General features: G+C 40.0%; 2 protein-coding genes, 1 long non-coding RNA gene and 3 other non-coding genes across 10 annotated transcripts in view; 2 read left to right on the forward strand and 4 right to left on the reverse strand.

Annotated features, from left to right (window-relative positions):
- Positions 1 to 6,791: 6,791 nt before the first annotated feature.
- On the reverse strand, positions 6,792 to 15,166 carry LOC128629768 (uncharacterized). Its single transcript, XR_008394154.1, has 3 exons — positions 14,721 to 15,166; positions 8,956 to 12,128; positions 6,792 to 7,115 (listed from the first exon to the last, which is right to left on the reverse strand). It is a non-coding gene; the product is annotated as an uncharacterized LOC128629768 (long non-coding RNA).
- A 9,016-nt stretch (positions 15,167 to 24,182) lies between these two features.
- trnag-gcc (transfer RNA glycine (anticodon GCC)) lies at positions 24,183 to 24,253 on the forward strand. Its single transcript has one exon. It is a non-coding gene; the product is annotated as a tRNA-Gly (tRNA).
- Positions 24,254 to 26,843: 2,590 nt separating this feature from the next.
- Positions 26,844 to 26,925, reverse strand: trnal-uag (transfer RNA leucine (anticodon UAG)). Its single transcript has one exon. It is a non-coding gene; the product is annotated as a tRNA-Leu (tRNA).
- Positions 26,926 to 37,261: 10,336 nt separating this feature from the next.
- On the reverse strand, positions 37,262 to 37,334 carry trnav-aac (transfer RNA valine (anticodon AAC)). Its single transcript has one exon. It is a non-coding gene; the product is annotated as a tRNA-Val (tRNA).
- A 5,206-nt stretch (positions 37,335 to 42,540) lies between these two features.
- On the reverse strand, positions 42,541 to 50,255 carry LOC128629734 (E3 ubiquitin-protein ligase UBR2-like). Of its 3 annotated transcripts, XM_053678486.1 has the most exons (7): positions 50,125 to 50,255; positions 49,940 to 50,049; positions 49,086 to 49,166; positions 48,080 to 48,869; positions 47,894 to 47,987; positions 42,771 to 42,849; positions 42,541 to 42,658 (listed from the first exon to the last, which is right to left on the reverse strand). In XM_053678486.1, the coding sequence occupies exons 4-7, from the start codon at positions 48,207 to 48,209 to the stop codon at positions 42,653 to 42,655; spliced, it is 309 nt and encodes a 102-aa protein (XP_053534461.1). In that variant the 5' UTR covers positions 48,210 to 48,869; positions 49,086 to 49,166; positions 49,940 to 50,049; positions 50,125 to 50,255; the 3' UTR covers positions 42,541 to 42,652. The 3 variants fall into 3 exon arrangements, with proteins under 3 accessions (XP_053534461.1, XP_053534459.1, XP_053534460.1); XM_053678484.1 differs by having other exon boundaries at positions 42,544 to 42,849; XM_053678485.1 differs by lacking the exon at positions 42,771 to 42,849 and having other exon boundaries at positions 42,547 to 42,658.
- A 9,801-nt stretch (positions 50,256 to 60,056) lies between these two features.
- Positions 60,057 to 72,089, forward strand: part of LOC128629728 (TBC1 domain family member 10A-like) — a 12,814-nt gene continuing 781 nt past the window's right edge. The window contains exons 1-7 of one of the 3 annotated variants that reach the window (XM_053678478.1): positions 60,057 to 60,145; positions 60,310 to 60,484; positions 61,224 to 61,352; positions 62,905 to 63,939; positions 69,226 to 69,414; positions 69,488 to 69,642; positions 69,921 to 72,089. The exon at positions 69,921 to 72,089 is cut by the window's right edge and continues 781 nt beyond it. In XM_053678478.1, the coding sequence (XP_053534453.1) occupies positions 69,330 to 69,414; positions 69,488 to 69,642; positions 69,921 to 70,430 (750 nt within the window). In that variant the 5' untranslated portion in view covers positions 60,057 to 60,145; positions 60,310 to 60,484; positions 61,224 to 61,352; positions 62,905 to 63,939; positions 69,226 to 69,329 and the 3' untranslated portion in view covers positions 70,431 to 72,089. The remainder of the gene's footprint in view (positions 60,146 to 60,309; positions 60,485 to 61,223; positions 61,353 to 62,904; positions 63,940 to 69,225; positions 69,415 to 69,487; positions 69,643 to 69,920) is intronic. The other 2 variants (XM_053678477.1, XM_053678479.1) reach the window with 2 other exon arrangements.

Consider the following 72,089-nt stretch of genomic DNA (forward strand, 5'->3'; position numbering starts at 1 on the left):
AGTGGAGCATTTTGGATATAAACATAAGTTCAATTCAATTCAATTTTATTTGTATAGTGCTTTTTACAATAGACATTGTCTCAAAGCAGCTTTACAGAAATATATAAACACGGTGTACAGATATTAAAGGTGTGAATTTATCCCAACTGAGCAAGACACTGAGTGGCGACGGTGGCGAGGAAAAACTCCCTAAGATGTTTTAAGAGGAAGAAACCTTGAGAGGAACCCGACTCAGAAGGGAACCCGTCCTCATCTGGGTAACAACAGATAGTGTGAAAAAGTTCATTATGGATTCATATGAAGTCTGTATGGCGTTAGGAGCAGCCGTAATCACACGAGTTGAAATTGATGTTAGATGCTCTGTTGTCATCGATAGCAAAGTAAGCAGGATAATTGTTAGTGTAAAGAAGATTGTACTGCTATTCCTCCTAAGGCCACATCGACTGGAGGGGTGAAGAGAACATATTTATTCATTCATTTATCTTACACAAAATTTTATTTTCATTAATAGTTTGTTTACGTACACACACACACAGACACACGCACACGCACACGCACGCACGCACACGCACACACACACACACACACACACACACACACACACACAGTCGGGGCCAAAAGTCTGAGAGCACTAGTGGGAAATGTTTCTATTTTGCATGTTTTTATTATTTAATTTTAACATTTTCATTCGAAATTGTATTATTGACTACAACTTCAGTAAAAAAAAAAACGGAGAATCTTTAAAATATTTACAAGAGATTCAGAGTTTCTTAATGTTTACAATTGCAGAATTAAAAGAATATATAAATATCCAATATATTAAACATTTACTTTCTTTGTTTTAAATATTAATAAATTCTAACCAATTTATTTCAAAATGTAAGAGAAAAAAAAATCCAGATTTTCAATGTGGTCTCAGACATTTGTGTGTGTGTGTGTGTGTGTGTGTGTGTGTGTGTGTGTGTGTGTGTGTGTGTGTGTGTGTGTTTCTGTGTTCTACTATACTGTATTCTTACCTTGCGCAAAAATATATATACATTATAGGAACATTTGATAGGTTGTGTTTTTAATCTATAAAAGGTATTGTCTTTTTAAATGATGACAATTTACAAGTGATATTAAATCAATCATAGTGCACTGTAAAATTAGATTTTTTTTAAATACTTGAAATCAGTTTGATACTTGAAATCAGAATTTCTTACCTTCTTTGACATAGATCAGAAAGTCATTTCTTTGACCCTTTAAACTCTGACCTGTCCACTTGGTGTATCACTAAATGGTTATTTAGTTTATTTAAAAGGCAAATGCACTTTGTGTTCTTCAAATGCAAATAAGTTTGACTCAAACGACAGTCTACAGAAAAGTTTAAAAAAACATGAAGCAAAAAGCTTCCATTTACATTTTATACATACATAAATATATACATATATGATATAGGTATAGGTTTTATCCAGCGAGATAATTGATTTATGAATCAATCAATGTCTGATTCATAAAAACTGATGTACAAATGTGTGACGCAAAAGCAAAAATGTCAGGCTAAAACTGATGTGACGGATCATCCAGCATTCCCTTTAGTCATCTGATGATACATTTATTATAGATTCTCCTTCAAACATTGTTTAATTGACTTTCAGAGTTAAGAAGTTTTCATTTTTGGCAATGAGACACAGAATCATTACTGTGACAAAACATTAATAACTTCTCCATTTGAACTGTTAAAATGTGCAGATTCATTGTATTTCAATATGAAACTGTTCTCAAAAAATATTAGACACCAGGATAATATTCATTAATAATAGCACCTAATATTCATTAGCATTGAATTTATTAAAACACTGTGCTATTCTATCACACACCTTTGAATCATGTTAATTTAAATACTATAGTTATAGTACCTGTCAGTGCCAACATCCCCACAAGATTTCATAATGTAATGGGTTTACATTAATACTACATGAATTGATCACGCTCACTTTATATAATTCAATCTTGTAATTAGAAACTTGTGTAAATTAAGCTTAGCATAAGCAGTGAAATCGTGTTTTGATGAGAAATTTAATATTTCTTTGTAAACTATAAATCATATTTTTTCTCAAATTTAGTCTACCGCATGTTCCATGTTTTGTTGAGACATTGTAATTGTAAAGCGACATTGGTTATGAGTAAGGAGCTATATAAATTACACATATTATTATTATTATTATTATTATTAATAATAATAATAATAATAATAATAATAATAATAATAATAATAATAATGTATTTATTTATTTATGATATATTTTAACTGTTGAAGCATATGTAATTAAATGGTGATTTCAGTGGTGGTAACACTGTATACAGTGCCTTGAATCCAATTTCAGGTGTTTTGGGAGTTCTTAATGATCTGTTTTAGGAAAAATAGTATTTTGAATACATTTTGCATTAGGCTACTCAAAGCAGCTGGAGTGCCGATCTTATTTGCTTCTGCAGGATGTGTTTGAAAAAGAACTTAACTAATTCGTGTGGCAGCTGCGCAATGCATAAAATCATGCAGATACAGGTAAGTATTTCAGTAAGCTTCAGTTAATATTCACACCAAACATCAGAATCTCAGTGATCTCAGTGATGATGGTATGAATGTTGGTGCCAGATGAGCTGGTTTGAGAATTCTAGAGGCTGATCTGGGATTTTCACAGACAGCAATCTCTTGAGTTTACACAGAATGGTGGAGAAAAACAAACACCTTGTTGATGACAGAGGACAGAGGAGAATGGACAGACTGGTTCGAGCTGACAGAAAGGCTATGGTAATGCCTTGGTATGGTATTGTAATTCTTTACAAGTGTGGGGAGCAGAAAACCCTCTTGCAACATACAATACGTCTAGCCAAATGAGGTGGATAAGCTACAACCATATTAGGTTCCACTCCTGTCTGTGAGCCAAGAACAGGAACCTGAGGCTAGAGTGGGTGTGGACTCACTGGAACTGGACAGTTGAAGCATGGAAAAACATTGCCTGATTTGATGAATCTTGATTTCTGTTGTGACATGTAGATGATAGGGTCAGACATTGGCATCAGCAGCATGAACCTGCCTTGTGTCAACAGTCCAGACTGCTGCTGGTGGTATAACGGTGTGTAGAATGTTTTCTTTCTATTATGTGATCCTATGTGAACCTTTGCTTTCAGCATATGGTGTGAACCCCTTGGTCAGAAATAACCGAAACTAAACATTTTCCCTGTTTTTACTGTTGATCAGTCCTGCACATCGGCTTGTAAGAATTTTAGCTCGTTTCTCAGTACAGAACAGCTTCAGCTCTGGAATGCTGGTGATTTTCCTGACATGAACTGCTTGCTTGAGGTCCTTCCACAACATTTCTATTGGATTAAGGTCAGGACATTGACTTGGCAAATTCTGAAACATGAATTTTATTCTCTTTTAACCATACTTTGGTAGACCCTTATGTGCTTTTTGTGCTTAGGGTTGTTGGCCTGCTGCATGACCCACTTTCTCTTGAGATTCAGTTCACAGACAGATGTCCTGAAACTTTCCTTTAGAATTCACTGTTATAATTCAGAATTCATTGTTCCATCCATTATTGAAAGGTTCTTATAAGTAAGGTTCTTATGCTGGAATGTAGTGTTTGCTTTCTCCAAACATAACACTTCTTATTTAAACCAAAAGGTTATATTTTTCCACACAAAACATTTTTCCAAAAGACTTTTCCACGTAATCATTAGCAAACTGCAGATGGACCGCAATGTTCTTTTTGGAGAGCAGTGGCTTTCTCCTTGTAACACTGTAATTCACTCCATTGTTGTTCAGTGTTCTCCTGATGGTGAACTCATGAACATTAACATTAGCCAATGTGAGAGAGGCCTTTGTTTGCTTAGAAGTTACCCTGGGTTCCTTTGTAACTTCAGGGACTTTTACATGTCTCACTATTGGAGTAATTTTGGTTGGTTTCTAATAAACATACTAGGTTCTCTTTTTTGATTAAATTATAGCTAATAGTAACTAGTGACCTAGACGTATTAGGTGTAATTTATGCACTAGTCAAATATTAACCCCACCCCATCCAGTTAATAGTTATAGTTGAAATGAAGCTATCTGGCAGCCCGACATTCAGGTCTCCCCCTCAGCACTTACTGTAGAACAGCGGTGCTACAGAGGCGCAGACCACATGCCGATTCTCTCTCTCTCTCTCTCTCTCTCTCTCTCTCTCTCAATGTTCCCTAGTTTATAACTTATAACCTTGGTACCCAATGTTTCCCCCTTTTTAATGTAACTTAGTTCCATTTAATTTTGTGCCAGATCAACAAAAATCCTCCAGTATGTTTATCCCTGAAAAGAAAATGAAACAGAACACACACACGCTGCTTGTATAATAGAAAACAGTTGACCTGTGTTAAATGACTCAATGTTTTTAAGTCTGTTTTTACATCTGTTACGCTTCCGCCGGTGGATGGCGCTGCGGCGTCGAAGCGCAAAGACTGCTGCAGAGCGCGCATGCACGAGACCCTGACATATGGACACGCGCGGCTCGTTTGTTTTGATTTACTTCCTGTCCAGGTATTGGCTTATGTTCGAGGGTGTGTCTTTATTTCTCCAGGTGTCTATGCTTTAGATAATTATGTTGGTTATTTAAACCCCTCGTGTGGCTGCGCACTTCGCGCAGTATTATAGTTTGTAACGTTAGTAGTGTTTAAGGAGTATAGCTTTAGCGCTGTGTTAGAATGCGTGTAGCATGCTAGCGGTCTCAGTTCCATGTTCTGTTTTCGAGTAATGCCTAGACTGTAGTTCCATGGTTGATCCAGCTAGTCCTGTTCAGCATAGACCGCGTTTCTTGTGTTTTGTTAGTTTGTTTATCAATAAAGACGGCGCTCCTGCGCTTACTTCCTGCTAACTGTCCTGTGTCGTTACATCATCACATTCCTGTCCAGTGAAGTGATTATTTGGTGATAATAATAATAATACATTTTATTATTATTATTATTGCAACATAGTACATGCGGTCATGCACATTAGGGTTAGTGTGCTACATGGGATACACAATAGTCATTACAAAAGTCATTAATGTACTTTTTGAATTCTAAATGAATAGTTCAATTAATATTTTGCAGAAACTTAATTTATCTAATTCTAAAGAATCATTGCTATATTTTGTTCTGTCAAACAGTGAGATGGCAATATTTTGATGGGTGTAGAAGGCCTCACTGGGACATTTTGTATTAGTAGTGTAAAACACATGCATTGGCTTACATATTGGTAGACATATGCAAATTTAAAATATATATACATGTAGGAAACACTTAAGAGACTTAATCTATATGTAACAAGAAAATGAAGGAATGGGATAGGCTGACTTAAACATCTAGTTATCTAGTTGGTGGCTGTGCTCAGGTGGTAGAGCAGGTTGTCTGACTCGAAGTGTCCTTGGGCAAGACACTGAACCCCAAGTTGCTCCTGATGTCAAGTTAGCACCTTGCATGGCAGCTCTGCTACCATTGGTGTGAGAATGGGTGAATGGGAAACACTGCTCAGGTTAAAAAGCACTATATAAGTGCAGACCATTAGTTATGTCAATAGTTGTGTAGGAAAGTTCCTCATATTCAGAGTAGGGCTAGGCAGGTGCTCAAGTTGCTATGATTTAATAAAGCAGCATGTCAGTTACATTCATGTTTTTAAATAAGAAGTCATTTACAGTGCATATACACTATAAAGAAAACAGTCACCCACTATTTATTTGATAGCACATTGTGCTATTCTGTGTGTCACATTTTTATTAAAGAGACCAGAGTGGGGCGCACGGTGGCTTAGTGCTAAGCACGTTTGCCTCCCACCTCCAGGGTTGGGGGTTTGATTCCCACCACAACCCTGTGTGTGCGTAGTTTGCGTGTTCTCCCTGTGCTGCTCCCCCTGTCCAAAGACATGCATGGTAGGCTGATTGGCATGTCCAAAGTGTCTGTAGTGTATGAATGGGTGTGTGAATGTGTATGTGAGTGTGCCTTGCGATGGCCTGGTACCCTGTCCAGTGTGTACCCTGTCCTGTGCCCTATGATCTCTGGGATAGGCTCAAGGTTCCAGTATGATAGGAGATGTAGAAAATGGGGGTGGATGGAAACGAGAGTGAAATTTCATTATCCTGAGTATCCAGTTACACAAATGGAGAAGTGAGTTTAGATTTGGCTAAATAAATCATACTATCTAGAAACAAACAAGTGGGATATAATCAGTGGCTGATTTTAGACACAATCATTCTTGATATTATTAATAATTCTGCTGTTGGTTTGAGTTGAGCACTGACAATCAAATTAAAAGAAGATGAAGCTAGCATTTAGTGGTTTGTTTTTTTTGTTTGTTTGTTTGTTTTGTTTGTTTGTTTTTACAGTGGAGTGATGAGAAGAAATCCTCAGAGACTGCTACAGTGTCCTCCCAGGAATCCAGGGCTAATCATAGGCTGAAGTGTTTCAGAGACATTCTGGACATTTTTTCTGTTTCTGAAAGCAGGACCTCGCACTCGCCGTGCAGTACTGGCCATTATCTTCTATGGAAAGTAGCTAAGGGTTGTCCAAAAAGTCGCTAGATATGTCGCTAGATGCTTTAAAAAAAAAAAAAAAAAAGTTGCTAAAGGGGTCTGAGAAGTGGACCGAAGCTGTCCCTGTTAAAATGAATGAGTGAACGGCAGGACGAGGAGGGGTGCAGCGGGGAGTCATATTTTGAGTGAAAGGATTGTATTCGTGTTCTTTTGCAAATAAACCCTTTAAAGTGATTGTTATTTTTTATTTATTGACGTTTTATCATTCAAGCACTTTTTAACCACTTTTTTAACATTAAAAAAAATATTGGCTATTTTCAAGGTTTTCCAGTACTTAAATTTCCAAATGCCAAATTCAAGCACCTTGTACAAACCCTGTGGTAATAATTTTTCATGGATACATTTCCCAAACAAACAAACTAAAAAACTTCTAGTACTTCTAATTAATAAACCTATAACATCAGTTAGCTAGCATTTTCAAGTGCTAAACCCAAACCTCACACATTTGATGTTTTTTCTTTCTTTTTGTTCTTTGAACACTTCTTCTTCTTCTTCCGCTTCTTCTTCTTGTTGTTTCAGATATATTTCTGCCACCTGTAAGTCAGAATGACAAAATTCTTGACTGTAATATCACTCAGGTAAAAGAAATAAATCAATGAATTAATAAATAAGTAACAGTAAACTGATTTTCTGCAAATTTCATGGAACTATTAATAGACATTTTAGTGTATTTAATACAAATTATATCACACTGCTGTTGCACTCTAGAATCTGATAGGTCAGAAGGTCTGAAGGTTGCAATTCATATCTCAGGTTTATATTAATGTGCTCATTGTAATAAGTTATCCTTTCTATGATAGCAAATCATTCACAGAGACTTCTCTGGCAAACATTCCACATAATCAAAGTCTAATAATAAACAGATTTGTGCTATACTACTTTAATAAAAACTTTTAGTCGTTGATATGGTGAAGCTATCTATAAGGAGGTGTTTATTTAAGATTTATGGAAAGAGACTCGGGCCACAGATTTCTCCAGATTCTGAATTTTTTCATGATATGACGTGCTGTAGATGATGAGATATTCATAGCCTTCACAATTTTACATCGAGGAGCATTATTCTGAAATTGTTCCACAAATTGTAGATGTAGTTTTTCACAGATTGGTGTACAGAGGCCCATCTTTACTTCTGAAAGACTCTGCCTCTCTAAGATACTCTTTTTATACCCAATCATGTTACTGACCTGTTGCCAGTTAACATAATTAGTAGCACAATGTTCCTCCAGCTGTTTCTTTTTAGTAACACTTACTGTTCCAGCCTTCTGTTGCCCCGTCCAAATTATTTTGGGACGTGTTGCGCCCATAAATTCAAAGTTACCTATTTTTTTCCTTTAAATGCTACATTTCCTCAGTTTACACATTTGATTTGTTTTTTATGTTCTACCGTGAATAACATATGGGTTTATGAGATTGCAAATCATTGCATTCTGTTTTTATTTACATTTTTCACAACGTCCCAACTTTTTTGGAATTGGGGTTGTAGTACTTCCTCCCATTACCCAGGAAAGTGAGATGTTGCTGTTTACAAATGTCAACATGTTTTTGATAATTATTGAGCATCACACCAAAAATTAATTAATGAGGACTGTCACCAAATTTCTGAAGCTAGGCCAAACATCCTAGCACTAGTTGGCAAAAGTTAGTTTAGCATTTTTTGCTATGTGCCAAATTTGGTCATACAAATGGAGCAGAGCTAAGATCAGATAGCTGTTTATGAGGAACTGTATGTCTGATCAAGCTGAAATTTGATATGGTAGATATACCGTATGTGCTAATCTATAATAGATTCTCATGATGACTTAATTACTGAAAAAAAACATGCCTGTCATTGGCCAATCAGATATCAGATAATTGAAAAGTTTCCCATTAGGTTATTGCCACAAAACTTGAATAGAAAGTTCAGGGATGGACCTCCTAGTATCCAATGCAATCTCGCTCAAATTGGCTACCTGGGGCGTGCTGTTCATGTTTATAAGGGTCAGCGTTAAGTTCAAATAGCTGTTTCTCAGGAACCAAAATGCCAATTGAGCAGAATTTGCTGTGCACTTTCTGCTAATCTGTAACTGAATTACTTCAAAAATGTCTGCCTTCTGCCAGTCAGCTTTCAGCAGGTAGGTTACACAACTAGCATTGAGCCATCATCACAAAATGTGATATGCATAAGTATGTTCACATATGGTCTCTTTATTGTTCTATGAATCTTGACAAGAACTGGCCACTGGGAGTGCTATATGCAGGGAGTGTTTGGACAGATTGCCTCTTATCGCTATATTACTATTATTATTAGCAGTAGAAGTAGTTGTATTATTATTATTATTATTATTATTATTATTATTATTATTATTATTGCAGTAGTAGTACTGATATTTCCTACCGTTTTTTAAGTTTCATTTTCCACCTCTGGTTCTGTAGTCCAACAGATCTGACGCACTGAAGGCTGGGCATTGGTAGATATCGTCTATGATGAAAAATTAGTATTATTTATTTATTTATTTATGAATCTACCATACATGTCATGAACACAAACCTTTTGAATAATTTTGTCCCTCACAGTAGGGTTCATAAGATACTCACTGATGTTAAACTTCAATCTCAGAAATGCCCTCTTAGTAACAGGCACTAAAAAAAATTAGCAATGTTGATATTTAGTAGCTGTTGTAAAACTTAATTTGACTTCAAATGTATATGAAATTGTGAACTGGATATAAAAGTGTAGCCTGGAACCCCATAGACTTCCACTTCACAGAGCGTGAGAGCCTGGATAACATTGGGAATGATGATGTTCACATAACGACCCCTCATGTTGCAGGTGTAATTTGCAGAGGCACCAGCAGGGATGCTAGAGATAACAACACATCTGCAGGGGGAGAGAGAGAGAGACTTTGACTTTTAAAATATAATTTATTCTACAATTAAAAAACCTTAACATACAGAACACATTGTTTTAACAACCATTACCAATTGAAAAAGAGATTCTCGCCTCTTATAAGTCACCCCTTTGTTTACACACCATTTCTTCTCAAACATCGGAAGATCACCATTCATTTGGTAAAATTCATACTTTAATCTAATCCTAGACTCAACCAAGGCCTTAAATAATTTAACCATGTTTACTTCTTTCCCTTCTGATCCCATTTTGTCAGCCTTCCAAATGGCTAATTTTGCTTGACCGACCAAAAAATTCGAATAGGTACAGATTTCCTGCCTGTGGCGAGAATATCTACCCCCATAAATAAACCCTGTTTTCAAGAAAATGATCCCCAAACTACGAAACATTGTATACAATAGATTAAAGAGCGGAGATAGTTTACAACATTCACAAAAGACATGAAACACAGTATCGAGTTCATCACACAAAGTACACAGTGGAGACGGTGCATATTTACATTTAAACAAAAACACTTTTGTTGGTAATGCACAATGTAAAATCTGCCACTGTAAGTCACCAGACTTTTTTTGGTAGAGGGTTCTTATACAATAACCGCCATGAAGGTTCATTATCTCCCGACTTCAAGAAATGAGTCCTCCATTTTGTATGCCTCCTCCCCCTTAGATGTCTGACAAAGTCGGACTTTACACAGGAAATATATGCATTTTGTTTGTTCACCATGGAAAACGGAAGACTTTGCAAGCCTTTAAAGGATAACAACATGTTTACATTGTCTCCATTGTTAATTTGAGCTACCTGTGGAGTTATGTACACTTCTGGAAAAAAAGACCTTTGTGTTACCACCGGACATAAACTTGGTTATATATTATCCCACAAACATGCAGGAAAAGATGTTTTCAAATCCTTTAATATGTTCCCGACTATTCTCTATGATCTACCAGTAATTTTTCTAGTTAGATTCTGTACTGAAAAACATTCTCTATTCAACAAGTCAAACAGGTTTCCAACTTTAGTTATCCCAGCTAAAACAAAGTTAGAAATTTCGGTGTTGGATATAATGCATTTTTTTAGAAAACCAAGGACTGTGCAGAAGTGGTTCATCAAAACCAAAATGTTCTTTCCGCTCCGACTTAAAGTAACCCCAAGCTTCAAGAACCGATTCATAAAACCTTATCTTAAACATGTCTTTTACCACATTTCCCGAAATCAGAAACATTTGTTTATCAAAATCCATCTTGTTTTTTTCCACGTACAATGGCAAGGCCAAAGCTAATCCATGGTAGAGAGTCCGACGAGTAAAGCAGTTTTTGGGCAGTCTGCAACCTCATGGATTTCACCTTAGAGGCAAAATGAATTAATCCCTGACCGCTATCAATTGTAGGGAGACACAGTACCCCAGGGGGGAAGCCAATGATGACCACCCCAAAAGAAGTCTACAAAGGCTTTTTGAAGTTGTGACAAAAGCTCTTTCTGAGGGTCCAACATGGTTAGACGATGCCACAGCATTGAGGTGGCTAGATTATTCACCACCAGCACCCTGCCTCTGTAGGAAAGCTGGGCTTGAATCCACTTCCATCTCTGGAGCTTGCCTGTCACTTTTTCTACAAGTCCTTCCCAATTCTTGTTCATGTGCTGTTCAGTCCCAAACAACAGCCCCAGTATCTTAACCCCCTCTTTATTCCAAGGGTGCTGATGTGGAAGCTGAGGTGGATTTTGGTGTGACCAATGGCCTAACAATAAAGTGTCAGTTTTTCCCCCAATTGATCCGTGCGGAAGAAGCACTCTAAAAGATGTTGAGGCATGAGGTAAGACGTTTAACATCATCTTCAGATCTAATGATCACTGGGATGTCATCTGTATACGCGGTGAGTTTCACCACTGCTGTGTTTGAAAGGTGAGATGTTGGAACTGTAAATCCTTGCAGCTTCTCTCTCAGAATCCTCAACATTGACTCAATGGAAATCGTGTACAAGAGACCAGACAAACTACACCCTTGTGTCACACCTCTACCTACAGAAGAAGGTCTGGTCAAAATTCCATTTATTTTCAGCATACTATAGACATCTTTATAAAGAAGCCTTATCCATGAAATAAACTGATTCCCAAAGCCAAATCTTTCAAGTATTTTGAACAGGTATTCATGGTCAAATTTATCAAAGGCTTTTTCTTGGTCCAAACACAGAAGACCAAGATCTAATGTATGCAGTTCCGTTAAGTACACCATGTCCCGCACAAAAAAAGATTGTGAAATATAGATCGCTAGGGTACACAGTAGGACTGATCTTCATGGATGATGGACGCTATAGATTTTTTAAGATGATTTGTCAGAGTTTTAGACAATATTTTATAATCAGTTCCTAAAAGAGAGACCGGTCGCCAGTTCTTCAATAAACCAAGATCTCCTTTCTTGGGTAAAAGAGTCACTACAGCTCTTCTACAACTGATGGGTAGGATATTTGACTCAAAGCTTTCGAGAAACACCTCATACAAATCCTGACCAATGAGGGACCAGAAGGCTTTATAAATTTCAGAAGTCAAGCCATCCAATCCTGGTGATTTTCCCGAAGATTGCTGCTGGACAGCTTCCGTTAACTCCTGAAAGGACAAAGGTTTCTCCAGCTCTGCTTTATCTTCATGTCCAAGATGCGGCAGTCCATCTGAAAGCAGATTAATTGCTCCAAGGTCACATGGTTGTGCAGTATATAATTCTTCATAAAAAGATAGAGTTTGCAAAAAAAAAAAATTATTTTCCGTTATTTCTTTCCCATTTAACAATTTAAGATGATTTATATTATTTTTTCTCTGATGTTCTTTTCCAATGAAAAAAAGAAAGTTGTTGAAGAATCCATGCTGTTTAACTGAAGATATCTTCCCAGTATGGATGTACTACGACTTATCTCTTCATACAAATTTTTCAAAATCATGTTGTACTCTTCAAGCATTTTTGCAGTTTCCATCTCTTCACCATCACTAATGGAGCTGCTTAGCTTCAGAATCTGCTGTTCCAAAAACTTAACCTTTTCCTAGTTCAGTCAGGTGACTCCTTGTGTATTGTTGGCACAAGAGCCGGATCTGTACATTTCCAATATCCCACCACTGGCTTAAAGTATTATACTGTGATTTTCTCTCTCTCCACTCTCCCCAAAACTGAGCAACTAATTGTACGAAAACTTTATCTTGCAATAATCTATTATTAAAAGCCAAATCTTATAATATGTGTTACTCTGCGTTATGGTCATAGTTACTGCAATATAGTGGTGATCCGAAAATGGTGTTGGCGAAATATCACTATTGGAAAATCTTCCTCTGTCGTTCATCTGAACATAAAATCTATCGAGTCCTGCACCGGAAACTGTATTAGAATTCATTTTCACCCATGTATATTGTTTACTGCCAGGGAAAGCTTCTCTCCATACATCTACAAGACTATGAATCTGAACAACGGTTTTGAGAGTCTCAGACGAATTTGGATGAGGTTCAACATGATTCCGATCCATAGTGTAATCAAATGTACAATTAAAATCACCAGCTAAAATTATTATTCTATTCTGCGAAACTTTTGAAATAACGTCTTTTACTTTTTTAAAAAAAGAAGCTCTTTCTGCCCCATCATTCCGAGCATAAATATTAATAAGAGATTGCGGTAACTCAAAGCGTAAATTCTATAATTTGCATTCTGCCAGGTATAATTTCTTCAGCTCTACTGTCTTGAATTTGTAAATCCGATGAAATAAGAACTTCTACTCCGGCACTCACGTTTGAATCATGGCTCACTGAGCCATTGCACCTGATTGTCCATATATGTGTGTGTGTTTCTTGCAGAAAAACTACACTTGCTTTTTTCCAACTAAAAAAATCGAACAAAGCGAATAATTTTTCAGCACCACGACATCCATTAATGTTCAAAGATAATAAGTTTAAGGATGCCATGATGCTGACTATTGAATAAATGACGAATGACATCGCAACACAGGTCTCATTATCTCCTCTCTTCATTACAACATATTCAAACCTTCTTCGCCTTACGGTTAATCATGACTTTTACCTTTGTTATTATTTTCCTGAAGTGATAAAGCTTCTGAATACTAAGCTCTTCGTCAGTTGCTTTATTCATCGCCATTTTACACGACACCAAAAAGCGCTTTAAATCAGGGAAAAAAGTCTCAATTTGTGGTTTCCGAGCTCCTTTAGTCTCATCTAGAAAGTCATTAATTTGCTTTAATGTGTACAGTCTAGCACTGAGAGACTCTGTTCCTTCAGCATCATCCATATCAGAACAACTCTCTATGCTCTCTAGATCAACATCTGAGTCATTTTCAGAGTGAGCATACTCTGAACTCATGGTGGACATCTGAGTACAAATATCTACAGCTGCTTCACTTTCACCATCTCCTTTATTACTTTCTATTTCTGTCTGTTCTTTTTCTGATGGTTTATCATGTTCATTTACTGTCTGAGTCAATGTTTATCCACTACTTGCCTGACTTACCCGCTCCTCGTTGTAATCATGATTTTCTACATCTCCTGCATCAGGATTCCCTTTAGGTGCTATTTTAACATATGGAACGAGATGGTTCTCTCTATGCTCCTTCACTTTGGAACTCTCTTCCTCCTGAACTCAGGGAAGTCCAGACTTTTGGCATTTTTAAAGCTCTTCTCAAGACACACTTTTTTAAACTTGCATTCGACTGCTGATGTCTTTTTCAATTGTTTAATAATTATTTTTATTAGTATTAATGTTGTTATTTTTATTCTTATTAACCTTTATTTGTTTTATTTTTCTGTGGACTGTGATTTTATGTACAGCGCTTTGAGAAGCTGCTTTAAAGGCGCTTTATAAAATGAAGTTTATTATTATTATTATTATTATTATTATTATTATTATTATGGTTATTTTGTCTGGCATGTCGCTCGGTTGTTTGAAGATTAGACGGTCTGACATGTCCTAGTTCTCCGCACAAAAACACAGCATATGATCCGAACTAAAAAAGATTGTGTAATGTTTGCCTTCATTAGTCAGCTTTACAGCCAGACTGAGCGGATCCTGTTGTTGATTAAGAATCATGTTCGTAAATCGCCGAAACGACATAACGTGCTTGATATCCGGATTTTTCAGACCGAGTGGAATCAGGTCGTGTCATTAATCGCGAGTCCGCATTTAACCAGGTCATCTACCATCTGAACCTCAGCGAGAAAAACAACAACAGCTTTATTCATCCTACAAGCTGACTGGATATTTGACCACCGACCTGTTCACTGACTGCAACCAGCACATCTTCCACAGATACGGAGTCATCAGGTGTACATTTAAATCCATGTCTCAGAGTCAAGCGTGAGAAATCTCCCCTTCACCCCATTTGTCAAAGTTTTCCGACCGAAGTCGGCGCTCAAAGAAGTTTTATGTCTAAGATTAATCTTTTTTTTTTTTTTTTTTTTTTTTTTTACATGAATCTTAAAAAAGAACTAAGAAATTGATTAAAAGTAACAAACTCTCAAAAGTGTGCCGCAAAACTCTCGACTCCTCCCACTACCCACAATCCTGAGAGAGAGAGAGATAGCAAGACAGAGAGACAGAGCGAGAGAGACTTTTTTTTACTTTAAGACACCTTTAATGTATTCAGTTTTGGTATATTTACATATCTACATTTTTAAAATAATTATTTTCATTTTTTTAAAAGAAGAAGAGAGAAGAACCCCCTCAGACCCCCCACCCCCACCCTCAACCCAGAAAACCCCAACCCTTTCAGTTCTACTACAAGTCCATTGTAGTCATATAGTGTGCAAATGTCCACAGTGCTATTCATATTATAGCTTTTCTTGCGGCTGATGTCCATTTTCTCAGTCTGAACCGTCTCCGTGGTGACAGCACGCCCAGGTTTTCAGTTTTTATTGCTTGTTGTGCAGATTGAATTATTTTTTTCCCCTGCCCAAGAAGTAGTTAGTTAGCAAGACGTTACGATTTCCTTTTGTTAAGTCTAGAAAACAGTTTAACTGTTCTGTGGTGTACAGTTCTTCAGGTTGTTCTGAAAAGTTTGAAGTAGGTGGGTTACCTGATCCTGCTTCATTCACCTCCTTAAACCCTGCCTCTGATGCCCATATCCCCAATCTGAAGCGTCTCGTTGGTGACAGCACGCCCAGATTCTCACCTGTTGTTGTGTGCTCCACAGATTTTATGAATTTTTTTCTATCCGGAAAGTAGTTTGTTAGTACGACATCATCTTGTCCTAAAATCTGCTCCAAGAACCAGGTTAACTGTTCTATGGTGTAAAATTATCCTGGCTGTTCGACCACATCCTCCTCCATGTCTGTGAGGGGTTCTCCTCCTGTAGCTCCTGCGCTGTGGTCTGGTTCTCCTGCATCACAACACTATGTTGTGGCTGTTTGGAAAACATAAAGGTAGTCGGCTGATCTAGGGTGACCTCTTCCTCCCCCTCATCATCATCTGTAAACTGTTTTTCTCTACCAGCTCCTGTGCTGCTCTCTGGGCCCGAGTCCTCCTGAGAGAGAAATAGTTTGTATATAATGTACCCTTAGTTTTGACAGGTATAGGTCAAAGGTCAAAAAGATACACATTCTAACTCTTTATATCTAGATCAAAGGTCATGATCATAAAAATATTTATAGTTATGTTAAATCTGGATCACATCCATTGGTGACAGAAACGTTACCATACATGGTACGGCCATGTGTTTTCCACCCCACACACGTTGCACACATGTTCTTTCTAACACTCTGTGGTAGGTCATAAAAATATATATAGTTATGTTAAATCGGGATCCCATCCATTCCTGACACAAATGTTACTATACATGGAATGGCCATGTGTATTACACACAGACATCCAAACAAAAATATGACACACACAAACACACTTTATTTTCACATTATTTAAAAGGAATTTAAGTGTTATTTACTAAATTACCATAATTATGAACACAAGTTGTTAAGTTGACAATCATTTTTAAAATTACGTTTCTCCATTTAGATTGTCTGCAGTAGAATGCAGTCTTTTAAACCAGGAAAAATGACTGCCTTTAAGTTGTATAACAATAGTAAGTAAAATCCAGTGATTTACATTACAAATCTCATACATAACATCTCTGCAGGATTTATAGACGTTAAAGCACTGAATGAAATGAGCAATATAGACAAAAAATAAACACTCTGTGTCTACTACTTTTATCTCTCTCATAGTACATTTACATTTATTCATTTAACAGAGTGTTAGAGGACCTGTAGACTGCACAAATACTAAGGACATTACAATTTATCATTTCACTTACAATTAAGTTCTACTAAAGCAATGAATTTGGGGCATGTTCTCAATAGTGATATGACCAATAGTGGACTCGTGTATAGGCTACACCTGCTAATACATTTGATGGACTATTTTGCACTACTACACGTAGCTAACGCTAGTCATATTTAGCAGTGTAATTTGAATATCTACTCTTTAGTTTACTGTAGCAGTGGATAAGAAGGAAAACATTTCATTTGACAAATCTGCTCATCTAGAGAGGGCTTTTCATTTGTGCTATAGGAAAGATAAGCATGATTACATTTCTGCTTATTCATGTAAACCTCAACTACATTGTGTAATCTAATTTCATGTATTGATACATTTTTTATTTTATTTTTAAAATCTTTTGTCATTCGCACACGTAGCCTTCTAGCTCCACAACCTTTGGACTGTGGATAGTAGATAAAAGTAGTAGACACAGTGTGCAATATGTGCAATGTTCAGTACGTCATATAATAATAATAATGAGTCTTTATTGATCACATATACATTACAGCACAGTGAAATTCTTTTCTTTGCATATCCCAGGTTGTTAGGAAGTTGGGGTCAGAGCACAGGGTCAGCCATGATACAGCGCCCCTGGAGTAGAGAGGGTTAAGGGGCTTGCTCAAGGGCCCAACAGTGGCAGTGCTGCCCCCATCTTGAATCATATTACCGTAAATACTTAAATGTGCAGTCATTTGTTTCTTTTTTTCACTTTTTTTTTCAATTCCTGCTTATTCAGGCTCAGAGTCATGTAGGCTGCATTGAATTTTATTTTCAATTCCCTCATCTCTTTTTCAGTGACTTTATCACTAGCACGTTGCACTGCTTTCACGATTGGGGTGGCACGAGGGGCAGACCTAACAATGACACAATCCCTGGCGAACTCATCTAGCCAAGCTGATTTAAACTGTCTTGTCGGGATGAGAGCCGCAGGGATGGGAGAAGACTCAACTCGCTGCGCTTGGCTGTCATCATCTATAAAAGATTGCACACCGATTGAAACGGGCTGGGATGACTCAAATGTCACTTGGGAACTTTCACTGGTCGAGTTGGTCTCAACATCGTGGGCATCTGATGTAGAGGAGGCAGGGTTTGGACAGGCAGGGGATGAGGAAAAAGTCTGATATTTTTCTTGTCAGCTGACTAACGTTAGTTAACTACGCAGTTAGCTAGCCTACATATAACGGATAAATTCACATTCTACCAAACTAAACCACATCAAACTAAATTAAACACCTTTAATAAAAAGGCTCAGGCAGGGTTAGGTTAGGGGATGACTCAACCCAACACTCAACCCAACCCAACCCAACACCTCCCACTTGGTGTGGGAGGTGGCACAGGCACAAAACCTTGTCCTTCATTCTGTATATATTTCTCTATATGTATTTAACATTCTATGAGAAAATATCAGTTGTATAAAAAAAATGGAAAAGAAATTATATATATTTTTTAATCTATATATTGTGTTAAAAATGAATTCTGCCACTTTAAAAAAAATTAATTTTCATGACTCATGAAAATGAATCACATGTAAATGAATCACATGAAAATATATCACTTGAATATGAATCTCATGAAAATGAATCATATGTAAATGAATCACATGTAAATGAACCATATGAAAATAAATAAATAAAGAAAGACTTTTTAAAAAATCGGCCCAAATGTAAGACGTTTTAGGTGAGGTTAACTATTGGGGGTTGGAGGATCAGTTTAGAGAACATATTATTTGTTTCTGATGGTTAAGTTCAGGGTTAGGGTTGGCCCCTAAGTTTCAACATTGGAAAAAGGAGTTTTTATTGGTTAAAAATTAGGTGATTAGAGTTTATTGTTTGGGTAAGCCCCTAGATTTCAAGATAAAAAATGGTTTTAATGGTTGGAATAGAAGTTCTAATTGGGTTTAAGGGTACTGGATCTATGTTCCCCATCCCTATTGTCCAACTTGTACAGATGAAATTTAATCTGGCCCAAATTTAGGGCCGAACCAGGAAAAAGTTCCATTAATTTTGTCCATGTTCCCTCTCAGATCCTTCTTCCTATTGATTACTCCCCTCTCCCCTGAGAAGAAATGCCTTTCTCTCTATTAATATATACCCCCACACACATTTTATATATAATATAATATTATATTTATATTTTTGTGTCACGATATGGAGATTGAGATGGATGCAAGTGCAGATTTTTCAAGTTCAATAAAGAACTAAACAAAATACAAAAGACACTGACATTGGGGCAAATCACTGTGGAAAAGACTAAACATAAAACACAGCACCAGGGACAAAGGTAAAGAAAGACAAACGTGAGACAAAGAGTGCAGTGAAAACTGGCTAAATACACAAGTGCTTACCAGGAATGTGATCCAGGTGCAGGTGGTCATGTGACTGTGATGCAGTGGCTGCTGGGAATTGTAATTCAGATTTCCTTCTCTGATTACATGACATAATGGTGTATGGTGTAATATGTGGTAATGTACGGGTATTACTCTGTGAGTGTGTGTGTGTTTATACAGAGGCTGAATGTGTTGGCCACTCTTGGGTAACTTACCCAAAATACATCAGAGCATCATCACAGCTCTCATTACTGTAGATGGCCAGCCAGAGACATCGTCACCGAGCTCATCAATGAAAGGGTACAGATGGCTACACACCTTCTCTTCAGAGCGAAGGGAATCATGGGTGTGGTCAGATCTGATTGGTCAGAAGCTGTTAATAAATCTTTTAAAAATAACTGCAGCTCTGACAGCAGTGCATATGCAAATCAGTTCCCAGGTTTATACAGTATGAACACACTCATTATAAACTATCCACGCTATATCGTCAGTGAGAATGCCCAATTCGTATACAGTGAGACCGTATATACATCACATCTTTGTGTATGTGTTCACGTAGGTGGACTCGAGCAGTAACTTTGAGTGGCAGAAGCAGCTGTGCTAATACTGGGACGTGGATCTGGATAAGTGTGTGGCCAGAATGGCTCTGTATCAGTACATCTACGGATATGAGTACCCGGGAGCCTGCCTGCGTCTGGTCATCATCCCGCTCACAGTAAAGACATGTTAACAATACGTTAAGAATTCATAATGCATAATGTAGTGTAGTGCATGTTATTATAATAATATTTATTTAAATACTATGCGTAATGCATTAAGGAGGCTTTATAACATGCTTTTTTTATAACGAATGCATTTATCACTCGTTATAGCTGTGTGAAAGAGTGAAGTCTTAAAGATACGTTCGTGTGTGACCTTTCCATCAGGAACGCGTTTAATGTAAAAAAAAATCTTCTTGGAAATGACATGCTTGTGCTTGTTTGTGATGGTTTTTAGGACCGGTGCTATCTGTGTCTGATGGGTAACACCTCGAATAACATGTGTGTAGAAGGTTGATCCTTTCACCGTTAGCCAGACAGAGTGTCTTGTTGTTGTCCAACACGGCGGTAATTTTCTCAATCCACAGGCACGTCCACAGGTACGTGACTCACCACCCACTTGTGCGTGTTGGCGGTGTCACTGCCGAGGGACGTTTGATGGCACTCCGCTCCATTGTGAGAGGGTCGCCTTCACCATACAGCTCGTCCATGCTCACTGACTGCGGGTTGAGCACGTCGGTCTCGATGGGCTTGTAGAAGGGATTCACCTCGTAGCCCTCTGTCTCGTGGAGGGTGCGCAGTGCGTCAGCAAGGGCACGGTACGCCGTGGTCTAACCGCCTCTTGTAGGGCCCACCAGCAAGACGCCCTGGTGCACCAGCATGGTCTCGTACAGCTGGATCACCTTGGCGGTCATGCTGGAGAAGGGCTGCAGGGAGCGGGTGCATAGAGCTGCCTCGATGTTCGACTGAAGCGCGCCGTAGTCATGCTCGGGGACGCCCACACGAGGAAAGAGGTCCGACAGAATACCGTTAAACGCACACAAGAAAGATTGGATTGACTCGATTGACACTAGGTTCAAGATTTTCAGATTATGGATGTTCAGATGTTCCAGGATTCTTTACTTTTCATCTAGTATAACATTACAAGGTGCTAATGTTATATACTTTAAATGTTTTTTAAAAAAGTTATATAGTATATGATTACAGCTTTTTAGTTGCAAAGAATTTGCAAATGTCAGTTAATTCTGTTTCCTAATTTGTCCTGGAATTTCCTCCTAGTGCCTGATTCCAGTGATCCTGTGATAATGACCTTTGATACTCCAAATGTAAACTTTGGTGTTCTTTACTATTTATCAGTTTATTTTATTTTAAGTTCTGCGTCATCCTTGAGTAACTTGGATTGAAGCGGCCTCCAGGTTGTCCCAGAGCTCAGTCCTGCCTGCGTAGCCAGGGTTCATCATGATTAATGCAGCTTCCTACAAATGGAAGCAAGGGAAATGATAACGATTCAAACCCTTGCTAATATTCTGAAATCGATTGCAACACTGAGTGAGTCTGTTCCAAGAATCGATTCAGCACAAATCTCGAATTAAAGGTTAGGGGAACAACCCGCAATATTAAGTACATAGGATCATTATCATGATTAACAGGGCGATTCCTAATACCTGGTGTCAATTCGTAGATACCAGGTAATGGGAATAGAGTCGATTCAAAGGAATCAAGCTTTGGAGTCGACTCTATAGTCATTGTGAATATGGAGTCAACTCCAAAGCTTGATTGTGGGAGAAGCATGACTGAAGAACCTTGATTTCTCAGTTTGGGAACAATCCCAAAGAAATAGTCGGGAGACGCAGAGCGTTTGGCATCGTTGTGACAAACGCTGAATCTCACAGCTTTTTTTTTAGTTTTTAATTACTCAACAACTAAGACACAACCCCCTCGTTTATTCCTTCACTTTCATCTTTCACTACTTTTTTTTATTTTGCATTTTGTTCTGATTCTTTCCCCCTGAATGTCTGGCTAGAACTTTCTGGAACTGGGAGCTAATGCTAAATTTAATGTTCTGTTAGAAAAGACAGCTTGATGTGTGGTTTCATTAAATTCATTCAATTTAAATATCTTGTCTTTCTAAGAAAAACTGCTGATTAAGCAATGCACTATACCATATTCATGAGAAAGTAGAATGTTGTATTTGTTATTTGACGTTTGTGTAAATTCAATACGTCGTTTTCAGCTAGTGATTAAAGAATTGGTTCATGAGTCATCTTTGTCAGATATGCTGGTGGCGCTTTCTGATTTTAGTCACTTAACCATTCAAAAGAGTTATTTGTGTGTGGAACAGTGTTGCATTGCACCCGCGAATACTGCAACCTGTAATGGAAAATAAGATTTATTTTGTTCCAACACTTTTTTGTTGTTGTTGTTGTTGTTGTTGCTGTTGTTGCTCCAAAACTGAAAAGTGTTACAATGGAAGCAGAAGTAAGTGTAGCTTCTTAAATTGTGTAGTGTAACACAGTGTTTTTCAATCTTTTTTGAGCCATGGCACATTTTTTACATTGGCAAAATCTTGTGGCACACCACCAACCAAAAATGTTACAGAATGGCACTCTGTAGCCTAATACAGTGTATATAATTACAATATAGTTTCTCAATTTATTTATACTCACTCAGTGTGAAACCTGGGCCTGTTTAGATGAACACAAAGCTGATATCCTGGCAGGAATTTAAGAAAGGCATACACGAAGCTCTTCAACAGCTTTCAGTCTCTCTCTGTTTTTAGCTTTTATAGCAGTTAGGCTTGAAAAGCTCAGCTCACACACATATGTTGTGGAAAATGGGAGCAATGTCAAAACTTTGTTGGCCGGAATGGGGAATTCCATGGCAGCAGTCATCCAAAAACTGTCCAAAGGAAGTTCATCAAATCTTACCTTTAAACCACGATCTTGTTTCAGTTCAGTTAGTTCCTCCTGCTCCTGTAAAGTTATGTCCTTTCCAATAGCAGTCAAGGCATTCAGTGGAGGCTGAAGAGAAATAAAATGACAACTTCTCCTCAAGAGTTTACGGATGTTTACCTATTACCTTGCACAGTGCAGCAGGGTGATCTTGCCGTTCCTCTGTGAGTGGGAACATCTCAAGGTTGGCACTTTGCACATGTTGTTGCCAGAGGTGCACCTTTAAATGGAATCCATTTATTTTATCTCATTTCGGCCTTGCATCCGTGTGTTCGGTTCATTCAGATGATGAAATATATCTGCCAGGTATGCCAGCTTTGCACTCCACAACACTTGTGCAATTTTCCCACACAAGTCTTCCCTGGTCAATTTGACCCCAAAAATTTCCTCTCCTGTTGTTTTTTCTGGCAGTGCCTTATAAAATAGGAAGTTTTCTCTAATGGCATCTCCATCCACAAAACGCACATTGGCCAAGAGCTGAGAATATCTGTAGACTCATCAGGTTGCAATGCAAATTTCCTACTGATGCGTATCTTTTCCAAAACATGGCTTTCGATGTCTGTGGACATATCATCAGTACATCTGGCGATTGTGTTATCTGAGAGCGGGAGTTTAGATATGTCTTTAACCGCGTCAGGGCCGAGCATCTCGTTGACAGTGTCTTTGCGGGCAGGTAGTATTAACGTCTCTGCCACAGTGTGGGACTTTTTTCATTTAGCTACAAGTTCAGCAACTAGCATTGAGGGCTTTCTAATTTACCTTTGTGGTTTTTCTCATTAATGTTGCCTGTTTCTGTGTTTTCACGCAGGCAAACTAAATAGTCCATCGGCTTGTTTTGAAGCGACGGGTGTTTCGCTTGGAGATAGCGTTTAAGCTTGCTTGGCACCATGGCGCTATTGGACTGCTTCTCGCCACACACCAAGCATAATGGAGTCGGGGTCATCTCATCGCTGGTGAAAGTAAATCCTAACGAAAGATAACTTTCGCTGTATTGCCTCGAGCTCACCGTCTTTGCTTTCTTTTTACCACCACTCATACTAGGCCCTTCACCTGGGTCACAATCTTGTCCAGGGCCCAGTTCGGAGTTTGCATTTTTCCTTTTTAAAAACTTCTTCATCACTGCCACCACGACCTGTCGCATGCGTCACTAATTCTCTTGTCTCTAAGAAGGTAGGAGGCAATTACCTGCTGCCACCCGGACGAATATTACATTACTCTGCCAGTCACTATATTACAGCACAGACACTCAACAATGGCTTATTATTTGCAGATAATCATGGATAAATTTTAATAAAAAAGAATTTTAAGACTAAGTGAAATTGGACAATTTCTCAAGGCACGCCTGACGATCTCTCACAACACACTAGTGTGCCACGGCACAGTGGTTGAAAAACACTGCTCTACGGTACGTAGACTGCATTACATGCGTGTTGAGCAGAGAGGAGATATTCTAATATTATACAGTATCTGGAAATATAGCGTGTGACTGCTGCTGAAATAAGGAAGAGACTTAGGATTCTCCTTTTCAAATCTGAAACCAAATTGCTGAACAGCACAATACTTACCTGAACAGCACACTCTGCGAAGTCTTTAGTTATTTAACCTAAGCATTGGTGGTTCAGTGGTAGAATTCTCGCCTGCCACGCGGGAGGCCCGGGTTCAATTCCCGGCCAATGCAGAAGTGAGTTTTGAAAGTTAAGCCTTCACCAAAAGAACATTATAAGCCTTATCATTTCTGCCCAAACTAGACCAACTCCATGCTGCTGAAATATACAAGAGACTTAGGATGCTCCTTTTCTATTTTGAAACCAAACTGTTTAATCAGAACAATACTTAATGAAAAGCACACTCTGCATTGTCCTTAATCCTTTAAGATAAGCATTGGTGGTTCAGTGGTCAAATTCTGACCGACCACGCGTGAGGCCGGGGTTCGATTCCCAGCCACTCATGGCTGAGATTTGAATATTGAGCCTTCACCCAAAGAACTCTACAAGCCTTATCAATTCTGTCCAAAAAAAGGGTAGCAGACACAGTCCATGTTGCTCAAATATACAAGAGCCTTAGGATGCTCCTTGTCAATTTTGAAACCAAATTGATGAGTCAGCACAATACTTACCTGGAAAGCGCCCTCTGTGAAGTCCGGGTTAGATTCCAGGCCAATGCACAACTGAGTTTTGGAGACGTTTGTGTTGCTTGAGCCTTCACCCAAAGCACTTCACAAGCCTTATCAATTCCGCCCAAAACTAGGGTAATGGACAAACTCCATGCTGCTGAAAAATGGAAGAGATTCTCCTTTAGAATTTTAAACCAAATTGCTCAAATAGCACAGTACTCAGCTTGAAATCGCACTCTGCGAAGTCCATGGATTTTTAAGATAAGCATTGGTGGTTCAGTGGTAGAATTCTCACCTGCCACGCAGGGGCCAGTCACACGTAGGTGTAGAGCGCTGACTAGCCAATAGAAAGCGAGGATAATCCAGGAGGAGGGTCGGACGAACCTAACGTAAAAACATCCGTTCAAATATTTATATTATATTATCTGTTACATATTGTATCTATGTAATTTTTTAAAAGCGGCATTGTCAACATTTACTATTCCGATACTCTTTCAGTGTGTAAAATTAACTGTTAAAGAAGAATGTGAAATTAACAGTTTGTCAAAATGAAAATAACTATTGAAATAATATATGCAGGGTGTGTTATAGTAAGTTATTGAAAATGTATTCCAAAATAAGGACTAAGATTTTAAAACATTTACAAATACAAGCTAGATTAAACATATTTACAAATACACAGGACAATTTTGTTTTGTTTTTTTAAATACAATGTTGTCTATACACAATTCCACAATGGTAGAGAGAGAGAGAGAGAGAGAGAGAGAGAGAGAGAGAGAGAGAGAGAGAGAGAGAGAGAGAGAGAGAGAGAGAATACAGAAGACGTAGAATGAGATTCATGGGCAACAGTATTACACAGGATTTGTAACTATTTACCAAAATCCAACCTTGTGCTTGGCTTGCAATCAGACATGCCATGCACAGACCTTAAATACTGTGTTTCACAACAAAGTTATTTTCTCTTTTCAACAATCCACCTCTGCCTCTCAGCCTCATAGAATGAAGACTGCTGAAACTCTGCCCATGTCGTCTCTGCATTCATTCCCTGTGCCTGATACAGGGAGAGCACTTTAGAAAGACAGTAAATGTATCTGCCTGCCGCTCCAGGGAAACCAGGGTGGATATGAGGACTATTGGGTCCTTGTTTTAGTGGCTGGTGGCAGAACCTGCACAGATGACCAGAAGGCCCTCTGCAGAGTATGCCTCAAAGACTTTCCTGGAGCAGTAGAAGTATTTAACATCACCAGCCTGCTAAAAGAAATGTACAGAGGAGCCATCACCCATATAATGAGAAATTGGCTGACAACAAGCTAAACAAGATCTAATTTGTTTTTTTTGGTGTCTTCTCAACTGCTGCCTGTGTCAGAGGTGCGTCTTCAGGAACACCACTAGCAGGTGGATTGAACAGAGTGGGAGGCTGTATTGTTCCTGATCACATCTTTTCTTTGAGGTGTTGACTTCTCTTGCAAAGAAGGATTGTCTTTAATGCTTCTTGCCTCTTCAGATGAGTCCCGAAGTAAATCACCTGATGGCCTCTCCTGAAGGACACGTTGATTCTCCCAGGGATTTTTTTTTTCTTCATGCTGATGGCCTGAATAGTACCCATAGATATGAACAATTAACATAAATAAATATATAAAAAGAATTTACTTAGTTATGCATGTTTTGTAAAGTAAAATTATGGTCACTGATTCTTTTAAAATAACTTGACAGGTTTCATATTAGAGCAAAAGATCAATGACCCAAAATTTAATTATACAACTATTGAAAAGATACACATCTACTCTAATATATTCTAACTTAATCTAACATAACTGTGTGATCTGCTCACTTGTTACCAAAAGACTTAAAAGAAATAAAAAGAAATAAACAAAAAGAGATGAAAGCCGAAAAAATAAAGCCAATAAAGTATTAACTGGTTTACGCGGTAGCGGAGGCCATTCAAAATGTAGATCTTCAAAAAAAAAGAAAATTTAAAAAAAGAAAACACCAAGCTTCGGAACAGCGCCATGGAATCAACGTGTGGCGAAAAATATATTGTATCCGTAGTGATAAGGACTACCACTGAGAATTAACTGGAGAAGTTTTGGAAAGTTGAGCATAACTACTTTCCGTTCCGGGAAAGTTAAGCAGAACTACTTTCAGCTAACTACCCTGGCAGCAGTGGGATTTGAACCCACACCCCCAAAGAGACTGGAGTCTAAATTCAGTGCCTTGGACCACTCGGCCACACTACCCCGGGCTGATGTGGTGGTAAACCCATTCGTGGTAAGAAGGTGACCGGGTCATTCCGCCAGACAACAAGAAATCTGGCATGGGCGTGACAAATGGGCTGTTGTGAGACTCAAGTGCCTTTCACTTAACCAGCTCTGCCGGAGACATCTAACCATTTCCAGCTGAAGACAGAGCTAAGGCGTGGTCTTTTGGACGCGATTCGTCTAGGCTTAAGAACCCATGGTCCACGGTCACATCGGTAGTGTTTGCGGAAGAGCTCTTCTGCTATGACCTTACATCCCACTTACAGTGGTGCTTGAAGGTTTGTGAACCCTTTAGAACTTTCTATACATCTTCATTACCAGGACCTAAAACATCATAAAGTTTTTCACACAAGTATTAAAAGTAGATAAAGAGAACCTAATTAAAGAAACCAGACAAACATATTACACATGGTCATTTATTTATTGATGAAAATGATCCAATATTGCATACCTGTGAGTGGCAAAAGTATGTGAACCTTTGCTTTCAGTATCTGGTGTGACCTCGGTGTGCAGCAACAACTGCAAACAAACATTTCCAGTAACTGTTGATCAGTCCTGCACGTCAGCTTGGAGGAATTTTAGCCCATCCCTCATTATAGTACAGTTTCATCTCTAGGATGTGGGTGGGTTTCCTCACATGAGCTGCTTGCTTCAGGTCCTTCCACAGCATTTCTATTGGATTAAGGTGAGGACCTTGACTTGGCCATTCCAAAACATTGACTTTATTCTTCTTTAACCATTCTTTGGTAGAACGACTTGTGTGCTTAGGGTTGTTGTTGTTGTGGATAAAAATGACATGAAATAAACATGAGGGAGACCTAGTATGAGTAATATGTAATTTTATTGAAAATTCACAGGACTGGTGGGTGCGTAATCTTGAGGAGAGCGGTAGGGGGAAGAAAATGGGGTGTGTCCTGGGGACATGGGATAGTCAGCAAAGGTGAAATAAGGAGACCACTGAGAGTACGGTGGACTGACAGGTGAGAAGAGGGAAGAATGGTCAGAGCCTAGAACAGAGAAGGTGACATCATCCTCAGACTGAAAGCTGGAGGGAGGGTCTGTCTGTGTAGAGGCGTCAATACACACATTCACGGGGTGGATTCTGTATCTGAGAGGGGGGGACCCTGCATTTCCATTTCCAGAGGGGGTGCTGCGAAGAATGTTAAGTATCACCATGATGTCAGCAGTGACATGCGCGAGCTGATAGTGAGTGTTCAGATCTAAATCCAGCCCCTCCAGTAAAGGAGAGAAGAAAAAATGACGACGGGCACCTAGACACACAGAAGCGGTATTAGGCGGATACTGACAAATTGGATTCACACTTTAAGATCTTTAAGAGTAACACACTATGGTTTATTAGTCACAGAGAAGTATAAGAGCTGAGGAGTGCAAACACACACACTCTCGTACAGTCAAGGGCAGGCGTACAGACATAACACACACACACTCTCTGTCTCTCTCTCTCACACACACATATAACATTATAACATTATAAGAATAATAAAAAGGAGTATTAAGATGTTATAAGGGTAATATAAAGAGTAGTAGGATATGTAGGATATTAGAAGGGTAATATAATGATATTATGAAGTAGGAAGTACAGTAAACAATTTGCAAGCAGTATAACTATATATAAAATAGAGATATAGAGCAAATATGAAAATAAATTATAAACCAGAAATACAGAAAAATGTAAAAGAAACTTACTCATAATTCAGATGGTGAAGATTCTTGTCTCAGACGATGGAGGCCTTAATTTTAAGAGAAAACCATGAGGAGCCATTTATAAGGGTAGCTGAGTCAAGCTGCCCCCGCGAGATAACAATGAGACCAAGGTCTCTCTAAATTGTTTTGTCTCTCTCTCACTTTCAATCCTAATGGTATCCAGAAAGGCCTCTTTCAAAACATAATGGTAAATTTGATAAGCCTCTTTTGAAAACATAATGGTAATGTAGATGAGCTCTTTTTTAACCCTATTGGTATTGATATCATAGTCTTTCTGAAATATATTGGTTATCTACTGTGTAAATACAGGTGTCAGATCACTTCTGAGAATTCTCATTGGTGTGGATCTCGTGTGATGGAACGGAACCAATAAATCTGGACCCTTGCTTCTTCTCACTCACGGCTGGTGTCTTTTTTTCTATCTCCAACTGGGTTCACAGATGTGAGTATTTGCTTCTATATTGAATTTTAAGTGTTTTTGGGTAATAGGCTAAATTTGGGCCAGCATTGTCTTGCTGCATGGCCCACTTTCTCTTGAGATTCATTTTACGGACAGATGTCCTGACATTTTCTTTTAGAATTTGCTGGTATTATTCAGAATTCATCGTTCCATCAATGATGGCAAGCCGTCCTGGCCCAGATGCAGCGAAACAGGCCCAAACTGTAATGCTACCACCACCATTTTTCAGAAATGGGATACGGGTCTTATGCTGGAATGCAGTGTTTTCCTTCCACCAAACAGAACCCTTCTCATTTAAACCAAAAAGTTATAGTTTGGTCTCACCTGTCCACAAAACATTTTTTCCAGTAGCCTTGTCCATGTGATCTTTAGCAAACTGCATGCAGGAAGCAATGTTCTTTATGGAAAGCAGTGGCTTTCTCCTTGCAATCCTGCCATGCACTCCATTGTTGTTCAGTGTACTCATTATGGTGGACTCATGAACATTAAAATTTGCCAATGCGAGAGAGGTCTTTAGTTGCTTAGAAGTTACCCTGGGATCCGTTGTGACCTCATGGACAATTACATGTCTTGCTCTTGGAGTGATCTTTGTTGGTTGACCACGCTTGGGGAGGGTAACCATGCTCGTGAATTTCCTTCATTCGACCACAATCTGTCTGACTGTGGATTGGTGGAGTCCAAACACTGAAATACAGCACACGGTTGCAAAATGTGTAGCCACAGTGCTGGCTTTTCACATTTCTCCACTCTCTCTAGTGCTAGCTCAGGGACCTGTACAAAGCTTTCCGTTTGTAGGCCTTGTAGGTGTGAGACAGACTGCAACAAAGCCAGCCATTGTTGTAAAGAGGAGGCAAAATAACAAGTTTGCAACGAGGATGGGATTCGAACACACACGTGCAGAGCACAACAGGTTAGCTGTCCATCGCCTTAACCTCTCGGCCACCTTGTCCGAGGCCCACTGCTTTTAACGAAAACTATGCAAATTAGGGTTTAATGTTAGCTGACTAGATGACTGCTTCTCAAATAGATTTTAGTCAAGTCTTCAGGTACGAGCTGTGCTGTCATATAAACTGAAGGGTGATGATGCGGCGAGACGGCCCAAAGGTCTCACAGAACGGGACAATTCCCTAGTTGAGCCGTCGCAATGCAATCCAGTCCTTGGGTGGCTAGGTACCGACTACCTATGGACTGCCCATCTCAGCGAGTTAAATTTCTTTGGAAAATGTAACTTTTACCCATGACCCGGAAAAGGATTAAGCGGTATAGAAGATGGATGGATGGAAATGTAACTTTTATTCTTACCTGGATATACACAACAACTGTGGAAAAAGGGGGTATGAATTGGGACGTTCGTGAGGCAGCATGCTACATGGTGTATAGCATGAAAGTGTGGGAGAAAAACCTGCATAAAGCCTTTGGAGACAAGACATCACCCACCATAAGCTAACTACCCTGGCAGCAGTGGGATTTGAACCCACACCCCGGAAGAGACTGGAGCCTAAAGCCAGCACCTTGGACCACTCAGCCACACTACCCTAGGCCAAGCTAGTGGTATACCCATTTGTGGTAAGAAGGTGACCAGGTCATTCCACCAGACAACAAGAAATCTTGCATGGGCGCGACAAATGGGCTGTTGTGAGACTCAAGTGCCTTTCGCTTAACCAGCTCTGCCGGAGACATCTAACCATTTCCAGCTGAAGACAGAGCTAAGGCGTGGTCTTTTGGAAGCGATTCGTCTAGGCTTAAGAACCCATGGTCCATGGTCACATCGGTAGTGTTTGCGGAAGAGCTCTTCTGCTATGACCTTACATCCCACTTATAGTGGTGCTTAAAAGTTTGTGAACCCTTTAGAACCTTCTATACATCTTCATTACCAGGGCCTAAAACATCATAAGATTTTCACACAAGTATTAAAAGTAGATAAAGAGAACCTAATTAAAGGATACAGACAAAAATATTACACATGGTCATTTATGTATTGATGAAAATGACCCAATATTGCATACCTGTGGGTGGCAAAAGTATGTGAACCTTTGCTTTCAGTATCTGGTGTGACCTCGGTGTGCAGCAACAACTGCAAACAAACGTTTCCGGTAACTGTTGATCAGTCCTGCACATCAGCTTGGAGGAATTTTAGCCCATCCCTCATTACAGAACAGTTTCATCTCTAGGATGTGGGTGGGTTTACAGCAGCTGTGGCCAAAAAGCATTCTAGCAGTTTTTGACATGTACATGTATTTCATCAGCACTGCTACAAGCTTATTTTTTCCCCCATAACACTAATATAGCCTTATTCTGTTTACTCAGAAAGACTATAATTTTATTTTCAGTTCCTCTCCTTAACTTCAGTCACTTCCTCACTGAAACCTATAATCAGAATAACTCCAAAGCTCAGGTCTAAGCCTAAGTCTCCACTCTAAATCATGTGTCTAGAACACAGGCTCTGAACTCTTATCTAACACATTTGGTGTTTTATCTGCTCTAAAGCACCCATCCCAGCTTGTGCAGGCCGCTTAATTAGCTGATGACTTGAATCAGGGGAGTTTGGTGCAGGTTCTAATTGAACATACTCAGGAGTGTAAGGAAGCCGCTCTAATATCTTTCTTACCGGTTCAACTCCAACTTCAGCACCACCCCAAGAAAGCACTGCATGTTAGTAGTGTTCAGGGTCAGTATCTAAACTGACAGTCTATTCACACACACTAGCACTACTGCACTTCACATCCAGTATTTCCTTCTCTAATGTAGTGGGTTCATTGGTAACAGGTTTGTCTGATTAGTATTCTGGAGAAGGTTAACAATGTCTGTGTGTTGGTTCGGAGTTGTAGTTTGTGTTTGCCATGTTTGTAGTCTGAGGTGCATTCTGGGAAACGGAGTCGCTTACTATACATTACTATAATTAGCATCAAGCTGCACATGACATTTTATGAAAGTAGTACTATGTTTTTTCTCATTTACCGGTACCTCATACAATCAAAAGGTTATTGAATTTTAATTATTTTTCTTAAAAATAAAATTAAAAAATGTAAAAACTGAGTTGTGTCGTGGAAATTCGACAACACTTGCAGACTCGTCCTCTGAGGTGAAAAAGGTTTATTACAGAAAGATGGTTAATACAGCATAGAAGAAGTATCCCAGAAGACAAAAAAATTTACATGATCATCCTGTTTACAACGTTTCAGCCAGGCTCTTAATGCATGCTGTTACCTTCTTGAGCATCAGTGAATGTTTGCACCTTTTGGAATAGTCGTGTATGAGTCTTTCGATTGTCCTCAGTGTGAAAAGATGGATCGGAACATCATATAACCTCTACTGGAAAGGGCTAAAATATGCAGGAAAAGCAAAGTATGTGAAGGACCTGTCGTTCAGGTAACGACACACAGTATTAAGAATCAAACGTGTGTAAACTTTTGAATGGGGTAATTTTGATTAATTCAGCTATTATCTTGTGGACTATATGTAAACATCTGTTATGTGAAATAGCTTATTCATGGCGGTACTAAATAAGAAACAGGATTTTTATGATCAATCTTATTTTGTTAAGAGTATTAAGATTTTGTAGATTCTGCAAGGGGTATGTAAACTTCTGACCGCAACTGTATAGCCACCCAGCTACTGTACCAACACACACACAATTTCAACCACTTAAAAACAGCAAGGACTTTTATAAACAATCAAAAATAGACTATAATATGAACATTTTAACAAATTAACAAAGACACCACAGTTAAAACACTCTAAATACCTTCTTTTTGCAAAAGTTTTCAAAAGTCTCTCTCCATCTGATGCCAGCTGGAGCCACCTCTTCATGGTCCCCTCAACCTCCATCTCTGCAGCATTAGCTGTGAAGAGGTTTCTATGAACATTGGAAGAAAGCAATACATATCGTAAGGTTATTATGAATCTTAAGCATTAATTACATTTATACCATGGTGAGTATAAAATAGTGATTGTGAATATTGGATTCTGATTGGCTGGAAGGTGTGCATTATAACCGTTTATTGCACAGGTAGTTCCAGTCAGTTTGATCACTGTGAGCATTTCTAAATCAACGCGCAGCCTACATGCACACACAAACACACACACATGCACAGACACTCAAGCATACAGAGACATTCGTGAACACACATTCGTACACACAGACACTTCTTGCCGGCGCTGTCTGCAACTTTAACAAAAAAAAATATCTTTTCTGGTGAAAAGTTACATTATATTTCTCAGCAATGAGGTGGTACCATCACTGTTTGTGAAGTAATTCAACTCTCAGTTTTACTACACTACTGCTGCGCAACACTGACTATGTTTACATGGACAGCAGTAATCTAATTATTGACCTTACTCTGAGTAAGATAATAATGTGATTAAAGTGTTTACATGAGTCGCTTTTAGAATACTCCTGTCATGTTCCCGTTTTACATGTTATAGAACATAATTAGATTAACAGCCCGCGTCATTACGTCACCGCGCCACGCCGTCCGATGTCCCTCCAGAATTTCACGTATCAACATACAGTTCGTCTTCGTTATGGTATAGTATACAGTTTTGGGTGTTTTTATTTAATTTTTTTTATGAACGCTTTAAGCACAGTTATTTATTTGTCATGCTGTACATGCAAGTAGACAACTGCTTGAAGCCGTGAGCTGCATCCCAAAAAGTGCACTTAGCGTCTCTATAGTAGCCGAGATAGATGCATTTTCCCTACTACAGGCCTATAGTCGGCAAGTATGCGGTTTGGGACGCAGCCGTGCTCTCTTGTTTGCCGTAAAATGTTGAGCACTGCCGTGTGTGTACGTGTCCTGTCGCAAAATGTGGTGAAAACTCACACGACGTTAATAATGTGATTCAGGTGTTTACATGTCTGTAATACACGTTCATAATGCGACTAAAACAGGAGTACTCGACATGTCTTAATTCGATTAGTGCTTACTTCAAGTAACTTGACTTTAATCAGATTAAGGTAATTAAAAATTGCTGTTTACATGGTAGTTTCCTAATCAAAGTATCGTCTTAATCGGGTTAACAGTGGATTGTTGTTGTCCATGTAAACGCACTGACTGACTGCTGAGAGGCACATGATGCAGGTAATTCATACATGCTTAATCTCTCTGTCTCTGATAGATATCTGTCAATTCATTCAAATAAATGTAATCTCATCACACTACTTTATCTCTGTGTCTGATTTATATCGGGCAAAATTCCAGATCTAACGACCTAACTAATAGAAATTAACTGTCATTTTAAACTTCTAATCAAAGTTTGTGCTCTCAAAAATCAATGACAGCTTTAAATGTTATTAATTGTGGAAAGACCATGGTATAAGCGGGGTAATCCATGGCTAGGTGACGATTTGAACGAGTGGTTCTTTTCCTCCACATCATGCACTAAAATAGTTTAGTGCACATCTAGCCGTGGATTACCCCTTACATATCATTGACTCCTCTCCAATTGAGGTTCTTTGCCAGGGAATTAGCAATCACCCTCTTCAATATGCGCCAAGTGCAGTCAAGCACATCCGCCCTGTCAATAAGCGCCAACCAGTTTACCCGAAACCGATGATTTTTAAACCAATAATATAATATAAAATAATATAAAATATAAATATAAATAATTAATAAGCATGTATTGCCTTGTCAACTGTGTCAGTGCTTCTCACTACTCCTGCAGTTACCCTGCCCTGTGTGCTTTCCATGTTTTGCTCCTCTACCAAAGATTAGGTCATAACTGTTCCCTCATATCAAAGTGTGTCACCTTGAGAAAACAAACACTCTCAGTAGCTGTGTAATTGTGCAAGCAATTGTTAACAAAAAAAGAAAAAAATTCTCACCAGTTTTTGCTTGCAATCCGAGCTCTGTTGCATCCTTTGCTCCAGACTACGCAGTTGAGGAAGATCTTGTAGGGCAGTAAATCTTCATCAGTATCCAAAGACTGCACCTGGAACACCTGTAGTTGAAGCAAGCTCAGTGGTTTGTTGGTCCAGCTCCATCTCTAATTTAGTCAACACCTCCCTCAGCATAGCTATGGTAAAGAAGTTAACAATATTTACAAATGATACACACTACAAAACTGTACAACTCCATCCTCAGTCTTATTCCTAACCTACACAAATTCCAGTAAGATGGCTGAGTGTAAATCACGGTTAATTAATACCTACAAAAGAAAGTCAATCAGAAAGCAGGAGAATACTTGGTACTGCCGGTACTGAAAAAAAAACTTATCGTATCATTCTTTTTAAAATTTTAGTATCAACTTGGTACAGATACTTTTGACATCACAACTTACCAATTACAACATCCTTGAATTGCAGGGATGCCAAGGATATTTTCCCATTCATTTGTAACAGATAGCTGCACAGTGACAGGGGCGGCTGTGGATCAGGTGGTAGAGCGGGTTGTCCACTAATCGTAGGGTTGGCGGCTCCCAGCCAGCATGACTCCACATGCCAAAGTGTCCTTGGGCAAGACAATGAACCCCAAGTTGCTCCCGATGGCAAGTTAGCGCCTTGTATGGCAGCTCTGCTATCATTGGTGTGCGAATGGGTAAATGAGACACAGTGTAAAGCGCTTTGGCTATAACTGCACCATTTACCATTTAATGACGCAGAAGCGGAGTCCGTTCCATTCCGTGGTGTTTTAATTAACGGAAGTAAAAAAAGAGATGAAGAGAAGGGTGGGGTCTTAGGAAGCAATAAAAAGAACAGGTGACTAGGTGAGAGAAAGCGGGACGCGGAAATGAGCGCCAGGTGGGAATGGCGGAACTGATGGCGTGCGTTTGCCAAGGACCATGCTAATGCTCTTACTGTGGATTATAACCTTGTGGATATTGATTCAGGAGGCTGGCGAACACTTCGGGAATATTCTGCCAAGGTGATTAAACTAGCGAGCGGAGTTTTGAGGGTTCGGAGGCACATCACGGGTTTGAGATCCTTTCTTTAATACTTTTGTGTAGAACCAGTATGTTTAAATCGTTGGATGTTACTGTCTGTAAAGAACTCCGAGTGTTAAGCGGAATCTGACTGCTCTTTCCCATGCTTTCGGGTTCACGAACTCCCGTACGCCTAAATCACCGCCATTGAAGTGCAGCTTTAAAGTGAACAACTTTTTTGTTTTGGTTAAGAATTATTTTGGGGTTAAATGTTTTTTTCTGCCTTTTGTGTGTGAAAAGTTTCTTTTATGAATAGAGCCTTATTTCCTTATGGGTGCGTTTATTAATCCCACGTAGGGGAACTTTTTGGTTTTCATTATTTCGGTTTCTATGACTGAAACGATCTGTATTTTCTTATGTTTATTGCATAAATAATAATAAACTTATTTTGTAAGAATTGAGTAGCCTTATTCTGAGTGATGTCCAAATTATAAGTTATAAGTGACTGTTAATTTGAACTGTCTGGCGTCCAAACCCCATAAGGTACCACGCTACAGAGTGGCGCCCAAATGGGGACCGAACCGTAAGATTTAGAAAGTTTAGTTGGGGTACTGAACTTAACAGACTTGGACATTTGCGTTATTGATGGACTTGACCATTGTTAATTATTGTGAAATACAGTGTGTACATATATTTTCAGTTTTTCTGGTTGGTGTTTACATGAAATGTATGGTTATGGAGAACATTCAGGAGTCTGTGTACCTACTTGCTGCTCTGTATTGTTTCTCTTCTTCCCTGGCCATGTCTACCCCTACCCCTCGAATCAAGCACATCATTACTCTTGTCTTCTTGATGAAGGAAAGAGCCAGGCTCCCACAATCAGTGGAAAAGCAGAACCTGCCTGTGATTTTGCAAGCAGCTGTTATCTGCCTTGCTACAAAAGGCTCAATGGAAGGGAAGCCGCTCCCAGCCTTTTTCGGGCGTAGACCTCTTGCTGATAGGTGAACTTGGTGACCAGTACTTTACGGAAAATTTTCCAGTCACGTTCAGAGTCTTATTGAGCAACGAAAGAGCCAGGCTTCCACTTTCTGTGGAAAACCAGAGACTCCCTTTCATTTCGTAAGCAAATGTTCACTGCTTTGCTACAAAAGCACAAAAGAAGGAAATCTGCTCTGTCCAAGGTCTCGCTTTCCGGCTGTTCCTAGAGGACCTGATCCTACAGTGATGACAACCGGTCAGTTATTAAAGCAAAGTTCAAAATTTCTAGCTTGTTTCTGCCCGGTCTCAAACCAGGGACCTTTTGCATGTTAGGCAAACGTGATAACCACTACACTACAGAAACCACAACAGAATCTCCCTTTAGCTGTTGCCTATGGTCTTCTGATGAGAAGAGCACATACTTAAACTTTGTTCAGCAGCGTTGAATTGCCCAGCATGACATTGGTGGTATAGAGGTGAGCATAGCTGCCTTCTAAGCAGTTGACCTGGGTTTGATTCCCGGCCAAAGCACGGATTGTAACTTAGAGGTGCTTTATGGTAGTTGGCACAAAAGGAAGGAATCACCTGCCTGAAAATAAATGGGTCAACCTAATGTGCCTTAGGCCTCCCACAACTCTTTCTGCTTCCCACTTGAATTCTTAGTGCTTCTTTGCTGTTTGTAAACACAGAATATCCAATATGACATGAAGTGCATTCACACTTATTTACAGTTAATGAGCTGACTGACACTGCATTGATTCCACAAGGGAGGTATATGCTGGTGTGTATGCACTTAGGTTCACTCTTATGCAATTATTTAAATGTTCATCTGTCAGTCTTGTTCTGAATTTAGATTCGATCACGTTCATATCAGAACACGCTGCTTCACAAAGGTCTGTAGATCCAAATAAAGCAGATGCTTTGAGGGCAGCTTGGTGAATGTTCTTGTAGTTTTCTGGGTCTACAAGTCTCCAGAAATTTTGTGAATGTTGCTGAGATTTCAGCTGGATATGATTTTGGAGATTAATAACCTCCAACTCTATCTCTACAGCATTGACACTGAACAGTTCAGCCATCTGCTTTGAAATGTGATCCATGTCTATCTCCATGAAAGACGGCAACAAATGCCACACATGTCTCAAGATTTTCAAAATCGCTGAACCTTTCCTCAGATTCCTGCCCAAGCCTGGACAGGAGGTCACAATACTCGAGGACATCCAAAATTTTGGTTGCATTTGCATGGCTTTCTTTCTGTCTTTACCAATGAGGGGAAGTGTTGCAATCTTTTGTTTTTCAATTGCTAAAGGTAAAATTACAGTTTTGCTTTAAATACCTTCACAGCACTGATCATATCACATATGGTTTTGTCTTTACCTTGTAACTGTAGATTGAGCTGATTCAGTTTCTCCATCATATCAGCCAAGAATGCAAGATCAAGCAGCCATAAGACAACAGGTTAGTCCCCCCCGGTTCCATTAAAGCCTTAATTTCACTCACCAAGGAAATAAAATGGTGAAGTACCTTACTCCTACTCAACCAACTGACTTCTGTATTAAGGAGATCGCCATACTCTGCAGAAATTTTGAATACAAATTCTTACATTCAGCCATAATCCAGTCCAGACATTCCCTCATCTGCTCCGTGCAGCGCTGCTTCATACACGCTGTAGGAGAAAATAAAGACTTCAGATCATCATCACCATCATCACCACCATTATCACCATCATCATTATTGTCCTCATAATCGTCATTATCATCGTCACCCTCATTGCCGTGATCATCATAGTCACTGTCATCATTGTCGTCACCATCATCGTAATCATCATCGTCATCGCAGTCATATCATCGTCATTGTCATAGTTATCATCATCGTTGCAGTCATCATCATCTTCATCGTCATCAACATCGTCAACATTGTCACCATGATCATCACACTCCAATGCTCTCCAAAACATTAAAAAAAAAGTATAAAAGAAAAAAACTTTCCGAAACACTCTAAAAAACCTGCAAAACCCTACAAAATCCTCCGAAACCCCTAAAAAATAAAAAATAAATCAGAAAACTTTTGAAACCTCCGAAATGCTAAAAAACTCAAAACCCCAAAAACCCGCCGAAACAGTCCAAAAACCCCTCAAACCCTCCAAACCTGAAAAAACTCTCCAAAAAAAACCCCCAAAAGTTGCAGCTTTATTACAGATGTGTTGAAAATGTTTAATTTCTCAAGGGTTTACATTGGAGATCCCCTAATGGTCAAAAGAATAAAGACATGTAGAACTGCAGCACAGTAAACCTTTACTGTGTGTAAAGGCCAAGAAGAAACAAGCAGCTGATATACACAACATCACATAAAGTAGTTCCTGAAGGAGCCGGGCCAGACTGGGACAGAAATTGGGACAGAAACTGGGTCTCACACCCACCCGGTCCTCCCCATACACAATAATACATGTTTGATGTGTACATTAATAAAGCTATTGACCTGTAGCTGCATGATTTCATGTACAGTGCTGCTGTCACGTGATTAGCTGAGTGTATATGGGCCATTGTTCCAGTAATACAATAGAGACTATAATTATTAGAAAATATATTTATAATTAAAATCTACAAGTTAATATAGGAAATTTAAGTAAGACTAGTGAATTTAAATTCAATTTGCATAGCCCTCGTCAAAAAAAAGTTGAGCAGACACAACAGTACTTTTTTTTTATTCATGAACACACATATGTACATAAAATTAATCAGATCTCTACACTTAAAGGTCGTAAACCCTGTTACCTCAGTGTCAAGCCTGTTACCCTTGTGTAAACAGTGTTACCTCAGTGTCAACCCTATTACCCTTGTGTAAACAGTGTTACCCTCACGTCAACTATAAAGTTTGTATCTCCATGTGGTATTCATGTACTGTGAAATATCTAGTGTTAAATTTTGGGAAAATGAAGAAAACTAAAGTACAAGTTACACTTTAAATGCAAGCTCCATTAAATCATCTTAAGAGAATGGCTGTTACTACAGACTTCGTACAGTAACTGATACTCTAGATAAATATCCCCGCTCATGCCAAGGGACCAGGTGGACACACGCACATTCATGATAAAAAGAGACTTTATTTACAGTTTACATTTTCATATCACTATAATTTGATTAAAATTACACCTCTTATTTAACAGTTCAGATCAGTAGTTCATAGAGTACAGAAGATACCAATAAGGCCACGTTGTGAAGCACACACACACATAAAAGGACACATTTTGATATTTTGTAAAATAGTTAGTAAAATTAGAATAATTTTAAGGTTTTTTTTTTTTTTTTTTTTGAAAAATAGCAAGCTTTCTTGTGCCAATTGACAGGCGTGTCTATGTGTGAGGGGGGAGCTTAAGTATAATCTGAACTGTATAACATTACCACTAGCTTCTGTTTTTTATTTCTTTAGTATTTGTGGGCATAAAAGCCTGCCTATAATTAAACAGTATAATAGTTTAGTGATATCAGCTGTGCTAGCCCGTCACCTACCCACAGCACTAGTTAACACAGCGAACATTAACGTTACCTCCCAGCAGTCGCTATACAGCATTAAATACATGATCAAGCTGAACAAGTGGAAAGAAAAGCTAACGGATGTCACATGATTAAGTTGAAAAAAAATTACATAAGCTCCACCCATACTGAACCAGGAACACCTGTCACATGGCAAATTCAGTATATACGGACTGTATGTGTGAGAAAGAGAGAGGTAATGCAACACATGTCCAGCAGAGGGAGCTAGTGAACTGTGTGTTTCTCCAGTACACACACCCCAGAGATAAAGAGAAGAGATTTTCCTCCCATTAACCACAGCATGAGGTCATTAAATAACTCACACACAGAAATTAAATAAAATGCATTTTTAAATCCAAACCTGTGACTGTAAATGTATGTATAGTGTATGTGAACATGTGCGCATGTTGTGTGTGTGTGTTTACAGTCACAGTGTGTTTTGCTGGTCTCCTAGCTGCGAGTTTCACTCTCAAAGGCGGGCTTATCGTAGTGCAGTGGCACTTCAAACACACTGCCTCCAAACCTGCAAGCCAATCACAGCACAGGATACAGTCACTGAATAGAGCCTCCGTATGGAAGCGTACCTCTGCACTGAGGAGCACACCCTCCTAAACAGTTAGGGCAGCTACAAGAAAACAACAGTTTCCCAGTCCATCACTGAATGCAGAAAAACATGACCAGAGCCATCTTTCCCTACAGCTCTTGCCTGGCGTCCCACTGAAGATAAGCAGGGTTGAGCCTGGGCAGTACTGGGAGACCTCCTGGGGAAAACTAAGCTTGCTGATGGAAGTGGTATTAGTGAGACCAGCAGGGGGGGCTCACCCTGTGGTCTGTGTGGGGTCTAATGCCCCAAAATAGTGACGGGGACACTACTGTATAAACAGCACTGTCTTTTGGATGAGACATTAAACTGAGGTCCTGACTCTCTGTGGTCATTAAAAATATAAAACATAAATAAATAAAAAATAAATTAAAAAAAGAGTATGGGTATAACCGCAGTGTCCTGCCCAAATTCCCTCATTGACCTTCTCAATCACCCCCTAATAATCCCCATCTCTGAATTGGCTACATCACTCTCTCCTCTCCACTAATAGCTTGTTTGTGGTGGGAGTTCTGGAACACTATGACTGCTGTCCCATCATCCAGGTGGAAGATACACACTAGTGGTCTCCTCCCAGTGTAAAGCACTTTGAGTGTCTAGAAAAGTGCTATAGAAATATAACTGTAACCAAGTAACTTGAAGATGCCCCACCTGCCAGAGAAAATCACCATGAAACCTGCCCTGGATCTCCACAGGTCAACTCAGTGACAAGACCAAGACCAAAAACTGTCAGCCACTGTGAAGAACACCGCTGCTGAGCTATTCCCATTAGATGGAGAAAAGTATTAGAACAGCAAGGGCAATTATTTTTGGTTTGCTATATACTGGAAACATTTGGGCTTGAGATCAAACGATGAATAGGAGTTGATTAACAAATTTAGTTGTAAATATTAGGAAATTAAATTCTGGTCAAACAACTTAAAATATGGCACCTTGTGTTTAAACCTACCCATTTTTCAAATGATCAAAAATATTGGAACATGTTTGGAATGTCCTTAAAATCACCAACATATCGCAAAGCCAAATGTCTTCAGTGTATAATAAAAATAAATCCTGGGCTTGCTGGATTATAAATCCCAAACCTTTCAGAGGGAACTGTATTGACAGACCAGCGCACATTCTGACACCATGTTTCCATTGAACCCAGGACAAGAATATCAGCGTTCTCTCAAACCTGATGGCCTCTCGTCAGTAGAGCCATGATCTTGAATCTTTTTGTGGTCATGCTAGTATGTTTAGTCCAAATACAGGTGTGTGCTTCCAAAATAATACAAACCCCCCTCCTCCACACACACACACACACACACACACAGTGAAAAAACTAGCTTATTAGCAGCAGCTTCTGGAATTAAGCAAGGCAGGCTGAAATACAGTGTGTGTGTGTGTGTGTGTGTGTGTGTGTGTGTACGCGCACTTCTCACCTTCATGTGTGTGGTCAGCAGGACCCAGCTGCTCTGTTGCATGCAGAGATTCATAGAGATTGATCGCTGTGTGAGAGACTCGGAGTTGGGGTGTATGCTGGAGACTGAGTCACAGTGTGTGTGAAAGTACTCAGTGCTGCTGGGAAACGAATGCAAATCAGAAGTGACCGTCTACATGTGCTGCTCCTCAACATCCGTCTCTAGAGAGATGAGAAACTCTCATGAATCCATTTACGCACACACCTCACCTCTACTCTGAGGGATTTGAGGATGTCACACATACATCGGGCAGGTCCTGTGATCCATAAGCCATGGCTCAACACATGCCTTATGGAAGAAGTGACCACACAGACAGACAGACAGACAGACACACACAGGGTAAGACTGATAATGTGCTATGGACACAATTCTGTCTTGCAGGGTTTCAGTATGTAATGTTTCGAGTCCAGAGCTCTGAGGTGTACACTGGCACTGCAGAGAATCCTGCACCCTCTTCACTCTCATCTCATGCAGTGCATTCTGGGAATTACAGTCTTACTGATATTCCACAAACTACACATTTCAAGTTCACCAACACTGTAACAGAGGTAATTTCCTACAGCCTAACTCATCTTCTCTACCCCTAACCCCTTAACTCCAAAAGCCTAACCCCTAGCCCATTAGCACCAAGTGCTTGTGATCAGGGTGTGGTTCAGGAGGTATGGAGAGTTCAGTTCCTCGTTCTATAGATATTCAGACCACAGTGTCAGAAACTGAAACTCCTCCACCTGGATTTTCTGCTGTCCGTGTTGTAAACAACATTAATCTGAATTTGACTAAACCAGAAGAAATAAATGTCACAGCGTCTCATCAGATTGTTTCCGAATAAGCAATCAGACACACCTCCCCACCAAACAATCAGCTTTAGGGGTACGGTACACTTTAGTATTTTTACTTTTAACTATATGTTTTCTTACTGTTCCTCAAATAGAGATGTTCTATGCGTAGTAAAAGGTCGGTTGTACCGGAGCTGAAGTTTCTCTTTTCTTTCTCTTGCTGAGTAAGAAAAGTCCAGAAAGCAGGAGGGCAGTTATCAGTAGAGGAACTGTTTTTGAAAGTTTTTGCTAGAATGCTTGCAATTTCTTTTTTGAAGTCAAGAGTGTGCCGTGCTGTTGTATTTGTATGTGTTCTATTTACATTGACCAGCGTGTGCAGAAAGCGCAGGACCTGGTCCAGGCCGAGTCACAGCTGCACAGCCTCATGATGGACAGCGTTAATCAGAACTCAGGACCCAGTTGGCTCCCGCTGTCAAGGCAACAGGGCCCAGACCAACACACGACGATGGATGATGTCAAAACCACGCCACCCTGCCATAACCTCAGCCCACCTGCCGTGGTGGATCTCACCCAATCAGGATCGGACGAGCTGGAGATGATGAGCATGGATGGAAGGATGGAGGTGAAGGATGAGCATGTGATGGATTTATCTACACAGGTGACAGGACAGTGATTTTGGACAAGTGTTTAAGAGCATAAATGATGAGGAGCGTTTAATCATAGAGGAGAAATCTGATCATAGACACTCACTCAAATCAGACCTTGCACATTTCTCCTTTCAAGCAATCAGATTCATCTGTAGTTCTGTTGGGAATTGAGTCAAACTTACCAAAAGCATTATCAGACGTGGACTTTGATTCAAAAGCCTGTATCGAGTTTGATGCTGATGCATCTAAACCTCTGCCATTGGAGCTATAGATGAATCTGACCCCACACCCAACAATGATAGTGGTAGGCAGAAATCAGTATATTTCACTGCAGCAGACGAGTCCTTGTTCTGCCCCACCAAGAAAAAAAAACTGCGAGTCATCTATGATGGTGAGGAAGAGGGGCATGAAGAAGAAGAAGAGGTGGAGAAACCTGTTTTGGCTAGCAATCCATTAGCTCGCAGCTTCATGGGCCTCAGATCTTCCACACCCGAATCCATGCTGAATAATGGCACCAACCGCAGATGCAGCATGAACACATCAATCGCATCACGACGCTCATGAGTACAGTCACAGCTGCAGGATATGGAGGAGGAAGAGGAGGAACAAGAGACGAAAGAGGAACAATTAGAGGAGTGGGAGGAGCCAGAGGACGAGCCAGAGCCTAGTGAACACATGGTTGAGTGCGAGTAGGAAGAGGAAGGTGATGGTAAAGAGCTTCACTGACGTTCAACTGGCCTCTAGTGAAGTTGTGCATCAGTGTGCAGCCACTGAAGTGCAGAGTCCAAATGATGTCAAACATCAAGAGGAATCGTTTGATTCACTGGTGCATTCTGGGAAACAGTGTTTGTCTGAAGGGAGGAAACAGGAAGCACTGGACTTTTTTCTGAAGGCCATTGACATTAACACTGGAGACAGTGAGATACAACTGCTCATCAGCTTACTGTACAGACACTCGAGGCACTGACACACACACACACACACCTGCTCATCATCCAACCATACAGACACAGTCACTGACACACACAGTGTGTGGGTGGGTCTTCCAGCTAAAGTGGTTTAGAATTAGGCCTAGATTTGAGGAATGCTGTATGGTGCATGCTCTATGCCATATGAGGAGTTTTGTACATCAAAGCAAGCACTGATCATGTTTGGGGACACAAGCTCCGCCTGCTTGCCCTTTATGTACGTTATGCAACATGGCTAAACTTTTTTTGACTTTTTCTTCAATTAAAGCACTGAGATGAACAGCCACATCTGTTTCAGATTCATATTTACACTTACTCTTACACTATTAACACTAAATCCCATTAACTGTATTTATGAATATTAACATTTGCTATTTTCATTACTTATGCTACTCCAATTAATAATCTTGCTGTTCATATTGTTATTTAATAATATAACTGTCAATCCAGCATCTAAAATTTTCACACTCCAACCAGACATCCCAAATAGCAAGTACGTTTGGGCCACATGTGGGTATTATCCGTCACATATGGCCTAGATATAGCACCGCTGAACAGATATGGGCCAAATTGTGACCATATTTGTCCTCGTCCTGCAGAGTATCCTCATTAGAGAACAGCAGGTCATGACGGGACACGCCAAACACATTCATGCCCTTCAGAGAGGAGATGTGGCACTGCAGCTCAGGGTCGGAGCGGCACGCAGACGAGTGGAGCGACTGCAGCTGCAGCCGAGTGGAGGATGAATACGTGTCCTCCAGTGTGAAAAGCTCCTTCAGCTCCTGCTTAGAGAAGTACCGAAATGGGTGCACATACATGTGCAAATACACACACAAGCACACACATGACGAAAATATATCGTATAGATGTACCGGTTCAAGTAAGAATTTTAAATACGCAACCAGGAAAAAAAAAAAAAAACGTTTGTACACCCTGGCACATGTGTTTTTTTGTTTTTTTTTAAAAAAAGTTTTAAAATAATAATAAGAACATTAATACTGAAATAACATGCACACAAATATGCTGTGAAATCTTAAACTTTTTAAATGTTATATTTAAATTTTTTGCACATACTCAACATCTCCCAGATTCATGAAGAGCTTCACCCAGGTTACTTTTCTTAAAGTTCTCAAATGAACAGAGCTCCTTACTGCTTCCCCTGAGGTCCACAGGAACACTGCTCTTTTTAGGGCTTCAACAACTAGTTTTATAAACAAATACTCTCGACTGTTTTTAATCAACTACTCCTGGGTAGCTGGAGTACTACTCCACTAAGCTTTTGTGGAGTGCCTTAAGCAGAATGAACTTAAGAATGCATTTAGGCGACTTATTAGAAGGAATGTAAAAAGTGAGTTCTTAAAATAAATAAATGAAAATAGATAAATAAAACCTGAGATGTATCTTGATCTCTGGTTTCCCTTATCGATGGCTTGTAACTTGCTTATCCAAGTCGATGGATGTAACTACCACCCCAAAGTGACGGTACAGAGAAAGGATACATGGCATCATGAACTATCAAAAATCAACAGATATTAAATGAAAACCTGACTGCCTCTGACAGAAAGCTTCAAATGTGCCGTGGTTGGATCTTCCAGCAGGACAGTGATCCAAAACATACATCAAGATCAAAACAAAAATGGTTTACTGCTACTTTATTTGTTACACAAATACAAACACACCCACACACACGTTTGTAGTGCTTGTGTAGTTTCAGTTTGAATGTGTAAGCTCTGGGAGATTCACACACTACAGGGTTTGAGTGGTTTCCCCCTGCAGTGTCTCCAGTTTTACAAATGCAGTAAAAATGGGAGACAGGAGTTAAGTGGTGCAGAGACACACACATATACACACATATACACACATATACACACACACACACACACACACACACACACACACACACACACACACACACACACACACACACACACATACTGACTGGTATGTAAATACCTGTTACATTTCTCCTCCCTGTTTGCATCATTGATATTCAAAGACCTGCATTAACACAGCAGCCTGCACTCTGACCCCCACCTCATTATACTTTAATAATGTCCAGTGGATATATTCTGATGTATATATAACAAGTTCAATCACCTGATTTCTTTAGCTTTTGATACTCTACGGCTGCTCCTAACGCCATACAGACTTCATATAAATCCATAATGAACTTTTTCACACTATATGTTGTGACCCAGATGAGGATGGGTTCCCTTCTGAGTCGGTTTCCTCTCAAGGTTTCTTCCTCTTAAAACATCTTAGGGAGTTTTTCCTCGCCACCGTCGCCACTCAGTGTCTTGCTCAGTTGGGATGAATTCACACCTTTAATATCTGTATACCGTGTTGATATTTCTGTAAAGCTGCTTTGAGACAATGTCTATTGTAAAAAGCGCTATACAAATAAAATTGAACTGAACTGCACTTACTCCTAAGGTCAGATCAGGTTAACGTTCTTTGCTTCCCCATGAGGCGCAATAAGTTTACAGACTACGAAAGTAACACTGGCTTGATCTAAGACAGTGAAAAATAGTCAAGAGCACATAGCAAGCTTTGTTTCATGCTTTGTGTCGATGATCAGCTCACTGTATTGGGACAAATATATATATATATATATATATATATCTGCAGATCGCATATTTAAGCCAAACACATCCAATTTGGATCTACATCTTATCGATCACCACACATCCATGAAGACTTTCCTGTACATCACAGATTAGATTTTTGACTTTTCGGTCACAAAACATCCAGACTGATTGATTAATATTAGCTAATTTATTGTGATTGCTCATACAGAGGTCATATTATTTTCTAGACAAACTATTTACTGTTAGCTGCTGATTCTATTGCCTATATCCACAAACATTTGAAAGCAGCAAAACTTTTTATTTGGGATTAAGTAGAAGGCTGTCTAGAAGTAACATTCTACCCAATTCCTCACCTATGCCAGCAGTGAGAGTGCATGATGTGGCCACAGCTGCCGGTATGGGTACCAAAGGACAGGTCAGGGTGCATGAAGAGGGGATCATAGCTCTCTGGAACACACATGTATCCTCCAGAAATAAGCACACTGGCTACTCAAACCTATCCAATTACTTGACTTGCACACTGTAAACCATAACCTTACCTGGATTGTGAGGGGGTCTTTTGTGGTTCTCGGACATGACCGTAGAGCGTTGGACAAAGGCAGCGAGCACCATGACGGCGCCATCAGGTAGGATCTCCTGCGCTTCGTGACACAGGATACACATCTCCATCTGCCTCCTCTCTCCTCCTCTGGCACGCCAACGACGAGGTCCCACACACACCAGAGCACCGTCACATGAACTGGGGCTGTACCAAGCAGAGACGGATGGTTACAAGTACACTATAACCTTAATTTTATGTTAAGGTACTTCTGAATTTGTTAAAATAATCAATGTTGAATAAATGGGTTCATCTTTTTTTAATCACCAGGAAATTGCTAAAAATGGCCTAGGATCCTCTCTACTCATTTACCCTAACAGAAAATGCTCCAAATGAATATGCAAGATAAAGAGTTTAAGGATGGGAATTTACTTATGTTATGTGAAGACCACCATTAAATGCAAGAACTTTTAGGACAAAGAACAGACAACTGCTCAGCAAAGTCAAGGAAGTGTTGATGCATGGATTTACTGACATAAATGTACTGACTGGATATTGAGAATATAATACAAGTTGACTTATAAAGAACACTGCGTCACTACGAGCATGCTTAGGTACCCATGCCCTGCTGATGTAGAGGCTGAGACGTCCAGATCCTCTGAATCCTGCGTGAGCAGATCTATGTACTTATTGATAAAATGACTCTGGCTCTGTAATGTTTGAGCCATGGTCTTTTTCCAGCACAGTTCAGCTTTCCTTTTTCTCTCTGCTTTGTCTTTGTCCCACACAGTCTGCAACACACACACACACACACACACACACACACACACACACACACACACACACACACACACACACACACACACACACACACACACACACACACACACACACACACACACACACACACACACACACACACACACACACGTAGATTTAAGCTCTTCAACACTTTAAAGGGTAATGGTTAATATGTCAGTGGAATAGAAAGTTGCTCAAAGTCTGACCTCCTTGTGACAGTGCCCAGTTCCTTCACAGGGAGGTGCAGCAGCTGTGCACTCGCGCATCGTTTTAATGCTAACCACCATCTGTGTAGAAAAAGACACATAATTTAGGAAAATACTTTTACAAGAAAACGATACAGCAGTGCAGTTAGAACTACATGCATACACAATCAAAGTCTTGCAAAACTAAGCATATGTTCAATAGAACACATTTGTGCACTAAAAAGTATATACACACACACCATACCATTAAATACTGAAGATGCATTACAATTTTACTAACATTTAATTTGCCTGTTTCTCTTCAAAGTACATACTGCAATACATCATTAGCCTTGGCCTACACCATGGCCTTTATATGTACATGTTCTGCCTGGTGCAGGTGTCCTGACAGTTTTCACTATATGGAAAATAAAATGCACACATCACAGTACATGGAAGTTCAGTTTGTGTAGTAAGCAATCCTTACATGTCATTTAAATATTCATGTTGACATACAGCTTTTAAGTAACACGCACAATAAGCCACATCAAAACACCCCTAGGGCCACCTACAGATGATCAGCAGCAAAACCGCTTTGGGACAGTGAAGCATTTGTGCTTCACCGTGGTGAGAGGTGCTGCTTTGCCTACCAGCCACGCCACCTTGAGCGGTGTTGCACTGCTTGGATTTCAAACAGGTCTTGATGAAGCAGCACTGCTTTAAACTTCATGGTAAAAACGCTCATCTTTTGTATGTTGCGCCTACCTTCAGTGAGCGAATTGTAAAACATGCTAGGCTGCCACCTGGTGGACATATTAGGTGCACGCATAGAGAGAGTAAGGCAAATTGCAAACATAATCAAGATGTAATTTTACTTTAAGGATCCAGCGAATCATGTCTTTGTGCACTTCCAAGTGAGGCGCGCGCTGCAAGGTCTCTAACAGAGCCAGGATGCTTGGAGTGTTGCCGGGGGCTTCACCGGGACCTGTGATACAAGAACCACAGATCTAACTACAGGCTTGAGGTTTTGAGATTGTGTGAGATGATGTACAAAACTTACGGGAGATTTTCAGGGTGAAGTTGAAAGTAACTTCATCGTCATCCCCAATGTTCTCTAGCTGTTGCTGCTCCTCCATCAGAGCCATGCCTATCAAGTGCAGCACCTGTAGCAACACACACATACAGAATTGTGAACACTACTCAGTCATTAAAAAGTGATGCTCATGAACACAGCATAGCAAGTGAAATTTTGTTGAATTTAGTACACTATCATGTCATTTTAACAAAACATCCAAACATTTACCCTCTGCAGCATGGACTCAGACCAGTGTCCTCCCTGGGCTCCATAGCCCACTGCAGCACAGCTCCCAGCATGCCAAGCAGCACGTCACACTGCAGAATGTTTCCCAAGCTGGCAAACAGTGGGCAGAATGGAGGCAGGGCTACGACACACAGACACTCACACTTCAGCAATCTGCATTCAACTGACCAATCATTTTCAGATATGACTACAATCACTGAAGAAATAGCTTACCTGGGTCCTCTCCATTCTGTCTCTTAAGCTTTCGCTGAGCTTCCTCTGCCTGTATCCAAAATAAACTACATAAAAATTTAGAAAAACCATTAGTGGTCATGTGACTAAAGAGAATTACTAAATCTGCCAAAAGCAGCACATCACCTTAAGGACATCCTCAGCACTAACAGCCAAATCAAATGCAAATGGATAAGTGCATATATTGAGCTTCCAAAGAGCATTTCCTGATTAGACCACTAGGCACTCAAACTGGTATTTTGTCATTTATGTGCTTTTCTTTATCAATCACACAATCTGACAGAGGCTCTGCACTTAAGAGAAGGAACTAAAGAATGAAGTAACACGTGAGTTGCAGACAGTTTTAGTTACTGCGTAGCAGGAGCTCGGGTACATGCTTTAAGTAGTGAATTATTATTTACAAAAACTGTTTTCAGCATTGTAATGCTGTTCTCTCCAGGGAAGGGGTCACAATGTTAACTGATGTCTGCCCCAGAGACAATAACAGCACCGAGACTCTTCCCGTAATGTCTAACCTGAAATCTTCCTGTAATGCTGCAGACCGAGGGGTCCTGGTCCATGCCACCATGGAGGACATTTTAAGCTCATTGTAAAACACTGATTTTGAGTTTCTTAAAGCATTTTGGTGTTCATTTGGAAGTATGCTTGGCTCTTTATCTTGTTGAAAGCCAAGTCTGAACCTCCTGGCAAAGGCAAGCTAAAGGTTCTGGGCTAAAATGTGATTGCTCCCCTCCCTCTGCTTCAGCGGTTCAACCCCAGGTACCAGGCAAAAATTACTTCATGTATACAGAGATCCCCAAACTATACACCGAAACCAGACCTCATTTCAGAACATCTCAAAGAAAAAACATTTTATGCCTACATATTTATTATATATCTATTTTGTAATTGCTTTTTTTATATTATGTGACTGTTGTTTTTTATAATGCTCAAGTGTTTAAATAAAGGAGTTAAAAGTATTATTTATTTATACACAAAGTGGTATCGAGTATCGTGTATTTTTGCTGGTATCAGTACCGACTACTAGATTTTTGGTATCGTGACATCCCTAGATTGGACATTCTATGTTTGAGTTATTACAACTTCCTTTTTCATGGTGACACTTCTAAATTTGTGAGAGCACCACGCCCACGGCGAGGAGCAAAAATTCAAAAGCTTCGGAATTTAGCATCATCAATGCCTGTAGATGAGACTGACGAATGTGATGCCGAACTGATGAAAGCTCCAGGAGGAGTACATTAAAGTACGAGGCCTGGAAATGGCAAAAAACGGAGGAAAAAATTAAGAGAAAAATCAAAATGCTGACTTCCTGTTGAGTTTAGGGTATGGGTTCAAGAGACCAGGGAGTCAGCCATTTTAAGTGTTGTCTCAATTGCAAAATCCTTCCAGTGCACTGGAACGTTTGCTCCCTAAAAAATCCCACAAAGCACCACAAAAACCAGGGAGCATCGATACTCACTATGTTCCCTTACTGGAAATGACCTCATGTCTCTCAGCTAATGTCTCTCTCTAGTGTCTGGTTTAAAATGAGCTCAATCTGCAAACCCAAGGTGGCTGATGTGTCCATTGTCACTGAATATTTGAATGGAGCTATACTGAGAGCTATTGTAAATGCACTGTAGCACTTGTCTGTCCTGCAGACTTCATAGTTGAAAATGTGAACTGCTTGCTCCCAAAACTTCTTTAGTGCAGATTAGGGCTGCACAATTAATCGAATATTGATTAATCGCAATTACGATTTTGACTCCCCACGATTAAATGCAGATGATAGACTGCGATATTGACATTTAAATTTCGTCCTCCGCTCACAGAAAACTCCACTGCAGATCAAATCAAGCGGCTCCTACACTACAGCCAATCACCATAGAGTGGCGCAGGGATGACACCATTTTGTAGTGCCAAAAGCCCGAAATGGAATTAGCATTTTAACCCTTGAGTTGCTAGCTTCGCTTCGAGCTCCAGAGAGAGGGGAAATCATGAAATTAGCACGATGCTAAACAGCACTTCAGAGGTTGTCGGGGACATTAAACCTAATCACGCTGAGTGGGAAACAAACTTTGCAGATAAACTCGGGGCTCTATGGTGCAACCATTTCACTCGCATCTGTGACTGAAAAGTACTTTGTGCGACTGTGAATAAATATTTATTCACACCGGTGCAAGTGACCTGTTCGGAGTTGTATAATACAATCGGAATTAAAACTACAGGAAGTCCAAAATACATCTACACCGCGCAAGAGTTCCTTTCACACTGCTTTTCATCTCCTCAGTCCACTGTACAAGTGTGGAAATACTGCAAAGAAGCCATTATGATGAAGTGACTCTACATCATCTGCTTCTCTCAACTCTCCAATCTCACAACCGCCATCTTTTATTGATCCCGCAAAATGACCTGAACTTTCACCTGCTCGTGTAGACACAGCGGCTTCAGGCGGAGTAAATTAATAATAACGTTACAAGGTGGGTTTAATTCAGACTTCTTTATTAACTAATTCCTCACCAATCACAATCAAGAGTAGCAACTGTTCAGTCTGTAAACATACAGTACAGTGCAGCTCTCCTTCACTAACTCTAATTCACTCCATTTAAACTCACGGTTGCCAGATATCACTAGAAAAGTCAACTCCAGTTTCCATGTTTTGATTTATCCCTCCAAAACACAATATTATCAGCAGACATGGACACTGTACTGGGGAACCGATCTAAAACTGAAACAAAAATAAAACTACTAAAATATAAAGACAGAAAATGTGCTTAGTTATAAATAAATCATTTAATATATAAAAAAAATAGATATTATAATACCTTCATAAAATATAAATAAAATGAGAAATGAAATAATGTTTAATTACTATGGGTTGCATTTAATATCAATTTGACCTTAACCTTAGATCACTACTTCCTTAGAAAGCTATTAGCCTTTTTCCCAATATGGATCATTTTTGTGTTAGTCTACTCTTAATTAGGCCTCTTTATTGTTCAAGATATTTTAAAATAAATATTTTATGCTGTATATTTATCAATTAACCAACAGTATTTCTCATTGCTATTATTTTATTCAGTTAACAGTGACCATGAGCAGAGAGATTACATTTAACTGTTTATGATAGACTTCCTGATTAAAGTTTAAATAAAAAAGATTGCTATCTGGATCAGTATCATCTGTAAAAAATCCTGATCGGAGCATCAAGTAATGAACACCATTAAACTAAAGCGCTTTGCATCTGACGGGTAAATGAACTCACCCAATCACATCCTATATGAGATTATTCAGATATCTACACAATACACACAGAGCGGTTCGAGAACTGACTCCAGCCCAGAACCATGACAGTGGAAATGTCTAATAGTGCAGCTTTAAATATATTTAAGAGGAGCAGACTTCAAACACTGAACATTGAGGTGTATTTTATTTGTTTACAAGGTGGAACAGGTTAACGGTTGTTTTGTGCATACAGTCTGTAAAATGAACTGAAAATATTAGATTTAGTTTATCAGAAGGTAAATTAATGTGTCATGACTCACACTATGTTCCTAAATTCTGTCATAATTGACCAGCTCAAGTTCTCATGCCTACTTGTGTGTTATATTGTGGCATGAGAGAACTTAATAAATGTGAAAGTGCAATAAAAAATGTTGTCACTAAAATCAATTAATCATCATGATAAATAATGAACACCTATAACTTACACAATGTCTGGGGTAACTGTTCTGCTAGACCTGACCAGATTTTCTCATTGACTTCATGCCAATAAAGGGTACAATCAATACCCAGACACCTGAATATTCGAATAATATGCTCCTTCAACAGTGGGACAATCGAGAGCGTCCTGACCAGCTGTCTCACGGTGTAGTACGGGAACTGCACCGCCTCCAACCGCAAGACTCTACAGCGAATTGTGAGGACAGCTGGAAAGATCATCGGGTCTCTCTACCCACCACACACCTCCTTCAACTACCTGTGCAATCACAAGGCCACCAGTATTGTGGACGACCCCTTTCAGACTATTCACCCTCCTGCCATTTGGCAGAAGGTACAGGAGCATCGGTGCCACCACCAGCAGACTCTGCAACAGTTTCTTCCCTGGGACAGTCAGATTACAGTGCTCACCTGGGCTAGTCAAACACCTCACCCAGTAAGACTCATACCACTGCACACCGCAATAACCCAGTAAGACTACATAGCTGCATCAGTCACTTTATACTAGAGAACTATTTCTGCTGCCAGTATTGCTGCAATACATGTGCTGCTACATTACACAGTAGCTTACAGTGTATAGTCCATGTCCTGTGTATCTACTGTCCTGTGTATTTGCTGTTTTGTGTTTTTATTGTGTTGCACTCGTCTCACACAGAACAGTACGCAAGACTACATGAATGAGTGCAAATACACAACTGCGTTGCATCATGGTCCGGAAGGAATGTCACTTTGTTCCAGTGTATACAAGCTATATAGAGGAATGACAATAAAAACCCACTTGACTTAACTAATGGCACCTCAAAAGGTTAAATGTGTATTCGAATACCGGGCACATCCCTAATTAGAAAGACTATTAACTACTAAACTTGAAGTTTAATACATTCTGCACTAGGAAAGAATAAGGATGCTTGTTAAATGAACTTCACTTAGTGTTGTGGTTATAGCACATGGAGCCATTGCTTATTATAATAATGAACAGCTGTGAGAGTAAAAGCACTGCAAACCCACATAAAAATTAAAGCATATTTCCAATTCTGGGAAAAAAAAAGACATACTGCTGTACCTGCAGTGAAGATTTTCCCTGCACCTGAGAACACACGGCACTCTGAGTCTTCAGCAATCTGATTAAAGCATTCGATCATTTCACTGTAGGGGAAAAAAGCACTAATCATGTTATTATGCAAAGTTGCCAATAACGGAGTATAAAGCCAACACCTTATATAACAAAACAAAGACGTCCAATGCAACAAAGCAGAATTATACATGGGGGAAATTAACACTTTTTTTTTTACCTAAATGTCTTCCAAAAACATTTTTTTTTCATACTTTCACCCCCCCCCCCAGATAGCCTTTAAGAACGCTTTTGACAAGAGAAGAATGTATTGAAATCATTCTCATGCCTGGATCAGGAAGCTGTGGCAAGATTGCGATGGACTAACAGGAAACATGGCAAACACAGCAAACATACAACACAGTTTCCAAACTTATTAACAAATTCAAAAAGACTGCAAGTGTTGCAGACCAACCGAGAAGTGCACGTCCACTGACGAAGGCACAACCGACCTGGTACTGGCAGACATGGTCCCTTATGTATGGAGACTTTTGGAAAACCCAGTAGTTATGTCCTTTATTTGATGGAAAAACATACCTCCAGTAGGCCTTGTTCATGGTGTTGTGTTTCTCTGGTCGGTGCAGCTCTACAGGAGTGATGTGATTGGCTGGGTGGGTGACTGACAGGGTGGTGAAGGGTGGAGTGGGGCCTCCTGAAGTCGACATGGCTCGAACAGCGTTCAGAGTAGGAAACCACAGGCTCCTGTCTGATAAACACCAGCCAACAGGTTAATATGATGACTGTTTACGGAGATGAATAAAGGACACAAGACTATGGCCCCATACACAGTGATGGACAATTTACAGACAGAAAAGTGACTGAAACCTTTGTTTGGTGCTACAATGCATAAATCATCTTAGTCCTAGTGGGTTTATGTTAGGAGACATTAATGGAGCATTTCTGAAAGGAATTTCCAGTCTCAACACAGTAAAAGTCAGGGGTAAAGCTATAAGTTTTCAGATACAGCCAAGACATCAGCACAGAGGACATTTCTGTGGCCCTATCGGTAACATGAAAAGCAGCGTTTTTGCTTTGTTTTATATATATATATAAAAAAAAGTTTTGTTTTTTTAAATAAAATAAATAAATAAAAACAAATAAACAAACACACCACACAATAGGTGAGGGAAGAACAGCTGTTACAACATGCTAACACAAATGAGAACAGGAATGTGTTTTCATTCTACAACATTAAATGCAACTATACACCGATCAGCTACAACAGTAAAACCACTGACAGGTGAAGTGAAGAACACTGATTATCTCGTTACAACAGCACCAGTGAAGGGGTGGGGTATATCAGGCACCAAGCGAACGGTTGGGGAAAAATGGGCAAGTGTAAGGATCTGAGCAACTTTGAAAAGGGCCAAACTGTGACGTCTAGATAACTGGGTCTGAGCATTGCCAAAACGGCAGGTCTTGCACCTACCAAAAGTGGCCCATGGAAGGACAACTGGTGAACTGGTGACAGGGTCAAGGGCACCCAAGGCTCACTGATGCGACTGGGGAGCAAAAGCTAGCAGAGGCAGTGTGATGTTCTGGGCAATGTTCTGCTGGGAAACCTCGGGTCTTGGCTTTTGTGTGGATGTTAATATACTTTGACACGTACCACCTACCCAACACTGTTGCAGACCATGTACACCTCTTCATGGCAACAAAATTCCCTAATGGCAGTGGTCTCCTTCAGCCGAATAATGTTCCCTGACACACTACAAAAAATGGTTCAGGAATGGTTTGAGGAACATGACAGAGTTCAAGGTGTTGACTGCCACCAAATTCTTTGAGCAATTGAGCATCTGTGGGATGTTCTGATACTTTGTACCTGATGCATCATCTTTTATAATTGTATACTTATTTGGCATACAGTGAATATTCACACTTTAAGGCCATGTGGAACAATTTCCAAAATGCATTTAAATGGGGTAAATTGTGTCAGTCTACCCCACCACAGAAGAACTTCACTGGTACTCTGACACAGATGCCACTCTCACTGGCTGGAGTATATCAGGGTAAACATATACACACACACACACACACACACACACACACACACACACACACACACATATATATATATATGTGACCAGATTGGTTCAGAGCTGCCAGGAAGGATATACTGTAGTAACTCATATAATCGCTCTTTATAACCGTGGTTAGCAGAAAAGCATCTCCGCATGCACAACAACATCAAACCAATGTTTCGGCCTTGGGGATGAGAATCACGCCAACTCGGAACGATCCCCTCTCTTTGTTCATCGACTATGTGTGGCAGATGATGAGACAGGTCAGCTACTGATGCTTTACACCACAACACTGTTGAATTCTCCAATCTGATTGGTCAGAAGGCGTTGGAGACATTTCTGGAACAGCAAGATTCTGATTCCAGCTGCAAGGGAAATTACAGCTTTATAGTGATGTGCTCGTTCTCGTTTCTATAGTAACAGCTCATTGACAGGGTCTAGTATGGCGTACACAATACATAGTCTAAGTTCAATCGTAAACATATTATAAACATGTTACTTAAAGAAAAAAACGTATGATCATTGTGATCTAGTTAAGATTTATAAGTTATCTATTTATGGAAGTTTTATGGAAGTAGTCTCCAGTGTCACGGCAGAGAGGACATTGCACTTTCCAGTTTCTCAGTAACATTGCAAGTCTTATTAATTTCAAGAGTTAGGGGGGGGGGGGGGGGGGGGGGGTAAGAGAGGTTTGTGAGGGAACTATTGTTTTATTTTAATGTTATAAAGTAAGAGATCATAATTAACTAACTCTCTTTTCCAGGACATTCCACAGGGCTCCAGATGGCGACTAAAATGGTCGCTATGACTATACGTCTTGTTGTTAGGCTACTGAACTCACATCCCCTCTTGCGCATGCGTGTACCTGCCCTAGCGCCTGCACTCCTGTATGGTTTCCATAGATGAACAGAAACAGGTCTAATGTTGCGTTTATCGGGTTAAAAAGTTGGAAGTGAACTTTATTAAAGGTGTTTAATTTAGTTTGATGTGGTTTGGTTCATTGGAATTTGACTGTATCTGTTATATGTAGGCTAGCTAACTGCGTAGTTAACTAACGTTAGCCAGCTGAGAAGAAAAATATCAGACTTTTCCTCATCCCCTGCCTGTCCAAACCCTGCCTCCTCTACATCAGATGCCGACGATGTTGAGACCAACTCGACCAGTGAAAGTTCTCAAGTGACATTTGAGTCATCCCAGCCCGTTTCAATCGGTGTGCAATCTTTTATAGATGATGACAGCCAAGCTCAGCGAGTCTTCTCCCATCCCTGCGGCTCTCATCCCGACAAGACAGTTTAAATCAGCTTTGCTACAAGAGTTCGCCTGGTTACGTTATGACAAAGGGAAAATGTACTGCACCATTTGTGCTAAAGCAGGACAAGATATTGCTGGTAAAACAGAGTTCATTACCAGTTCGAGTCATTTTAAAAAAGAAACCGTAAAGAAGCATGGATGACAGTACAAAACATGAGAACGCCAGGGATTGTGTCATTGCTAGGTCTGCCCCTCGTGCCACCCCAATCGTGAAAGAAGTGCAACATGCTAGTGATAAAGGCGCTGAGAAAGAGATGAGGGAATTGAAAATAAAATTCAATGCAGCCTACATGACTCTGAGCCTGAATAAGCAGTAAACAACTAATTGTACATAGTAGAATAAGAAAGTGAAAAAAAATAATCAAATGACTGGACATTTAAGTATTTACGGTAATATGATTCAATATGATGTACTGAACATTGCACATATTGTGTATGTAAAGAATACATTGTGTAAACTATGGGAGGCAGAGTAAACAAAGGCAGACAGTACAGAGGGGAAAGAAAAGGCAGCGTGAGGTAGCCATTTAACAATGATATCATCATATGTCATATGACATCACTATATTTTGGATCCTGAAAATTTGATTTGGCGCCAAAATATTTTGGGTTTAGGAGCCAACAGTTCCTACATTATTTTTTTTTGCCTGGAGCCCTGTTCCAAATTGTTCTTTGGCTATGCCCCATGTTTGTGCAATGGCTCAGACCGGTTTTTCCTCTTTTCGCAGCTTCAAAATGGCTTGCTTTTCTCCCATAGACAGCTCTCTGGTCTCCATGTCGGTTTATTCTTTTTAACAACAAATGCTGTCTCCACAGGTGAAACCCAGGGCTCAAACCAAGAGAAGACATTCAGAGCTATTCATTCTTTAAAGTCCATTTAACAAGGTACACCTGGCCGGCAAGAAAAACCATCAGTCACTCGTTCCAGTATTTTTGAACAGTTAATGAATAGGATGGCTTCAAAAAAGCTGCCATATTTTAATCTGTGTAACACGTCTAGATGTAAATATGAGGAAATGAAAGCTGAAATTCTGATCTATCATCTCATATTCGTCTTTTATCTCAAACCCTAATGTCTTCAGTATATAGCAAAAGCAAGTGAATTGGCCTTGATGTTCCAATACTTTTGAAGAGGACTCTAATTGTAAGAATTAAATATAATTTTCCGTACTGAACAAAAGACTGATTATCTGTTCAGGCCGTATTGTGCAGATCCACATTTAAGCATCTTACTATACACTGTTAAACCCAGTGTTTGTGTTCTTTTTTTCAGTTTCCTTCTGCATCTGAGTTCAAAGACCTTTTTCTCATCCCCATCCTGGAGCGCCCCTACAGCTGCCTGTTTGGTACATTCCTCTACAGCAGTGAGCAGGAGAGAATGGAAAAGGTACGCTCCACATTTCTCCACTAATGGGCGGAGGCTTTCCAGCCTGTCTGATTTTTCTGAATGGAAATGAATTTGTCTAAGTGTCTTATGACTTCTCTCTCTGTCTCTCTCCCTCTCTCTCTCTCTCTCTCTCTCTCTCTCTCTCTCCCCTCTTTTGTTTTTAGGAAGTACAGGGTAAAACGGTCACTGTGGTCCTACGTTAACAGTCAGCCGGAGGACTTCACTAACCCGTTCTATGTGGACTGTAAAAACCAGGTGCTGTATCCACTGGCCAGTCTCACACATCTGGAGCTCTGGGTGGGTTATTATGTGCGCTGGAACCCACGCATGAGACCACAGGTGCTTATACTGCAAACCACACTCTATGAAATTCTGGGGAAATGCTCAAAAATAGTGCTTCCAATATATACCAAAATACCTAGTTACTTGTATAACTGAACAGTGTCACTTCAGACACATGATGAATGTACCTTTTTATTACTGGATGTTTCTGGGTTTTAACACCAAGTTTGCTTTAAAAAAACAAAACCATTTCTATCAGCACAAAGCTAAAAAACACAAAAGCTGGAGTAATGGGTCGGTAAGCATAAAATGTGGACTGGACACACGAGGATCTCTGACACTGTTGACTCTTCAGTGGTTCCATTTTCAGTTCTAGTTTGTAGGTACAGGTTTCAGTCTTCAACAACATTGTAGTTTTCTTTTTAAAATGCACTCCTTGGTTGTGCTCACTGCATTACAAACTCAAGTCCAACATTGAGATTTTTTTTAAAAAATGTGTTGAAATGGAGTTTTCTTGTGATGCCTCTATATTCCTGTATATTTCATGATTGGCTGGTTAGAAAACTACATGAACGTACAGGTGTTCCTAATAAAGTGGACGGTGAGTGAACATGATGTGGCTGAAACGATTTCGAAAACACTTCAGGAGCAGCTAGCGATAAAGATTAAGGTTACACCGGCTTGATGACTGATCTTTTAATAATGATACATGAATAAATAGAAAGCGAATGGAATGATTTAGAAAATCGGTGTCCCAAAACGAAACTGATGTTTGTGTGCTTTGTTGATTATGTAGATGCCGCTCCATCAGAATTTGAGAGTTATTGTTTTTGCGTGAAGAACGTGGAGGAGCTCCAGAGAGAGGCCACGTCATCCTGCTCCATCTCCTCATCCTCAGAGCATACTTCTCCCTCCTCACATAGTGGTACACCACTTCACACTGCCGTCTAAACACACACACACACACACACACACACACACACACACACACACACACACACACACACACACACACACACACACACACACACACACACATTCCTGTTTGCAATTTTTTTTAACTATAGAGAAGTAACCTAGTGTCACATTTTATAAATCCTTAATAATTAAAAATGGATCTTGGAATGATGTCTGCATGTCTGCAGCATGAATTCATAATATTTACGATCTAGTATTTGACCTGTAAATATGTAAAAAAGAGAAGTATTAATATATTTGTCCTTACACGTCATGTTCATCTTTCCCTGTGGCCTCATTTGCTCCTCTGAGCCAACTCCCTTTCATCTTTTAACATTTCAATACAGTTTTTAGCTACTTGAAGGTTTTTGTTTGTTTTTTCCCCCCAAAGTGAATCATCCATCTATTTTTGTATTTTATTAGTTACTTTCCATTTTATGTCCGCTCTGTCATCACACTGAAGCGTGATAGTTATGTCAGTATTATTAATTTCTCACAGACCTGCCTTTCACCTTGCTAATATATGGAAGCACTGAATAAACGGTCAATTTGTCATGTTTTTGTATGAAGGTGTTAAAATGTTGAGTTGTACGGCTTTCCTGCCTCGTGGACTTTTCACCGGTATCGTTTGAATAAATCAAACTGGTAATGAGTGTCGTTAGTGATAGGGAAGCAAAACAGAGACAAAGACCTGAATGTGAAAATCCATTGAATTTGGAAATGAAATTTCGACACCATTGAATTAATAGAATCCGTGTATCATATCATTCGTTCTTTTCATATTCAATTATCCACTTATCCGAAAATGGAAAAATGGCTTGTTATTTCATTATTCATTTACAGATCCAAAACGAAACAGAGAGAAAAAAACAAACAAGTCGTTTTCCGTTCTTTCAATCTCACGCTCAAGTTAAAAATAAGCGATTAGAAAACGGGTCAAATGTCCAGGTTTCATTTGAACAATTTTTTTTTTTTTTCTTTTCCGATTGACTATGACCCGGAAGTTACTGGTTTCTTCACGTGTTGTGCTGGATAAAGAGGTTTTTATTTTGGTTTATTTGTTTAGTTTTTTGCTGAAGAGCATGGGGAGATTCGTACTGTTTAAGGGAGCCAAATGTGTAACCCTCAAAGAAGACTGCAAAAATATTAACTGCAGTTAAACCAGTCAATAATCCTTTATAATCCTATAAATGTTTTTGTATTTACGCTTTTACATTTTAGAACATGGGCAAAATCAAGTTTAAAGAGAGGCTGTAATAAAAATACAGTTTTTGGCGTATCAGGGTCGGCGCAGTGGCTTTGTAGGTTGTACTCTGGTTTCCTCCCCTAGTCCAAAGACATGCGTTGTAAATTGTCCGTAGTGTGTGAACAGGTGTATGATGGGCTTACACCTCGTCCACGGTGCCCCCGCCTTGTGCCCCGAGTCCCCTGAGATAGACTCCAGGGTGACCCTGTGTAAGATCGATGGAATCTCTGATTTAATGAACACTGAAGAACTTTTCATTTCTTTTATTTGAAAGCATGTAACATCAGCACGACGTATGGGGTTCACCGAAACGGGACTATTGAAGACTCGATTAACCGGCTCTGTTCCCAGTCTGTGTAGCCTCACATTCCTGTTATTGGGTGACACGGGTGGAATCCAATGAGGTTTTCTACTGTTCTCAAGGCTTGGCATGCTGTGCATCCTGAGATGCTTTTCTGCTCACCATGTATGTAAAGAGAGGTGATTTGACGTTACCATGGCCGTCCTATTAACTTGACCCAGTCTGGCCATTCTCCTTTCGTCAACAAGGTGTTTCCACCCCGAGAACTGCCACTTACCGGATGTTTTTCACACAAGTGTGTGTGTGTGTGGAAATCCTAGGAGAGCCGCAGTTTCTGGAATACTCAAACCAGACCATTTAGAATCTACAACCATGCCACGGATAAAATCACTGGATTACATTCTGGTGTTTGATGTGAATATTGACTGAAGCTCTTCATCTGATCCTGCTTGATGTTGTACACTGTGGTGTTGCCATATGATTGGCTGATTGGATAATTGTATGAATGAGCACATGTACAAGTGATCAGTGAGCACATCTATCTACCATAGAGGTATTTTGGGGCAATACTTGACAATGTACCTGACTGTTAGATTTGTGGCCAAGTTGAAGAAGCTTTTGACATCCCAATGGAAAAATAATAAATAAAACAATCCAGGACAAATTCACTTTCAGTCTTTTATTTTTATATTGTTTTTTTCCCCCTTCATGTTAATCTCTTTCTACAGAACCCGTCCAAACTTCATATGTCAATGTAGTAAGCAAGATAAACTGTCTACAGATAAAGAATCTAAGAATGCATCTGTTTTCACCCTTATAGAAAAGTTTTGCAGTTCCTATCCAAAAGACACCAAGAGCCCAGATGTCCTTAGAAACTAAATGTACCCTCTAACTCGTGGTCTTTTCAGAAACTCGATTCCCAGACGTCGCCACACTGATCACAGTGCACCCTTCAAATCCACCGTGCAGCGGAAATGGACCAGTCGATTTAAACGGATTGTTGAAAATGTACGTTGTTCAAGGCATTTTTGGATTTGAAATTTCGCTGCAAACTGAGTCTGAACAGTCGCCAGAATCTGAGGCAAAAACACACGAAGGAACAAGATCACGCCGTCATTGCCTCGTCTCTGGTGTTCTACACTTTTTGACAAAAGTAACACCAGAGATGCTGCGTTAAAATGGTCAAGAAAATTACACCAGAGTAAACAAATCCCATTGGGTTAGATTATAAACATCGACTGAAACTCTCGATAGGACATGACATTGTTGGAGAGTCGCATACGAGCGGACATTCAACAATATTTAGTAGAAGCATTGTGGATGTTTTTGTCTGTGTTCGTCTGTAATATACTGGACTGTCCTACCAAGAGTTCGTCCACATACACATTCAACTGAAGCTCATACAGTCGGCATACTGAACTCTCCTTTTTGCCATAGTGCGGCCGCTTAACAGGATAAGGCCTCAGAAGTCAAGCACCAGCAGCTTGTGGCTAAAAAGCTGCAGCAGAATTGAGCTCGGCTAGGAGGTGACGGGTGACGGAAAAAAGCTGGGGAACATCGGAAAGGAAATCAGGGCTGTGTTTCAAATCTTTTATTGCCTCCTCTTCAAACTCCAAAAACCTCTGGGCCCTACAGCTAAATCCAGAGCTGAGGAAAACAACCGTTCAACTAAGAAGGCCTTCTCAAACACAATGTTTGAGCGAAGGGAGGAAATGATCAAACATGGATCAATTGGAACACAGACCATACAGCAAAACCGTAAAAAGGTGCCATAGAGTGTAAATGATTCAAAAAGACACAAATCTAAGCCCAAACACTTCATAGGACCATTGATATGACTGCTAAAGAAATCTATTGTACTGTAGCTGCACTGCTACAAGTGTATATAAAGATACACCGATACATTACATTTACATTTATTCACTTAGCAGACGCTTTTATCCAAAGCGACTTACAAATGAGAAAGATACAAGCAAAGCGATATCAAGCAGAGAACAATACAATAAGTGCTACCATACGAGATCCATATAATTGAATTCCAGAAGAAGCAAAGTGCAGAGTAGAGGTGTAAGTGCATTTTTTTTTTAATATTATGAGTTGGTTAGGTGTTCATTGAAGAGGTGGGTCTTAACCTATTTTTTGAAGATGGTGAGAGATTCCGCGGTCCGGATTGATATTGGAAGTGCATTCCACCACTGAGGAACAGTTAGTGTGAAGGTTCTGGAAAGGGACCTTGCGCCACGCTGAGTTGGAACTGCTAAACATCGGTCACTAATCAATTGCAGATTGCGAGAAGGAACGTAGGCCTTCAGGAGAGAGTTGAGGTAGGAGGAGGGTGCTGTTCCTGACAAGGTCTTGTAGGTGAGCATCAAGGCCTTGAACTTGATGCGGGCAGCTACAGCAAGCCAGTGGAGGGAGATTAAGAGGGGTGTGACATGGGTTCTCTTGGACTGGTTGAAGACGAGGCGCGCTGCAGCATTCTGAATCATCTGAAGGGGTTGATGGAGCTGGCTGGGAGGCCTGAAAGCAGTGAGTTGCAGTAGTCCAGTTTAGAGATAACAAGAGCCTGGACTAGAATCTGTGTAGCCTGTTTGGTGATGTAGGGTCGGATTTTCTTGATGTTGTAAAGGATGAACCTACAGGACCTTGCAGTTGCTGAGATGTGGTCTGCAAATGTCAAGCGATTATCAAGAATCACCCCGAGGTTCCTGGCCGTCCTGGTTGGCATGAGTGTGAGTGAGCCGAGCTGTACAGTGAGGTTGTGGTTGATTGAGGGACAGGCTAGGATGACGAGAAGCTCAAATTTTGCCAGGTTAAGTTTAAGATGGTTTTCCTTCATCCAGACCGAGATGACCGAAAGGCAAGCAGAGATGCGGGCAGAGACGGATGGATCATGAGGCTGGAAGGACAAATGGAGCTGGGTGTCATCAGCATAGCAATGATATGAAAAGCCATGAGACTCAATCACCTGCCCTAGAGATGTGGTGTAGATAGAAAAGAGGAGTGGACCCAGAACTGACCCCTGTGGAACGCCAGTTGTGAGTTGCTGAGTTTCAGAAATACCTCCCCTCCATGATACCTTGAAGGATCTGTCAGAGAGATAGGATTCCACCCAGCGCAGAACCGTTCCAGTGATGCCCAGGCTGGAGAGAGTTGACAGGAGATACAACCAGTTGAACATGAATAACACGCAAAGCACATTTCACAAGCACGATATCTTCCAAAATGTCCAAAAGCACAAATTCCCTAATAAAGGAAAAAGACATGTTTGTGCTAACATGTAAGACTTGAGTTTCTACATCTTCCAAACAAGTACACTTGAGCGTCTTCGTTACTGTAAGCTCGGCTCTGAAAATCTGCTACCACTGTTGTACCAGTAAACACACACACAGACAGAGCAAGTTAGCAAGTTAGCAACAAGGTTTCTTCAACACGACCACCTTTTGATACACGTACGCTCACTTCATATTGTCAGTCCCTTTTTAAAAGTGAATTAAACCATGAGCAGCTATCTTCTCAAAAGTCTGGTCAATTTCAGAGCACAAAAAAACTGCCTATATACACAACAATTCAGTCCCACGTCTCTGAAAGAAATGCAGAGCACAAATGTACAAATCCCTGCAATTTCTATTTTTCTTAAATGTGAAAATGATGCTTGTAAAAAGATGATAAATCTTCACTGGGAATTACTTTATGGTGATCATTAATTTATTCAATTAATTAATTTATAAATCAGGGGAGCCTGGCTCTGGTCCTGAATTCCTGTAATCATGCACAGTGTGATGATTTCTCATCTAACACTCCTACCTAATGACCCGAGGACTTAAATCGGGTGTGATTCAGGAAAATTCCCAAACTGTACTGGACTGTAGTCTTACAGGACCACAGTAAGGCTTCCCTGCTCTAAAGCTTTTCCTACAGAAATATTTATTTGAACATGATGTGGATAATCTAATCACAGACTCTGGATTAATGGTGCACACAGCGATGCTTTCACACAAAAGTGTGATGGACACTAAAAAGCTGGAGCAGCACTAAGGTTACACCACTAGGTTACACCATGTTGTCTTCTGTGGGCGGCTCAGCACTGGGGGGCTGGAGGAGAGTTTGTTGAACTGTAAAATGACATTTTCACTTAGGGGTGTACTCACTTTTGTTGCCAGCGGTTTAGACATTAATGGCTGTGTGTTGAGTTATTTTGTGGGGATGGCAAATTTACACTGTTCCACAAGCTGTACACTCACTTTACATTGTAGCACAGTGTCATTTCTTCAGTGTTGTCACATGAAAAGATATCATCAAATAGTACCATAGCAGGCTGAGAGTTTCACATCAACAAAGGTCAAGCGTGCTCGTTAGAATATCAGCCTGGAAAGTTTTCAAATCGGTCTTATCAGTGTTTTTTTGCTCGCTCATTCACACTTTGCATTATGGTTACGATAACAGTCTATCCTTCTGCCCAACATGGATAAAACTGGCCACGTCAGCCATTTTGACAGCCTGTGGTGTTGTCTGGTTAAAAATGTGTGTAAGTTTATATTCTAGATTATATTTGTTGTACATCTCCTTGCACATGCACTTTTTCCCCTTAATAGTACAGGGACATACTTGTGCATGAAAAGCAGATAGAACAGTATAATCAAAAAGAGTGCGAAGAAGGGGAAAAAAGTAGAGTACTCGTGGCCCCGCCCTCCTTTAAGCCAACCAATGAAAGCAAAGCTGGTTATCAAACAAAATCAAGGTCTACAAAATAACCTGTTGGGAGAACACCACATAGAAACATTACACCTTAAAGTGATTAACATCCTATATAAGGTTTGCATAATTATTAGCTTCTCCAATTCAGGAAAATGGGCCAAAAAAAAGGTCAGAAATTGTAAAATCAGAGGGCTGCAGCACACTGACGATCGAAAAATTATTGAGGTGTGACCTCCCAAGAAAAATGCTTTGTGACGAATACTTGACAGGGGGCAAAAAAACGCAGAGAAGAAAAGGCGCTAGTTGACTGCAAAAGACTTAAGAAGAATAAAACGTGAGAGGACCCATTAGCCAGCACTGCCACCATGTTTCAGAACTGCAACCTTCCACGAGTGTCCAGAAATACAAGGTGGCAAGTGCTCAGAGACATGGCTACAGTAAGGAAGGCTGAAATACAACCGCCACTGCATAAGACTTACAAGCTGAAGCATCATGACTGGGCCAAGAAATACCTGAAGACCGTTCCTTATAGGTTTCATGGACCGATGAAATAAGAGTGACTATAGATGGAGCAGATGGACCTTTTCCGTCTGGTTAAAGATGGACTGAAAATGAACTCCCAAATCTACTGCCAGTTTGTAGAAGATCCTTTCTTCAACAATGGTACAGGAAGAAGTCAGCAACGTTCAAGAAGACCATGATCTTTATGCAGGGCAATGCTCCATTCAGATAAAATGGATCATGAACAGATCAAGAAACTGACATTCAATGGAAGGCTCACGGCGGTTATTGAAAAGAAGGGTGGCTACATTCATCACTGAATAGCTTTGAAGGGCCAAAATAGTTCATTGTTACTTCACTGAATAACTTCCTGAGAAATTAAATTTTTTTATTTGTTAAACGTTCTATTTTGTTGGGAAAGAAACATTTAGGATCAACTGAGACCACTGTATTTGTTCACCAATCAAATTAAGCTGAGAAGTACCATTTGCCATGTGTTTGGGTTTTTTTTTTCTTTTTACAGGCCTAGTTAAATAAATTGGAATATAGAAGTACAGTAGAAACGAGAAACCGGACTGAATGCACGTTTTTAAAACGGCTATAGTTGTGTATCCGTGGATTGCAGGCGTGAAAAAGTGAAAAACTGAAATCTGACTGAAGCGAATGTAGTTCAGTTCAGTCTGAAGTTGTAGAGGAAACATTCGCACTCGGTAATTTAGTTTTGTAACACCACACAGATCATAAGGTCTGTTAGAAATTATATATCGGAGCTACAAACCCCACCCTGCTCCGCTGTACGAGGCGACTCAACACCGCCATCTTGTGTTTGTGTGTATGTGTTGCTGTGTTCATGAGGCAGTTTTGCTTAGTTTTTTCTTTAAGGTTTAATGTTCTATATTATTGTGAGTGTGTGTTTATGTATTTTAGTGTGAGCTGTAGTTTTGTTTTGTAATTTTACGTGTTTTATTTCTTCCTCCCAGATTTCTGCACTGCACAGTGTATTATTAGAAACAGGGCTTTTCTGTGTAGGAGAACAGTTGTTTTGTGTTATTAACAGCAAGTTATATCGCTTATTGTGAACCGTTATGTGTGCAGGAGGCGGTTCAGCTGGACGGAGAGATCCTGCATGCGCTGTGAAGCGAGTGTGTTCTGTGGCGTATCGGCACCTGGACAAGCACAAGATCGAGCCGGTGCTCTACATGATGGAGTGGTTCATGTGCGCCTTCTCCAGAACTCTGCCCTGGGCCTCGGTCCTCCGAGTGTGGGACATGTTCCTGTGTGACGGTCAGACACAAACACACACTTGTCCTTCTTTTCTTTCTGTGTTGATTCTCTCTCTCATTCTTTCTTTGTGTAGGAGTGAAAATGATATTCTGTGTGGGTTTGGTGGTGTTGACGTCCATGCTGGGTACTCGGGATAAGCTCAAGGCCTGTCCGGGTCAGTATGAGACCATGGAGGTCCTCAGAGCGATTGAGCCTAGATACATGCAGGAGGGCTTCTTAGTGCTCCAGGTAACACAACAGAGAGGAAGAGGAGGAGTATGATGATGGGTCTCTCACTACTGTAACATTTCCTGTCATTACTGTAACTATGCGAGCCCATGCCATGGTGATCAAGCATGTTTTATCCATCATCACCTTCGTATTTCTACAAAATTAGCGTTCATAAATATTTATCATTGTCTTTTACATGACGTTGTAATGAAGCCCATTCTAACACATTAAGTACAGTAGAATGACATTCTATTACAGTTCATTTTTGTGACTGATTTTTGCTGTATGTTCTGGAGTTGCAGGTATCGGCACAGGACGTGGAACATGAGCAACGCATGCAGCTGAAGCGCTGGAAGAAGAAGCGCGGCGAGCCCGGCCCCAAACTCCCTCAGAGAATGCACAGTGCTCGCGCCATCATGGCCACCGAGCCTCATACACACCAAGACCTCCGCCAGAAACCCACCATTATGGTCCAGTACCCATCGGTCCCTGAGGAGAAGTCCGAGCCGAACCTCAGGAAGAAGAGAGGGAGCCTGAAGAAAAACCAAGCCCTCATTCCGAACCCCTACACGCTACCTGGCGAGTCTAAACCTAGTCAGATATTGGACATACAGCTTCTGAACCAGGAAAATCTCAATCTTGTACTTCCAAATACACCATCACATCCACCACGGCCCCCTACAATGCAGGAAAATCAGGTCAAAGAGACGAGCACTTCTACAGAGCGACTCGTGCAGCGTCCTCGAATTCCTCCATCGATAAGAAACTGGCGGAATCTATCCCTCTGCAACATCTATCCCTCCTAACTGCTCCTGTACACGGATCACCTTCAGCGTAGCGTCCTCACCTGCTGAAATGTGCTCCTGTCCAATCCAGAGAACCTGACCATGATGAGCTCCCTAATAATACATAAAACTCAGCCACCATTTTGGATCCATCTACACACTCAAGCCCTCTGCTTACGCACAACGCACCTGCCACCCACGACTCGCCTGCTGCTCCCGAGTACAAAAAGAACACTCATTGATTTTTTTTTTTTTGTTGTGCGTGTTAAACAGTGTGATACGTTGAGGAATTGATTATTGGCACACGTCTACTGAATAGCAAGGATCGTTAAGTCTTTAACGTGTTATAGTTTACACCGGAGGAACTGCAAACAATCTGAGAGAGGGAGAAACCCGTCAGCTACTAGAGGGCACACTTGGTCCAAAAATGTACACACACTCCACAAAAACTCTGCAGTGCCTGAGGAGTGTTTACTCGCTCCAGTCTTCAGAAGGGAAACTGCCTACAGATTCACTTTTGAAAGACTTTCACAGGCATCACAAACATTTGTTTATATTGCACTCGTATCAATTTGGCAGGTTTTTTTCTTCTTAATCCGAAGCAACCACCACTTCTTTGTGTTTGTATTTCACAAATTTCCTTACCGCATCTTACAAGAGCTGCACGACAATCACAACAATCCTGTACAATAGGCACAGCCTTTTCATTAACACAATCTCAGTGAAATATCCTCTGTCTGTATACTTTACGCGCAAACAAAACAACTCAAGCTGAGAACTTTATTGCTGATTCACGTTATACCACACCGCCTTCTAATATAGATCTGATCTATATTATATATACGTGTACCTTAGATAACGCCTCTCTGAACGCCATGGTGGGACGTTCCCGAGTTGAAGTACTGTACAAGTCCTAAGCATTAGATCACCCCAATTACTCTTGTATACTCATTCCATACCATCGTGATCTTTGCCTGACGAAACCATACACAAACATATTTGACATTTGGGGCCTAATTCTAAAATCACCACATACCAAATGCACAACCATTTTGTCTTGCTGCCATCACAAAATAATAATGTTTAAACCTTAAGTAACAGAGTCACGGAGGGTGTATATATTTTTCCACACTACATGAAGTTTTGGGATCCTTATAGACTGTGGAACAGAAGTGTACTCAGTGTGTCTCCACCGTTTTATTTCATATTGGAGTACAACCATTTTTCTTTTTTACCATTAAGGATGAAACACTTGTTTCTTTTAAAACACCGTCTTTAAATCTTTTTCTACCTCCTAACTAAACCCTCGGACTTAAGACACGATCTTTGGAGCTGTTGACGCCCTGCTCAGGGTTAAACAACAACGTCTTTACATTACCTTCATTAATAATTTGTCAATCTATCCTCTTGGTTTTTTTTTTTTTTTTTTGGAGCAAAAGTCAGGTCCTCTCTCATTTCAACAGGTCCTCTTGTTGGTGAATACACAGCAATCTCCTAAGGGTATTAGGATTTCTCGGAGCAGACATTGTAGCAGATAGTTGCAGAGTTTCTTCTGTGTTTTAACCACAATGTCTTAACCATTATTTTAACACTGAGACACACGACTCCCTTTAATTCATTAACAAACACATTTGTAAAAATTGTGGTCAGCAAAACCCCCAAAAGAACACCTGTGTGTGT

The sequence above is a fragment of the Ictalurus punctatus genome, unplaced genomic scaffold (genome assembly GCF_001660625.3).
Source record: "Ictalurus punctatus breed USDA103 unplaced genomic scaffold, Coco_2.0 Super-Scaffold_100, whole genome shotgun sequence".
NCBI classification, from domain to species: Eukaryota; Metazoa; Chordata; class Actinopteri; order Siluriformes; family Ictaluridae; genus Ictalurus; species Ictalurus punctatus.

Coding starts and splice junctions, on each gene's coding strand:
- LOC128629734 (XM_053678484.1), bottom strand. CDS start 50,245: ATGTGTGTGTTGCTACAGGTGCTGCACTTGATAGGCATGGCTCTGATG. Junction 50,050..50,124: donor CTTCACCCTGAAAATCTCCC/GTAAGTTTTGTA, acceptor CTTGTATCACAG/GTCCCGGTGAAGCCCCCGGC. Junction 49,167..49,939: donor TGATTCGCTGGATCCTTAAA/GTAAAATTACAT, acceptor TTTTCTACACAG/ATGGTGGTTAGCATTAAAAC.